The sequence below is a fragment of the Notothenia rossii genome, assembly GCF_949606895.1.
Source record: "Notothenia rossii genome assembly, chromosome: 8".
In the NCBI taxonomy this organism is placed as follows: domain Eukaryota; kingdom Metazoa; phylum Chordata; class Actinopteri; order Perciformes; family Nototheniidae; genus Notothenia; species Notothenia rossii.
The window spans coordinates 81,808,707-81,869,654 of NC_136906.1; the positions used below are offsets into that span (position 1 = coordinate 81,808,707).

Below are 60,948 nucleotides of genomic sequence, written 5' to 3' on the forward strand. Positions count from 1 at the left end.
CTTGACCTGAGGTTTGGTTTGGAAATGGTCAAACGCAGAAGCCACCAAGTCTTCTTCTGTTCCTTCCTCCTTATTGTCCTCTTCATCATCATGGGCAGGTGCATTCAACAGGGAGTTGGCGAACTCCTGCAGCTTTGTCTGTTCCTCCTTCAGACGAGACATATCCTCCGTCAACACCGGGTCCTCAATCCCGATCTCATGGAGCTCCTGCTGCTCAAAAGGACTCAGGTCAGTAGATTTTTCACCGAAGATTTTCATTGAGACGTTGGAGTTGTTCTTGCTGATTTGCTTGATCTTTTCATAGAGCATCCCCCTCTCCTTCTGGAGGGCGTCACACAACCTCTCCAACTTATTAATTTTGAGGACGAAAATGTCGTACTCTTTGCATTTGTCGGTTCTCTGAAACAGAAAGAGCGACGGAGAGAATTAGATATCAAGGGATGTAACTAGAAATCAAACAGTTATGATGGTAAATAGCTATCTGCAAAATGAGTTATCCCATTATTATTGTTCTTTGGATCAACAGGACTTTGAAAAGGACAAACAGCGGCGTATCATCAGCATACCTCAGAGATCATATCATTCAGAGCCTTGTTGCAGTTCTCAAACCTCGTCTTCCACAGAGTTGACTCTTTGTCCATTTTCTTCATCTTGTCTGACATCTATAAAAGAGATTAGTTTAAAATCAAAGGGTTTGGAAACTTGGAAAGATTCAAGAAGAATACGCCCAACATTTCTGATACCCAGAGTAAGTGGAGCCCTCGAATAAGATTATAAAACTTAGATTTCTTTAAGGCTCCACGCAGTTTATTTCCACCTACGTTATCCATCTCGTTCTTGAAGCGGACGTAGATTTCATTGCTTTTGGACAGCGTCGCCTGAAACTCGTCAAACTTCTGGGCATACAGGGTCAGCTGTGAACATATGGAGAAAACAGAGTAAGACCTAAACAGAGACAGACATGAGAACAATTCAGGGTGGTTTCTGTCTAAAAGAAACCCCAAAAATGTATGTATTTCAGGAAAAACGAAATGATTACGGTGCTGTTTCTATTCTTTCAAATTCTATTTACTGAACAAACTATTCAGCACTTTCTCACTATTTTATATCAACAGGGTTCACCTTAGTTTACATTATTTTACAGTGTATCCTAACCTTAGACCGACCGTTAACAAGACCACTATAAATGCAGTGTATCGGGATAATTATAAAACCATATTTGGTCACAATAATTAAAGATGCAGGCATGTGATTGTAAAGACAGAAATACGACGTCCCTATAGCCCTCTCTTTCCTCTGTTTTGAATTGAAAACTCTTCCTGCTCCACCAGGTGTGTGTGGCCTGTCCTGGTTGTCAGCATGTTAGTCTTGTCAGTGAATATTCACCTGCACCTGCATCAAGTTCCCCTGTTCCCTGAGTGTTTGAGTCTGAAGTTTCCACTCAGCAGCCTGAACCAGTAACTGGTTAGAGAGAACAGACAGAGACACATTAAGACGTTTCTTTACCTTCTTCTTCATGGCCAGCTCCTGCTCCTTCATAGCGTAGCATTTCTTTGTTTTGTCAATAGCCTCCCTAAGCAACTACGGCAACAGAAACAATACACAGTCAATCTGGGAATAGTATTTAACAAGGATATCTGTGAAAATGTAATTCAGTGAAAAACTGCACTCAAAACATTTAAAAAGTTGACTTTAATTACATTTGTTTTTTCAGCAGCTTCTATTTAATTATGTTAGGTTACTTTTAAATAACCCATTACTACGTAAGAGGGCAAGGGCCACATGTAAAATAAATGATCAGAGAAAACGTTCTTTTAATTTCTCTAATGCAGAGTGCCTTGTCTTTTCTGCTGCAATTCAAAAATGTCCCAAAATGGGATCAATGAAGTTACTTCTTATCTTCTTATCTTCTCATCTCATCTCATCTCATCCTACACATCTCCAGGTCAGTTCTAGGTGACGTTAACTCACGTATTCCTTCTCTCTCCTGTGCTTCTCCTCGGCCTCGGTCAGCAGAGCGTTGGCCTGCTGCAGTTTGGCTTCGGTCAGTTTGTACTGCAGGTCGCGGTGTTTGTTGATCTTCTCCAAACTCTGCAGAGAGACGAGGAATCAGACTCACTAACAGCTTCTTTCTGTACAATATCAAAGATCACATGTTAGACGCTTTTATCCAAAGCGACTTCCATACTCAATACTGTGGGTAATCCCCACAGGAGCACTTTGGGGTGAAGTGTCTCAGGGACACAACGACATGCTGACTGCAGTGGGGTTTGAACCTGTGACCCCCTGATCTGAACACGAACGCACTACCCACTGCACCACACGCCTCCTCCCAAGATATTAATCACAATGTACAATGTCGCTAAAGCCCAAGTTTCCATACTTCAATTGCTTGTTTTTTAATGAACAAGAGACGAAAACTCAAAGATATATTAATATGTATATCATGTTGAAGGGCTATGTGCATATAGCTTTAAGCTTAATGTCACATATCACTTCTTGCTACTTTCTACAAACTAAATAACCCCCTAAAGAAACCATTTTGTGGGGTTGGATGTGCACCCAATTTTAAAATTGTTAAACCATCAGAGCTTCTGTTAAAAATGTTATTAAGTTTTCTAATATGGTTTTAAAATATAAAACCACAGAAACTCATTCCTCGTACAACCGACCTGCTAATAAACCTGATTCTCATTCTATGGTTATAACACGTAAAACCCAACACTTGAGGCTTATTACTGTCTTTGAAGATGTATTATGTCGACCTTTGACCCCTCACCTCCTCCCTCATCTCGCACTGGGACATCAGGCCCTCCAGTTTGTCGGTCAGGTTGCTGTTCTCGTGGCACAGCTTGTCGTTTCGGGTGCTGTGCGTCTCGATCTGAGACTGGATTTCTGTCAGCATGCTCTGGAAGTGGCTGGTGATTTCAGACCGTTTCTCCTCGTCGTCCCTGCAGCGTTTCAGGGTTTCCTCCTGAAGGGGGAGGATGGGGAGGAGGGGGGGGGGGATTAGGCTTTACTATATCAGTATCAGTATTCTAAGATTCTGCATGTATTTTTAGCTGCTAACCATGAACTTTAGGGCCACCAGGATCAGGCACACACACACACACACACACACACACACACACACACACACACACACACACACACATCTACCCACCCTCAGTGTGTCGTAGTGTCCTTGCAGTTCTCTACAAAGCGCCTCCAGCTCGCTGCGAGCCGCCGCGCTGCCTCGGCTCTCCTCCAGCAGCATGGACATCTGCTGCTGCAACACACACACCTTCCTCTCATCGCCGCGCTGCTGCACCGCCTGCACACACACACACACACACATTGAATGAAGATTGCATAGTTTATGACAGAATGGATTTGCTGTGTAAAAAGTCTCTAAAAGTAATAAGTCCTAATATTGAATAATTCTCACCACTTCGGCATATTTCCTGACCACCTCTTCCAGTTTCTTGGCTGGAGAAGAGCCTTTGTTCAGACTCTTCATGATGAGAGACACCTCTGCAGACACACACACAGGCACACACACACACACACACACGTCACTTGTCAGAAGCTTTTATCCAAAGAGACTCACATACTCAATACTGTGGACAATCCCCACAGGAGCACTTTGGGGTGAAGTGTCTCAGGGACACAACGACATGCTGACTGCAGTGGGGTTTGAACCTGTGCTCCCCTGATCCCAACACCAAGACTCTAGCCACTGCGCCACACGCCTCTGCGTATCAGAATGTACATTTTTCAAAAAATAAAGTTTTTCACGTTTTCCTCAAAATTCAGATTTAGCAAAAAATATCTGACTATTTTCTTTTTTCTCAGAATTCTAACTTTAAAAAAAAAGATTCTCCACATTTTTTTCCCTCCAAATTCTAACTTTTTCATTTTATTCTTAAAATTCTAACTTTTCCATTTCCCCCAGAATTTTGAAATTTTTCTCAAAATTCTAAATTCTGACTTCCCCCCCCCTCAACATTCTTCCAATATTTGTTTTCCTCAGAATTCTAACTTTAAAAAATGTTTTCTGAATTTTTCAAAAAGTTCACTAATTATTTGGTTAACTTTTTCAAAAAAAATTCTAAGTTTTCTCTTTTTCTCAGAACTGTATTTTTTATCCGAAAAAAATCAGACTTTTATTTTCCTCAGAATTTTGACTATAAATAATAACTATAATTTGCTTTGCAGAGTTCTTGGAGCGAGCTCGCCGGATTCACTAAGTTCAGCGCACTATCCCACTGAGCCACAGCCTCCCCAGTTCTGAATGGTGATATTTGACACGTTTGACCCTCTCCACCTGTAGTGCTCCCTTTAACAGTAGATCAAACTGACATATGATTAGTTTTTGTTATTTAAAAACCGCCTCGCTCACCTCTCTCCATTGCAACGGGAAGTTCCTCTTTCGGCTCCGCCTTCATCTTTTCCACCTCTGCCTCCATCAAACTCTACAATCAAAACCACATGAACCTTTAAGAATAAAGTCCGATAACATTTTGATCAAGTCTGAAATGCTTCATCACAGCAGCTTGGACATCAACAAGGACACATATTAAAGACAAGACACAAAGGAGCCTTAACACAACATTGTAATCACTGAGGAGAAACTTGTTCAAGGCCCTTAAAGGTACATCTGATCCTGGATTCAACTTTGTATTTGATTCAGGATTAACTTCAGTCTAATGTCTTGAGTCTAATGTTTTAAATCCTAAAACGAAGTCGTAAACGCGACAAATGAATTTGCATTTTTAGTTTAGTTTGTTTGTTTATAGTGTCGTGGAGAGTCCCCATTGATCAACTGTCACAAAAAACAGTGAATGGAGCAGCTTTCACCAACACTGATAATATCCAGCTGTTGTCCCCGGCCAGATAATAAAAGACAACTTTTTAAAATCATAATACATCAACTGCATTAGCTACAAAGAAAGGACGAAAGACAAGTAGATAGAACAACACACGTTACTACATACATGTCACATATAGCACATCCAGAGATGTTCAAAGCACTCACATCCTTCAGTCGAGTAGAAGTACACACATCCTTCACTCAAGTAGAAGTACAGATACTCGTGTTTAAAAGTACTCTGGTAAAAGTAGAAGTACTGACTAAACTTCTTTACTCAAGTCAAAGTAAAGAGGCTTTGAAATGTACTTCAGTAAAAAGTACCCATAACTAGCAGCTGTTTTAAAGAGTACCTGACCTCCCTTTATATTAATAGAACAATAATGTCATTGTTAGCTAATGAATGTTTCCATGCTGAACAACGGCAACATGACAACGTTTCCATTGGTCCCTCTTCTTTAGAGAAGACCAGGAAATGATGGATACACGGATCGTGTTCAAATCAATAGGCACGCAATGACTCTAAATAATAATGATCACGCCATCAAACACACATTCAGACTAAAGGAACCAGCCTGTTTGGAAAATGAGAGAAGTAGAAAGTACAGGTATTTGAGTTCAACATGTAAGAAGTAGAAAGTACAGGTATTTGAGTTCAACATGTGAGAAGTAGAAAGTACAGGTATTTGAGTTCAACATGTAAGAAGTAGAAAGTACAGGTATTTGAGTTCAACATGTAAGAAGTAGAAAGTACAGGTATTTGTGTTCAACATGTAAGAAGTAGAAAGTACAGGTATTTGAGTTCAACATGTAAGAAGTAGAAAGTACAGGTATTTGTGTTCAACATGTAAGAAGTAGAAAGTACAGGTATTTGAGTTCAACATGTAAGAAGTAGAAAGTACAGGTATTTGTGTTCAACATGTAAGAAGTTTAAAGTACAGGTATTTGTGTTCAACATGTAAGAAGTAGAAAGTACAGGTATTTGAGTTCAACATGTAAGAAGTAGAAAGTACAGGTATTTGTGTTCAACATGTAAGAAGTAGAAAGTACAGGTATTTGTGTTCAACATGTAAGAAGTAGAAAGTACAGGTATTTGAGTTCAACATGTAAGAAGTAGAAAGTACAGGTATTTGTGTTCAACATGTAAGAAGTTTAAAGTACAGGTATTTGAGTTCAACATGTAAGAAGTAGAAAGTACAGGTATTTGTGTTCAACATGTAAGAAGTAGAAAGTACAGGTATTTGGGTTCAACATGTAAGAAGTAGAAAGTACAGGTATTTGAGTTCAACATGTAAGAAGTAGAAAGTACAGGTATTTGGGTTCAACATGTAAGAAGTAGAAAGTTCAGGTATTTGGGTTCAAAATGTGAGAAGTATTTGTACTCCATTACTTCCAACCTCTGCTCACATCACAATCACACAACAGAAACGAGGGGTTTTGATATGTTTTATTCACCTGTTTTTCCAGGAGGCCGGACGCAGAGCCGTGGGAGCTGAGGATCTTCTCCAGCCGCCTCTTGTACTCGTCCATGGGGTTGTTGGAGGGGGAGGAGGCTGCAAGAGGAGCTTCCTTAGCCGGGGGGGGCACCAACTGCTCAGCTTTCACCGTCTCCATGCTCAGATTGCTGCAGATTTGCAATATGAAGTTATTTTCCGCTAGATCACACAACAACAACATCAAACAGATCTTACTTACATTTCATTTCAATCAGTGAGATTTTATAGTGATTATTTGCTCTTATCTAAAGCCAGTTGAGTAGCACTTGAAATGTTTGGCTCTATGAAACCTGATGTACTTATATGATTCTGTTTTCTTCAAGTTTGTATCTTCTTGGTCGAATGCACTTATTGTAAGTTGCTTTGGATAAAAGCCTCAGCTAAATGCAATGTAATGAAAGTACAGAAGTATTATCAATAAAATGTACTTTAAACATCACAAATTAAAGTACTCTTTGTGCAGAACTTTTAAAGGGGCCTCAATAATATATCAAGTGTCCCGATCTGTCTGTGTTGTGTTTTGTCTTGTCTTGATCTGACTTTGGTTTCCTGTTTTATCTTGAAAAGTGTTCGCTCCTCGTCTTGCCTGTTGCTTCCTGTCTCTGTGTTCCCTCCTGCCTGATTACCTGATTGTGTTCACCTGGTGCCCCTGTGCTTTCTCCTCCCTCCTCACCTGTGTCTTGTGTGTGTGATTAGTCTTGTGTGTATTTAAGTTCTGTTTTATTTTTGTATGTCATTGTGAGTTTCTCGATGTTGTTGGATGATTTATGTTCTGAGCAACTTTATGTTTTGTCTTGCCCAGTTTTGACTTTGTTTGCCTGGCCTAGTTCTGGAAATAAAGGATTACTGCTTTCAACATATCTTCTGCATACTATATATACCTCGCCATCCAGCCGTGACATCAAGTACCGTATTTGAGTAAATGCACTGAGTTACTTTCTAATGATGACCAAGGGTTATGTTAAGTCTCCAGGAAATGAATGTAAGTCTAAGTGACAAAAAAAGTGATGTCCCCACAAGTGACAAAAAAAGGGATGTCCCCACAAGTGACAAAAAAAGGGATGTCCCCACAAGTGACAAAAAAAGGGATGTCCCCACAAGTGACTAAAAATAAACATGTGTGTGTGTGTCCGCCCTCACCGCTCTGTCACCGTTATTGTATCTGGTCAGTTAAAAATAGCCAGCCCCCACTTTGTCACACACAAACTTACACACTTACACACATACTTACACACACACAAACACGCACACACACATACTTACACACACACACACACACACACACACACACACACACACACACACACACACACACACACACACACACACACACACACACACTCAAGACAACACCTGTTATAGTGTCATCTATTCTGAGAGAGTACAAATATGGACACACACACACACACACACACACACACACACACACACACACACACACACACACACACACACACACACACACACACACACACACACACACACACACACACACACACACACACACACACGACAAAAGGTATTTGTGTGTTTTTTTAGGTACTAACTGTGTCTGTTTACCTGCTTCCTCTCATTCATGCTCCCCCTCCCCAAATTCCTGTTGTAGCAACCCCCCCTGATGAAAAAGTATGACTCCACCCACTAAGTTACGCAACCAATCAAAGCCCTCCCCCTGAGTTTCAAGCGGTCAATCCCTTTAAAATTAACAACTTTTATAAATATATGTATACTTTTTAATCCTCTCGTTACATAACCATGACCAATACAACTAACTTCAAAACATATCTCAGCTTGAAAGAAGTAAACAGCATTGGTAGATGAAGTCAATTGAGGATTATAGTTTTGTTAACAAATATTATTTTGTATAACTCCAGGCTCTAATAACAGCAACCTTGTTTTCTTGCTGTTTTGTTGACATCATATTTGGAGATTTTATAACAACGCATAATTAATAAAATCCCTTCAAATGAGAATGTTAATCCATACTGCTGTTCTGTTGATGTCCAATTTTTGCCATCTATACAAATGATATATAGGGGGATTCATTATTTACTCAAAGAGACAGTTAAAATAAAATATGTTACGTTTTGTGAATTATCGTACGTTTTTATAGAACAATAATTCAACTTCAAACAGCATATAAAAGGTCAAAACATTCAACAAACATCAATAAATTACATTTGAACTATATCTATGCCTTAAACCATCATCATAATCATAATCATAATCATAATAATTAAACTAAGACAAATACGTTTAAATGCATTAAATGAACCTGTATAATGATCCCACTGTAAAAGGTGAGGACAGATCTTTACACTGACCTGGACTTACGGACACTGACAGTGACAAAGCAACTCAACGTGCCATGGCAGCCATTACCAATCCCTTCATGTATTTGACCCTGTTATAGTACATTATAGTAATATTACACACTAAACCCATATAAGTATATAAACATATAAGTGACCGTAAAGTATTATCAGGTTATTTCAATGCCTATAGGGTATACAAAGTGCATTTTCCACAACAAGTCAACTCACAGAAGAAGTACAACGTAGCAACAACACAATCACTTTTGTTGATATTAGGCTACAACTCAACATCAATGCAAACGTGATCAGAAACTTTAGAGAAACTAAATATTTGATAAGAGACAGAGAGAAGAAATATTCTTACCAGGATCAGTGGAGTGAAGGAGGTGAAGAAGAGACAGAAAGGAGGAGGAGGAGTTCCTGCTGATGGCACAACGACAGCTGACCCCCAAAATAACCTGAGAGGCTCACACTCTAAGGCCTGTGTGTGTGTGTGTGTGTGTGTGTGTGTGTGTGTGTGTGTGTGTGTGTGTGTGTGTGTGTGTGTGTGTGTGTGTGTGTGTGTGTGTGTGTGTGTGTGTGTGTGGGTGTGGGTGTGTGTGTGTGTGTGTGCCTGCTGGGTGCATATAGTAAAGAATGTGTGTGTGTGTTACTTTGTTCTGGCTCTGTGTCCCCGTATATCTCTTTTTAAGGTCAATTCAGAAATACATGTGATTGTAATCTGTGTAGGAGAATTGTAAAGTGCGAATTCAAGACTCTGTATCCATGTACAGGATACAATTGGGAAGTCAATGACAAAAAAATAAGCAAAACCAACACAACAACAAAAGTAATGCAGCCCTGTAGAAGCTGTGTGCGGTGACACTATGATAGTGTCCATGAGGAGAGGGAGCACACTGGTCTTTATGTCATTAGACGCTCAGTTACCACCATCTAGTGGACAGTTAGTAGAACTACATCACCTCTCACACGGTTTATGATACTTGTTAAACCGGTTTCCACGTGACTCTGAAGTGTTTTTAATCTCAGGAGTTATCAGGGTGTGACGGTGTCCTCGGATCAGATGCAGGCAGACACAGGACTGAAGAGGAACACATGAGCAGAGTGTCCTCCACACATGAAGCTGCAGAGTGTCTGGAAGTGGACCTGAAGTGAGTTCAGCAGGTGAGAATCCTCCCAGACGAATCTGTTCCATCGTCAGGATCACTCTGATCACATTGTGCTGTGTCACTGTTTACCTGGACAGGTCACATGACTCTTGATGCTGATTCTTAATATCTGTTTGAAGTAGTGTATATCATTTCTCTCTTAAAGTCAAAGAGTTAAAGTAGAGTGATTTTAGAAAGATTCAGTCAGTGTTTCTTGAGTAGAAAGAGCAGCAGTTTGATTGTTATCTTAGATCACATCATCAGTAAATACTGCATGGCGTGTCTAAACCGGTCCGACATCTCGGTTCACGTAGCATAGGTGTTTTATTTTATTTTGTGACTCTTAATACTCTGAAGTTGAGTGCATGGATGAAGTGTGAAGGGCTCACATACAGCCACCTTCAAACACTGACCTGGTTTCACTGAAAGTTCTTTAGCACAGTTTAGCTCTCAACTGTCTCACAGGCTTCAAAATCCTTTCACTAGGACCAGAGCCAGCAGGTGGGTTAGGGCCCCTCAGCCATCAGGGGCCCCAAAAGAAGACAACATGTCACTTACCTTAAATGTTCAAAAAGAGGTAACCACAAAGCGATATTTAAGGCGAGACACTACAGGTGAATAGGGTAATTTTTTTAACTTAAAGATATCAGCTAGAAATTTCTCCAGTTAATTACTTACAATGAGGCAATTGTTTTTTGTATTACAAGTTTTCAGAAATAGCATGTTGAAATATGCAAATTAGCCATAATCTCATTAAATATGCGCATATTTTAACACATTTCAGGAAACGATTTTTTTTTATTGGATAAAGCCAGGTTCAAAATTCTTGTTTCATTTTGTTGTCATATTAGAATTGAAGGCTTTTACAGAAGGGATTTTTTATATCTCTTTTTATCACTAAATAAATCAGAAAATACTGTCAACAGCCCTAAAATATCAATTTTCGCCATGTTTTTAGGTATAAAATGTTATATAATTCAGGCTATGAATGATAAATGAACAAACCCTTCTGTAAAAGCCTTCAGAATATGGATAGGAATATAACTGGAAGGTTTGGTGTGTCTACGTGCTACTGAAGTGGAAATTTTGTGCTCAGAGTAGGAGAAAAAACTCATTTTGAGAAAACGACCTTTAAAGATATGTATTGTCAAATTCCATATTTTTTTTATTGGAAGACACTATTTTCAGACACAATATCTAATCTAATACTTACAACAACAACAATATAGAACATATAAAACACAATACAACTGAAAACTGAGTAACACAGTATGTACCTGATGAACAAAACCACAGTAACACACACACACTACGACCACAGTAACACACGCACTGCAGAACTGCCACCCTAGTCCATGCCTGCTCCATAAGTAGGCCCCTCCTGCATCTCCTGCTGATGTCTTTTCACCTTTTTTGCTGTGCTTAGACTCTTGCGCCTATATTTCAAACTGGCAGATGTAATGGCCTCAGCTTTTGAAATTCTCAGCAAATCACTTTGTCTCATTGCGCTGACAGTAACAGCTGTGCTCTGGAGCCACAACTTCTCCATAACAGCCAGCATGGCAGAGGCACCTTCATTAAAGGTGGAGATGGCCATACTTGCAGCTGCCTCAACCCTGCTTTTCCCCACAAAGACCGTTTTTGGACACCGCGCCCATATCACAGAGTTGAGGCACTCATTGGCATTTTGAGTACCATGACGACCTCCTAACCTATCAGGCTCTCCTCTCCTCTTTCTCTGCTTCCATCTCTCAGGCAAAAAGCACTTTCTTTCAAGATAAGATCCAATCTTCCTATTCCAATCCCAAAAAACTATTTTCTATCTTCTCCACCCTCTTGGACCCTCCCAAAGCACCTCCCCCCTCCTCCCTTCTGTCAAGCGACTTTGTTAACCACTTTGAAAAAAAGGTTGATGATATTCGCTCTTCCTTTTCTGACTCACCTTTACTCACCGCTGGGTCACCAGACCCTCCCTTCACCCACACACTGACCTCCTTCTCCCCTCTCTCTCCAAGTGAGGTTCTTACCCTCGTTACCTCTGCCCGTCCTACCACCTGTTCTCTGGACCCTATCCCCTCAAACCTCCTTCAGACTATCGCTCCTGATATTCTACCATTTCTCACCCATTTCATCAACACTTCTCTAACTTCTGGTCACTTTCCAAACAGTCTCAAGGAGGCAAGAGTAAACCCTCTCCTTAAGAAACCCACTCTCAATCCGTCTGATGTTATTAACTACAGGCCCGTCTCTCTCCTCCCGTTCCTGTCTAAAACACTTGAACGCGCTGTCTTTAAACAACTCTCCTGTTATCTCCATCAGAACAACCTTCTGGATCCGCACCAGTCTGGTTTCAAGGCAGGTCACTCAACAGAAACTGCTCTCCTTGCTGTCTCTGATGAACTGCACACTGCTAAAGCAGCCTCCCTCTCCTCTGTCATCATCCTTCTGGACCTGTCTGCTGCATTCGACACGGTGAACCATCGGATCCTCCTTCGCACTCTCCAAGAACTTGGAGTTTCAGGCACTGCACTTTCCCTCCTCACCTCATACCTCAACGACCGCACCTACAGGGTTACTTGGAGAGGGTCCGAGTCCGACCCTTGTCAATTAACTACAGGGGTCCCTCAGGGCTCGGTTCTTGGTCCCCTCCTCTTCTCCCTGTACACAAACTCGCTCGGGTCTGTCATTAGCCCGCATGGTTTTTCATACCACTGCTACGCTGACGACACCCAACTAATTCTGTCCTTTCCCCGCTCAGAGACCCAGGTCGTCGCACGCATCTCTGCTTGCCTAGCAGACATCTCTCGGTGGATGTCTGCTCATCACCTCAAGCTCAACCTTGACAAGACTGAACTGCTCTTCCTTCCGGGAAAAGATTGTCCCACTCTTGACCTAACAATCAACATCGGCACCTCTGTTGTTTCCCCGACTCAGACTGCAAGGAATCTGGGTGTGGTCCTAGATAACAAATTGTCCTTCACTGCAAACATCGCTGCTACAACCCGCTGCTGCAGATACACGCTTTACAACATCAGGAGGATACGTCCCCAGCTGACCCAGACATCAGCGCAGATCCTAGTCCAGGCTCTCGTCATCTCACGCCTAGACTACTGCAACTCCCTCCTGGCTGGTCTACCTGCATGTGCCATCCGACCTCTGCAGCTCATCCAGAATGCAGCGGCTCGTCTGGTCTTCAACCTTCCCAAATTCTCCCACACCACACCGCTCCTCCGCTCCCTTCACTGGCTTCCAGTAACTGCTAGAATCCACTTCAAGACACTGGTACTTGCGTACCATGCTGTGAATGGATCTGGCCCTTCCTACATCCAGGACATGGTTAAACCGTACACCCCAGCACGTGCACTCCGCTCTGCATCAGCCAAACAGCTCGCTGCACCCGCACTGCGAGGGGGACCCAAGTTCCCGTCAGCAAAAACACGTGGGTTTGCTATCCTGGCTCCAAAATGGTGGAATGAGCTCCCCATTGAAATCAGGACAGCAGATAGCTTACACATCTTCCGACGCAAACTGAAAACTCATCTCTTTAGACTCCACTTCGAGCGATAGAATTACTAACAAAGCACTTATATACTAATAAAGGGCTGGCTTTCTAAATGCCAGTTGAGTAGCACTTGAAATGTTTGGCTCTATGAAACCTGATGTACTTATATGATTCTGTTTTCTTAAAGGTTGTATCTTCCTGGTCGAATGCACTTATTGTAAGTCGCTTTGGATAAAAGCGTCAGCTAAATGCAATGTAATGTAATAATGTAATGAGTACCTCCATGCTGCATTCTCTGGAGCAGGCTGTCACTTGACATGCGGTGGTACACAGGGATAAGCTTCTCCCCCACCTCTCGCTTTAAAAAGTTTCCAGCATGTTCTTTGTGGCTACCAGGTGTTTCCCCATTATCCTCTGCTTTCCTATACCAACACCAGGAGGGATTGCACCTGGTGTGTAAGGGGCTGTCATCAGTAGACATGCCGTGGAGGAGACCTGCCCATATTTCTCCCTTCATTTTATCGATTGAACCCTGGTTGTTGAGAATTGCCCCCCTGTAATAATTTTGCAAAGTTTTGCATTTCTTTCCAGTCAGCTTCCCTACACCCTTCCCTCCTAACTTTTTCTGTGAACTCATTTTTCTGAGTGCTGTACCCATTCGCTTGTGGGCATGATTAATGCACTCTAATTTCACCACTTCATGCCCAGGGTATGGGTTCAGTGCAACCACCTCCCTAAATGCTGCTCTATCCCCATCTGACAACATCTCTGTGTACCGCACCTGGTGGCGATTCACAGACCTGGCCCACATCCTCTTGGCTGACTCCTGCTCCATTGCCTTGCTTGACCCTGCAAAGTTTATTGCACAATCACTATGTGTCTGTCGCCAACTGTCATACTCCTCTTCTGTAATCTTTTGCTCTTGCTTGGCATTTCCCTTTAGAGCACAAGCATGGCAATAGGATGATAGGATTTCATAGTCTATCACCAATCCAGTAAGGATGTCAATGCACACACCGATCCCATAATGGGATGTGAAGCCTCGCTTTTGCCATGTGCCATCAAATGACACGCTGATGTTTATAACTGCCTCTGCATCCTCCCTCAGCAACTCTGCAACATCTGGGTCCACATCTGCATAAGCCTGCCTGACCTGCTCCCTTGTCCTGTGAAGTGACTCCAGGCCTCTCTCTATTTCTGCCACTAATAAGAGAAAAAAATAAGTCAACTGAATGTCCTGATAAGTTATACTCTGAATTCAATAGTTCAAGTTTTCTTGGTCTCAATCCTGTTTCTATACCTGTCACTCTCTTGTCATGTCTCTGATAGGTTTTGAGATGAAGTGCAGGAATCCCCAACACTTTGCTTATTTTCTTCAGAGCTGCATAGCCCAAGCCTAACTCGTGCGCTAAGAGCACCATTCTTACATTCACATCAAAAGCAACATCCTTCCTGGTTTCGTCTTGAAGACGTGTAGATGTGTACACACTTTTGCGGTACCCACCATCACACAGACTGCACTCTAAAATTAAGCTGCTACAGAAACCATGGTTTTGCGGATCGATGTTAACTTTGAGCCCTGTCCCTGCGCAATTTGGGCAAATCAACCCACTGAGCAGTTCATTCAGCCGCGCTACATGTATTATCAGCCACTGCTGTGTGGCGCTATCTAAACCCTCCTGCTCTTTGGGTGACAGCTTGCGCATTGACGCACTAAGTGAAGGTTTTTCAGGTTCGGGGTCATTTGTTTTGTCTTCTACCTTGCTACGTGCAAGTGACAATTGTTGTCCTCTTCTCTTTGAACGATTTTTTCGCGGATGTTTCGGCATTTTGAGATTTAAATTTTCAGCGCAAATATAAACAAGGAAGTGTCATGGCGCACCACGTGACGCATCTGAACGAATCACGTTGTCAGAAATTGACACCAGCCAATAAGATTCCGTTCTTTGGTCAGATGACCCCTTTGTACTTTCACGATTGGTTGCTGATACAAAGGAAATGACCATATTTGGATCCGATGTGATTGTGCAGGAGAACCTGAGCTTTCCAACGGTACCTCTCATGACATGGAGCAAACAGCGGTCACGGCACTTTATGTTACGTTAAATTGCTAACTTTTGGTGAATTTAGGAGAAATCTACCGACGGAAATAGACAAACTATAGTAAAATAAACACCTAAATGTGTATTTTGTACGTTTTCCTTCCAAAAGCCTGAAAGAAAACATCTTATTGAATCAAAATAGCACAAAATCTCAAAATTGACATGGGCATGAAAAACGATGTTTTTGCCTGCCGTGTCTCGTCTTAACTGAAACACTAGGGAAATGTTTAATCAGAATGTTTCTTCCACACTTGCCCCTGCTAACATCTCAGTAATTGAGCTAGTAGGTCATTTTAATTCAAAAATTAAAAATGTTATAGATGCCATTGCTCCAACTATGGTAAACGAAGTGACTGGCAAGAAAATATCTCCATGGAGAAAGGCCATGACCGTGAGAACAGAAAAAAGAGAATATCGAAAAGCTGAATGCAGGTGGCGAAAAACAAATCTCCAGGTTCACTTTGAAATCTATAAAGAGAGACTTGGCCTTTATAATTTGGAATTGAAAAACGCACGACAGTCTTTCTTCTCTGACATCATTACCAAAAACAAAAACAACGCACGTGCCTTGTTTGCTACCGTCGACAGACTAACTAACCCCCCAGTGTCAGTAGCCTCTGAACTTCTATCCAGGGCGTGCAATGATTTTGCCTTATTCACTGACAACATTCAGAAAATCAGACAAGCAGTCAGTGTCTCTGCATCAGGTACAGCAGGTGTGTTGTCTCTGTGTCCACCTAATATCAATTCAAACACCATGACACAATTCCATCAGATTAATGATAAAAACCTAGAGGACATTATTCAACTTCTGAAATCCTCTTCCTGCTGCCTTGATATTATTCCAACAGGATTTTTCAAAGATGTTTTTCGTTGCATGGCCTCAGATCTACTTCACATAGTAAACAAATCTCTTCACTCAGGTGTTTTTCCACAGGCCCTGAAAACTGCAGTCATTAAACCGCTCTTAAAAAAGAATAATCTAGACGCTTCAGAAATGAACAATTACAGGCCCATATCAAACCTGCCATTTCTGGGTAAAATCATTGAAAAAGTTGTTTTTCAATGATCGAACAGTTGAGTAACTTCTCGCATTTAAATAACTGTTTGGATGTGTTCCAGTCAGGATTTCGTCCAAACCACAGGACTGAGACTGCTCTTGTAAAGGTCTTCAATGACATCCACTTAAACACAGACAGTGGCAGAACTTCAGTGTTAGTATTATTAGATCTCAGTGCTGCGTTTGACACTGTTGACCACAACATATTACTAGACCGACTGGAAAACTGGGCGGGACTTTTGGAAACAGTTCTACATTGGTTTGAATCCTACTTAAAGGACAGAAGCAACTTTGTTTCTATAGGTAAATACACATCTGAGTTGACAAATATGACATGTGGGGTTCCTCAAGGCTCCATCTTGGGGCCTCTTATCTTTAACATCTACATGCTACCACTGGCTCAGATAATGAAGAACAACAAAATAAGTTACCATAGCTATGCGGATGACACATACATTTACGTAACAATTTCACCAGGATACTATGCTCCAATTCAAACACTGAGTAAGTGCATTGAACAAATCACTAACTGGATGTCTCAGAACTTTCTCCAATTAAACAAAGATAAAACTGAGGTAATGGTCTTTGGAGCCAAGGAAGGACGTTTAAAAGTTAGCGCTGAGCTTCAGTCTGCAATGTTCAAAACAACAGATAAAGCCAGAGATCTAGGTGTAGTCATGGACTCTGACCTGAGTTTCAACAGTCACATTAAAACAGTTACTAAATCAGCCTACTGTCACCTAAAGAACATATCTAGGATTAAAAGACAGCAGGATTTGGAAAAACTTGTCCATGCTTTTATCTTCAGTAGACTGGACTACTGCAATGGTGTCTTCACAGGTCTCACTAAAACATCTATTAGAAAGCTGCAGCTGATTCAGAACGCTGCTGCGTGAGTCCTCACTAACACTAAGAAAGTGGATCACATCACTCCTGTTCTGAAGTCTTTACTCTGGTTCCTCACTGACACTAAGAAAGTGGGTCACATCACTCCTGTTCTGAACTCTTTACACTGGCTTCCTGTGTGTCAAAGAATAGATTTCTAAATACTGCTGCTGGTTTATAAAGCTTTGAATGGTTTAGGCCCAAAATACATTTCTGACCTCCTGCTAAATGATGAACCATCCAGATCTCTCAGGTCTTCAGGGACTGGTCAGCTTTCTGTCCCCAGAGTCAGAACTAAACATGGAGAAGCAGCGTTCAGTTATTATGCTCCAAATATCTGGAACAAACTCCCAGAAACCTGCAGGTCCGCTGCAACTCTTACTACTTTTAAATCCAGGCTGAAGACTTTTCTTTTTGTTGCTGCTTTTAATTGAACTATTCATATCTTAAACTGCACTGTAACTTTTATCCATGTAATTTTTCTTTTAATGTTTATTTTATTATCTTTTCTTTTTAATGACTGATTTTAAATGCCATTTTCTGAATGTCTTTCTTTTTTTGTAAAGCACTTTGAATTGCCTTGTGTTGAAAAGTGCTATATAAATAAACTTGCCTTGCCTTGCCTTGTCTAACCTTGTTTTTTTTACTATTCAAATATGATGGGGAAATGTTCACTGCCACTGTTTACCTGGACAGAGTCACTGTTTAAGCAAGGCAAGGCACATTTATTTATATAGCACCTTTCAACACAAGGCAATTCAAAGTGCTTTACAAAAATGAAATATATTAAAGGTGGGGTAGGTACGTTTGAGAAACCGGCTCGAGATACACTTTCAGTTATATTCCATGGAATGCGCTTAACATCCCGATAGCAATGAATATATGAAGTGCTTTGACAACAAATCCATAAAAAAAATGTCATCTGTGGAAGTCGTGGTACTGTAAAAAGCACGACCAATTATTTTAGCCATGCCCTCATTGGTCATGTGCGCGTTCGTGTGTGTTAGAGGAGGGGCTCTATAAGGAAGTGGCAGATTTTCTCCGGTCCAGTGGCGGCGCTAGGGGGTGGCTACTTGGGCTTAAGCCCCGGATGTTTTCTGAAAAGCCCTGGATGTTTCACTTAAAAAAATAAATACAAAAAAATAAAAGTTTGAAAACGTCTCTTGAGTAATGTGCAGTACCGGAGTCCACCAGAGAGGCTGCCGCTGCGGGACAGTAGCCTGCGTACTGCGTAGCCTTCCCTGCCCTGAAGAAGAAGTGATCCTTCCTCGTGCCTGACGAGTTTTAAGCTAATAGCCTATAAAGTTATGGATATGAGAAAGTTATTTTAATCGAAGCAGGCGCGACAAGCTGCAGCAGCAGCAGTATCAGCAGCTGACAACAATGTCATCACCAGCAGTGAAGAAATGGATGATGTTTCAGGTTTGTGAATCTAATGGTGATATCTGCAGTCTGGCTGACTGAGTAAGAAGTGAAAAAGAGTGAGGTAACGTTATAGCTAGTAAACATGGAGTAACCACACTAAGTATACCCTCATATGTTAGTATGTATACAGAACATGGCTAAAAGTTATCCTAAGATGTAACGTTAACCCTTCATACCTCAGTCTACCTTTTAAGACACTAAAATAACGTATTCCAATTTTTATTTTGTTTTCGCGCTTGGAATTATACCGGCTTTCGTTTCAGTACACTTAACAATGGAATCCATAGCAATGGAACTGACAGGCAACGGAACTGACAGGCAACCCTCTGAATCAGACTCCGATTGGCTGTGACTGCATCCACTCAGAGTGTCCGATTCAGAAACGTGACTCTTAAACTGTTTACATCACAAACAAAGATGGTGGATGAAAATAGATCTATAAAACGATAAGCAATGCGCCAGAATCAAGGTGAGACTATCCTTTAAAACTCTACGCACATTCGTTTCACCAAAATAAGTAAACGACTGTGTTTGAGTGAGTTAAGGCATTAGTTTGCTTCATTAAAGGATGTTAATGAAGAAGTGTTCTCCAGTACCTTTTGTCAGCTTTAAGGTATTATTAAGGTAGGGTTAATGTTGCTCTCAAAGTGCACCAGATTGATGCTTTTAATTTAAATATTTAAAAACAAATCTTCCCCAGGGGAGCATGCCCCGGACCCCCCTAAAGGAGGCGACGACCCCCCTAAAAGATGTTCGGTCCACCCCCCACTTGTAAAAAATAGCACTTTACCCCTGCACCCCCCCCAACAACTCCTGGGCTAAGCCCCGGATCTCCTACAATCCTAAATCCGCCAATGCTCCGGTCGTGTATTTTCAAATTCTAGCGATCATGAGCCGGTTTCTCAAACGTACATACCCTACCTTTAAGAAAATGGCATTTAAAAACCGTCATTAAAAAGAAAAGATAAGATAAGTTTGTTCCAGATATTTGGAGCATAATAACTGAACGCTGCTTCTCCATGTTTAGTTCTGACTGTGGGGACAGAAAGCTGACCAGTCCTTGAAGACCTGAGATAAAGTGATAAAGTAACTATTGAAACAAGATATCACAGTAAAAGGTTGGCATGTGTATGAACATGCATACTATTAATGGTAACGTAGGCCTACAAGTACATAGTACAGTCCTGGTTACTATTTGCGGGTTGCAGTATTTAGCCCTTGTATTATTGAATAGTGTGAATGCAAGATGTGGGGGAAACTTCTGTGTAGCAATGCAGTGGGAGTCACCGACTCATGAAGGAGTCACGGGATGAGGAGCTTTGACGTCAAACACTGATGGTTTATTTAGGAGCTTCGACCGGAGAATTCACATCACAAGTCCAAGAGCCAGAGGTTCTGACTTCACGGTAGAGTTGCCACGTCAACTCTGGAGCGCCTCTCACAAGACTCTGTATCCATGTACAGAATACAATGGGGAAGTCAAAGACAAAAAAAGAAGCAAAACCAACACAACAACAAAAGTAAAGCAGCCCTGTAGCAGCTGTGTGCGGTGACACTATGATAATGTCCATGAGGAGAGGGAGCACACTGGTCTTTATGTCATTAGACGCTCAGTTACCACCATCTAGTGGACAGTTAGTAGAACTACATCAACTCTCACAATGATTTTGATACCTGTAACACCGGTTTCCACGTGACTCTGAAGTGTTTTTAATCTCAGGAGTTATCAGGCTGTGACGGTGTCCTCGGATCAGATGCATGCAGACACAGGACGGCAGAGGAACACATGAGCAGAGTGTCCTCCACACATGAAGCTGCAGAGTGTCTGGAAGTGGACCTGAAGTGAGTTCAGCAGGTGAGAATCCTCCCAGATGAATCTGTTCCATCATCAGGATCACTCTGATCACATTGTGCTGTATTACTGTTTACCTGGACAGGTCACATGACTCTTGATGCTGATTCTTAATGTCTGTTTGAAGTAGTGTGTATCATTTCTCTCTTAAAGTTAAAGAGTTAAAGTAGAGTGATTTTAGAAAGATTCAGTCAGTGTTTCTTTAGTAGAAAGAGCAGCAGTTTGATTGTTTTCTTAGATCACACCATCAGTAAAGAATGCAGGACGTGTCTAAACCTGTCCGAGTTACGGTTCACGTAACTGAGGTGTTTTCATTTTTTAACTCTTAACACTCTGAAGTTAAGTGCATGGATGAAGTGTGAAGGGCTAAGAGACAGCCACCTTCAAACAGCACTTAATGTCTAAACCGGTCCGACAACTCAGTTTACGTAACTGTATATTTAAAGGTGGGGTAGGTCATTTTAGAGAAACCAGCTCGAGTGCGCTAGAATTTGAAAAAACACAACCGGAACAAATCTGCTACTTCCTTACAGAGCCCCTCCTCCAACACACACGAACGTGCACATGACCAATGAGGGCACGAGATAAGTTTGTGCACAGATGGAAAGCTGACAGGCAGGTAGGCCATCCAGTTACTTTAGCCGGCTCAGATGATTGGTCGTGCTTTTTACAGAACTACGGCTTCCACTGATGACATTTTTTTATGGATTTATTGTCAAAGCACTTCAGATATTCATTGCTATCGGGACGTTAAGAGCATTCCAAGGAATATAACAACAAGTGTATCTCGAGCCGGTTTCTCAAACTTACCTACCCCACCTTTAACTCTTAACACTCTGAAGTTAAGTGCATGGATGAAGTGTGAAGGGCTAAGAGACAGCCACCTTCAAACACTGACACTGACCTGGTTTCACTGGAGAGCTTTTAGCACAGGTCAGCTCTCAATAGGTTTACATTCAGGTCTGCTGTTATCAGTATTCAAATATTCTGACATCAACATCATTACCAGCAGCATTTAAGTGTGCAGTATTCAGTAATCAGTGTTTGTATTTCTATCAGGATCAAACATTGGAAACCTGGACCTGGACCCAGCTGTGTGTCTAAGAGTGACTTCTCTATGGATCCTATTGAGTTGAAAGATGGACACCACTCTGATCCAAAGTAACACATTATCGAAATTGTTGTTATTCGTATTAAAAAATTAGAGATCAGCATTTTAACAGAATATCAGTGTACCTTTGCATTAATCAGAGTTTGTGATTCTATTAGGATCCAACATGAGGAAACTGGACCCAGCTGTGTGTCCATGAAGAGTGACTGGTCTATGGGCAAACCTATATATTTTAAAGATGAAAAGCATTCTGAATTTTCATGGTAAGCATTTAAACTAGACGTTCTCCCTTGTTGTGATCAGTATCAAGACGTTAAAAAAACCAAACAAATGTTGGCAGAACTTTAGTATACACTTGTATTGATCAGTGTTTGTGTTTCTATCAGGATCGAACATGAGCAACCTGGACCCAGCTGTGTGTCCATGAAGAGTGACTGGTCTATGGACAAACCTATTGATTTTAGAGATGGAAAGCACGCTGTTAGTCTGAGGTAAGAATTCAACTGGAAGTTATTTTTGTTTGCGATTCAAATCTTTTGAAGTATAACATTATTCTCAGCAGCGTTTTATCTCCATCATATTCATCAGTGTTTGTGGTTCTATCAGGAATCGTATGTCCTGTTTGAAGAAGGATCCACTAACAGCACATGTAACTCTGTATATGTTGAACATCATTATCTTCACAGAGTTCCTCGACAGAGATCAGAGGTTCCCATTAATCAGTCTGTCCAGCTGGACTCCGTATTCATGGTGCGTAAAAGTATAAACACAACACAACTTGCTATCTACAGTACACACTAAATTCATTAACTAATAATATAGAAAACATCAACTGGTTGCCTTTTTGTTTACTTCCAAGCATATTCCTGGTGCTCAAACATTTTCAACAATTTCCAAAAGAAGAATCACACTCAGTAGTGGAGCAGCATTGTGATCCAGAGTCCAGGCTGCAGTCTGCAGATAGTCAGGCTTTCTGTCTCACACATGATCTGATGTTGACTTCTACCAGTTCAACTCTACAACCTATTCTGTTCCAGCTGCTCCAGGAAAACATCGTCAGATTTGTGGAGGACGAGCTGAAGAAGATCCAGAGAGTCCTGAGTTCAGATTACCCAGAAGGCTTAGAGAGTCAGAGGGAGGATGAAGAGGTGTTGGACAGTGAGGATGAAGAGCAGAGGAGGAGCAGCAGAGAGGCATTTCTGAACATCTCTCTGCACTTCCTGAGGAGCATGAAGCAGGAGGAGCTGGCTGACCGGCTGCAGAGCAGTAAGAGGGTTTAACACATTAAACATGGAATTGGGAAAACATCCTCTCTTTAATTTAATCTATGATTTACTCTTTCCAGGAACCATTGCTGCAGCTTGTCAGCGTGAACTCAAATCCACCCTGAAGGAGAGGTTCCAGTGTGTGTTTGAGGGCATTGCTAAAGCAGGAAACCCAACCCTTCTGAACCAGATCTACACAGAGCTCTACATCACAGAGGGGGGGTCTGCAGAGGTCAATGATGAACATGAGGTCAGACAGATTGAAAGATCATCCAGGAAACCACACAGACCAGAAACAACCATCAGACAAGAAGAACTCTTTAAAGCCTCACCTGGAAGAGATGCACCAATCAGAGCAGTGCTGACAAAGGGCGTGGCTGGCATTGGGAAAACAGTCTTAACACAGAAGTTCACTCTGGACTGGGCTGAAGGCAAAGCCAACCAGGACATCCTGTTCATATTTCCATTCACCTTCAGAGAGCTGAATGTGGTGAGAGAGAACAAGTACAGCTTGGTGGAACTTGTTCATCACTTCTTCTCTGAAACCAGAGACGCAGGAATCTGCAGGTTTGATCAGTTCCCGGTTGTGTTCATCTTTGACGGTCTGGATGAGAGTCGACTTCCTCTGGACTTCCTCAACACTGAGATCCTGACTGATGTTACAGAGTCCACCTCAGTGGATGTGCTGCTGACAAACCTCATCAGGGGGAAGCTGCTTCCCTCTGCTCGCCTCTGGATAACCACACGACCTGCAGCAGCCAATCAGATCCCTCCTGAGTGTGTGGACATGGTGACAGAGGTCCGAGGGTTCACTGACCCACAGAAGGAGGAGTACTTCAGGAAGAGATTCAGAGATCAGGAGCAGGCCGGCACCATCATCTCCCACATCAAGACCTCACGAAGCCTCCACATCATGTGCCACATCCCAGTCTTCTGCTGGATCTCTGCTTCAGTTCTGGAGGAGGTGTTGAAAACCAGAGAAGGGGGAGAGCTGCCCAAGACCCTGACTGAGATGTACATCCACTTCCTGGTGGTTCAGTCCAAAGTGAAGAACATCAAGTATGATGGAGGAGCTGAGACAGATCCTCACTGGAGTCCAGAGAGCAGGAAGATGATGGAGTCTCTGGGGAAACTGGCTTTTGAGCAGCTGCAGAAAGGCAACCTGATCTTCTATGAGTCCGACCTGACAGAGTGTGGCATCGATATCAGAGCAGCCTCAGTGTACTCAGGAGTGTTCACACAGGTCTTTAGAGAGGAGAGAGGACTGTACCAGAGGGACAAGGTGTTCTGCTTCGTCCATCTGAGCGTTCAGGAGTTTCTGGCTGCTCTTCATGTCCATCTGACCTTCATCACCTCTGGAGTCAACCTGCTGTCAGAAAAACCAACAACCTCCTGGCTGCCTAAAGTCTTCAGACCCAAACCTAAACTAACACATCTCTACCAGAGTGCTGTGGACCAGGCCTTACGGAGTCCAAACGGACACCTGGACTTGTTCCTCCGCTTCCTCCTGGGTCTTTCACTGCAGACCAATCAGAAACTCCTACGAGGTTTGCTGACACCACATATAGGAAGTTTGTCCAACCGGGAAACAGTGCAGTACATCAAGAAGAAGATGGATGAGGATCTGTCTCCGGAGAGAAGCATCAACCTGTTCCACTGTCTGAATGAACTGAATGATCGTTCTCTAGTGGAGCAGATCCAACAGTACCTGAGTTCAGGAAGTCTCTCCACAGATAATCTGTCTCCTGCTCTGTGGTCAGCTCTGCTCTTCATCTTACTGTCATCAGGAGAAGATCTGGACGTGTTTGACCTGAAGAGATACTCTGCTTCAGAGGAGGCTCTTCTGAGGCTGCTGCCAGTGGTCAAAGCCTCCAGGAAAGCTCTGTGAGTGGAGATAAAACTACTTTAACTAGGAACAGTTTGAGACATGAGAATATAACTCTTTGTGTTCACTGCTGATCTTTCCCCAGACTGAGTGGCTGTAAGCTGTCAGAGAGAAGCTGTGCAGCTCTGTCCTCAGTCCTCAGCTCCCAGTCCTCTAGTCTGAGAGAGCTGGACCTGAGTAACAACGACCTGCAGGATTCAGGAGTGAAGCTGCTGTCAGCTGGACTGGAGAGTCCACACTGTGAACTGGAGACTCTCAGGTCAGAGTTCAGCTTTTTATTTTCAAGCAATTTAACTTTTGATTATTTGTATACAGCTTTGGTTCATGCTAATGATGATGGTCAACCCGCTTATGATTTTCCCGCTGACGTGACTTTGAAGAACACTGAGTTTACTGTATTCCCTGGTTCCAGTCTGTCAGGCTGTCTGGTCTCAGAGGAAGGCTGTGTTTCTCTGGCTTCAGCTCTGAGCTCCAACCCCTCCCATCTGAGAGAGCTGGACCTGAGCTACAATCATCCAGGAGCCTCAGGAGAGAAGCTGCTGTCTGCTGGACTGGAGGGTCCTCTCTGGAGACTGGAGACTCTCAGGTATGGACACACTGACTGCAGGTTCCTCATATCTTTGAGGGAGTTAGCCTGATTTAGGAAACAAATTCATCTGTAAGAGTCGGTGAGGGCTGATAATTTATTCCGGGAAATGACTCTGACCTACTAATTGACCTAACCGAAGATATTGAGTCTCTGTCAGTTTACTGCTTGGCTCAGATCCACCAACGTCAGCAAGATCTCACCTCTATTAACTCCTGAAGAACCAGGTTCAATTAACTGCTGTTTCAATTCAGACAACTCTCTAAATCTGTTTAAGTGATCCCGAAGGATTTTGATATCAGTAATGAGGTGTGGCCCTACCTAAGAGTGAGTGTGGCAGGGTACAACCCTAATCTTCGGAGGGCCTTTCCTCACAGGTTGCAGGGTACTAACTTTCAACAAACATCAATTCATTCCACTCATTTACAAAGAAAATTCACTCAGCTTTCAATCAAGAGACATTTACCAAGTTTGAGAGAACCTTACCGAGAGCTATTAACCCAACTCTGAGGGACAGAGCTTTTACCGGGAGAGAGTATACCAGGGGAACCCCCCCCTCTCTCTCCCTCTCTCTCTCCCTCTCTCTCTCTCTCTCTCTCTCTCTCTCTCTCTTGCTTGCTCCCTCTCCCCCTCTCAGCCAGTGTCTTTATGCTCAACAACAGGATATCAAAACCTAAGACACCTCCTCCACACCCATATTTGTGGAAACTGGGCATGGCCTCTGATGTACAGGACTGGACATGACCAGACAGATTCTATTGGCTATGGCATGAGACACACCTTCCCATGTTTGTGTAAAAAAGGACATGACCAGACATATTCTATTGGCTATGACATAACCACCTATTTGGGGCCTCAGTGTGTTTCTCCTTAAGTCAGGAGCCCCCCTCCCTGTGTACTGCTGTGAGAGGAGAGGGAAGAAACGGCCTACTCCCTTATCAGCGACACTCATAAACCATTACAGGCCTTACACTCAATTTAACAAACCACTAAACTTTTGTTTATACTGTAAATATAGAAAAACCTAAAATAGGAAGCATTTTCATTGTGGGTTATACAAGAATATAATTGATTATATTTGATTATAACTAACTCTCGTTTTAAGTATTCAACATACTATGAAGATCTCAACACCCTCTTTTAAAAACGTAAAGTTATCAAAACAGCAACAACTAAAATTGTAAGCATACATACATATTCAAAAACCATCAAGAAGCATTCTCATTATGGGTTTATACAAGAATATGATTGATCATATTTGATTTATATTTAACTTTCGTTTTAAGTATTCACTTGATACTATGATCTCAACAGATCCCTTCAAATTGTATTACATGGAAACAACCATTCAGGGTTAGGAGATCCGACTCTGAGCAGGTTCAGTCTACGCTGCTGAGGGGGGTTGTGTACCTGACGGTGGCAGTGACAATCGACCTTGGTGCTATAAAGACATTGTATGTTCAGTTGTTAACGAGGAATTGCACTTTTTATTATATTGTTTTTATTTATTATTTTAAATGAATACATTGTTTGCATAATGAAGCACTTTAATTGAAGTCGATGTATATTTGTTAAATACGTAAACGTGTTTTTGCAAAAGTCAAAACTAAAGGTCTTCTTCTACAGACTGAGCTCTGCTTCAGGCTGAACAGCAGCTAGGACTCCTGTTGGATAGAAAATCATCCTGACTGTGTTTCTCCCTCCAGGCTGGACCATGGTGGAGAGCAGAGGTTGAAACCAGGTGTGAGGAAGTGTAAGTGTGGATCAGTCAGCTTCTCTCTAGAGACACAGATGATGGAGGTGGTATTTATTCATTACATCACATGACATGTTACTTGTTAGACGCTTTTATCCAAAGCGAATTCCATACTCAACACTGTGGGCAATCCCCACAGGAGCAATTTGGGGTGAAGTGTCTCAGGGACACAACGACATGCTGACTGCAGTGGGGTTTGAACCTGTGACCCCCTGATCCCAACACCAACACACTAACCCATTGCGCCACACGCCATTAGAACATGACTGATCTTGAAGCTTTATAGAAAGGACCACTAACAGAGAGTAGAGCCTTCAGGTGGGTCTGATGATAAACTGCTGTCTGCGTCTCTCATCAGATTCCTGTGAACTCACCCTGGACTCAAACACAGTGAGCAGATACCTCAAAGTGTCTGAGGACAACAGGACGGTGAGATCTGTGTGGGAGCAGCCATATCCTGATCATCCAGAGAGGTTTGGCTGTCCTCAGCTGATGTGTAGAGAAGCTCTGACTGGTCTCTGTTACTGGGAGGTCGAGTGGAGCGGAAGGGTTCATATATCAGTGACTTACAGAGGAATCAGGAGGAGAGGAGGAGACAGTGAGGACTGTGAGTTTGGAGGGAATTATCAGTCCTGGAGTCTGAGCTGCTCTCGTGGAGGTTACTATGTCCGGCACAATAACAGAGAAACACGCATCTCCTCCTCCTCCTCTTCCTCCTCCTCCTCCTCCTCCTCTTCCTCCTCCTCCTCCTCTGGTAGAGTAGCAGTGTATCTGGATCACCCTGCTGGCTCTCTCTCCTTCTACAGAGTCTCCTCTGACAGACTGATCCACCTCCACACCTTCAGAACCACATTCACTGAACCTCTCTACGCTGGGTTTGGGGTCTGGTTGGATGACTCCTCGGTGTCTCTGTGTCCTCTGTAGGAGGAGACCACTTCCTGTCCTGGGGTGTAAACGTTGGTGTTTTAAATCGAGGCTTCACTATAGTTAACATTTGGCTCAGTGTTTGTGCCTTTTTAGTCAAGAGTGTGTAAATAACAAAGTTTGCTTCGAGCAACATGTACCTGCTAATGTGTTTGCCGATTGTAACTGAATTTAATAAAGGTTTGCAGAAAAGATTGCATTAATATGAAAAATGTGATCTTTGTATTCTTGAACTTCATGGAGTTAACTTTTTGATATAAGAATGCAGACTATTGGCCCAACAGTGCCTCACACGGGGAACCAACCTGATTTGGTTACAGCAGCTAAAAAAGGCCTTCAAATGGCTCTCAGCTGTAAATACCCAAATAGCTAATATTTACATTGCTCAATGTGAATTAACTTCCATGAAATCATGTCATGGGGGACCACCCTTTGAGAAAGGAAAATGTTTGATAATAATTATTAATAATAATCAATAATAATAATAATACATATTTCATAATTTCATAAATAATGAAATCATTCACTCCAACCCACAGTTATCATTTGAAGAGCAAGTAAAGGCTGAAATATATAGCATCTCATTTCTCAAAAATACTACGTGAGCTGATCCCCGCTGGAGGAGCTTAACGCTATAAACAAACTGCATGGCTTTTCCTTTATTTCGTGCTTTTACCACCAAACTCATTTCTATGCTTGATGCGCACCGAGACTTTTTCACTTCAGTCCTGAATCAAGACCTCGTTGAGAATCCCTAAAAACAAAATAGATGATATGCCTGAGTTTTGCAGTTTATTTTTGTATCCATTAAAAAATGGTCCTGAACTTCCAGTCAGGTGCAGCGTCTCTAAACATGGATAAAGAGAGGGGTGCAAAGTGAGGGTCCCCTGGGTGGGCTTCTTTGTGACCAAAACAATGAGAGCATTTGTAAAATAATTGGGTATATAAGATTGATTCATATCATGTGAGGAATCTAATCCTGGACATTTATATCTGGTCATTGATGCAAACATCAGGTTCTAACTACGTGTGGTGTGACAGCCAGTCGAGGTTACGTCTGCGTCAAGAAGCAGTAATTATTCATATCAGCTGCAAGGGACATCTCTGAAGAGGCCAGAAAACACCAATGAGTTCAGGTCTGACTCACGAGATGTGATACCACTTAGTTTGATGGAAATACAGATTTGATGACGGGAGCCTGGAGACTGAGAGGATTATTAGCTTTTCCTGAAGTGGAATTAACAAAAGGACACTATCGGTTCAGGGTTGGAACATAACCTGAACGTAATATTGTGGAAGAAAGGAGCAGGAGCCTCCAGCAGACCCCCCAGACGGTTCCCTCGTCCCTCCCGGCCATCAGAGTCGAACCCGCAGTTCGGAGGAACCGACCGCCAGATCACCGGCACGAGGCCGGGCCGGCAGAGGCCCTCCGATGGCGGGTCATGTTTGCCATTTGATCTGTGACATCCATAAAAAAGGGGTGAAAATGAAAAAATGTATCCCAAAATAGTGCCTCATAATGCGGGTAGAGTCCCCTGCCAACTCCCCTTGCATTCCTCCAGACTCAGAAAAAGTCTAAGTCAACTTTTTGGAGAACCATAGAAAATGGCTGAAAATGAAAAAATGTATCCCAAAATAGTGCCTCATAAGGCAGGTAGAGTCCCATCAAACTCCCCTTGCATTCCTCCAGAGGTCATTTAAAAAACTTAAAGTTTGTTAAGAACCATGCTGGGGGGTCTCCGAGGCAACAAATGTGTCCGGGAAACTCAAAGTTTGCAACCATGACAGAGTGTGTTTGCTCCACAAGTGGTATTCAAGCCAGAATGCAGTTGGGGTGTATGTACAAAAATAATGTGTCCGAAAAGGCTTCTCTTAATGCGGATACAGTTTCCTGAAAGCTCGCCTTGAATTCCTCCACTCTCACAAAGTAACACTTTACTTTTTGGAGAACCGTACAAAACGGCTAAAAGTGTTAAAATGTATCCGAAAATAGTGCCTCATGAGGCGGATAGAGTCCCCTGGCAACTCCCCTTGCCTTCCTCCGGAGCCCAGTTCAAAAACTTAAAGTTTGGTAAGAACCATGCTTGGGGGTCTCCGGGCAACAAAATGTATCCGAGCCAGAGTGCACATACAGCGGATGAATTCCTCCATGAAGTTACACAGCCGTTTTTTTTCTGAGTCCTCTCAAAAACCGGGTTTCCGATTTCGTGCAGGCAGTAGCTTGAAAAACATGAACGGTTTTTTCGGACGGAGAAGGGGAAGTTTGGATTCCCCTCTCCGTTGTAAATTGCAACGGGGGGGTGGAAAAGTGTTCGGGGCTTCGGCCCGTAGCGCCGAAGGGTTGAGCATCTCGGAGCCCCTTCTCCGTTGGAATTTTTCAAAACTTCATTTTTGATTATTTTAACATATAATTGACAATTTTCTTTCATTGTTTTTTCTTTCCACGGGTGGGGGCCTATGGCAGGCCGCCTATGAGCTCCCAAATTCGGCCCGGATCCTCCGGGATTTGTGGGATAAGCTCCATAAACTGACAAAGTCATCCAAATATGTCACTTTTATAGCCCAAAGATATATAATGCAAATACATTAAAATAGTAAAAGGTACAATTGTGCTCTGCATTACCCGGAATTAGATTTATATAGCCCCAAAGAAATGATTAAAAATCATTTTCGTGGGGAAAAGTCTTAAAACGCCTGATTAAAGCATATGCAGGACCCCAGTGAGCTCCAGACTGTGTGCATTGTGTCGGGGGGCCTGGTTAATGATGGCACCCATCATTTAAACGCAAAGGCCACGATTAAAAGTCACTTTTAGGGGGAAAACGCCGGCTCTGTCCAATTCGTTAACAAACTGATAGGCAAATGGACAAAAGGGGGAAAACGGCCGAGTCGCTGCTCCAGGCTGTGTGCATTGTATTAGGGAACCCTATGAAGGGTGTTCATGAGTGTATACATGTTTTAAATAGTAGGATACCTCCAGGGCGCATCACCACATTTTACAAGCCAGGGAAGGTGCATGGATCCTGGGTAAACATTGATTAAGTGTTTTTAAATGTGTGGAACAGTGTTTTGTCACTTTCAAAACTCTCCTGTCATTGACCGGAGAAATTGGGTCGATGTTGTATTCAATCTGGCCATTAATATTCCAGTGAGACGAAGTACGTACATTGACCGGAGTGCTCCCATGTTAATTTTGTCCAAAAACCGGAGCATTCCCTAGCCCTAACCCTCACACCAGATACTGACTGGTTTTCAGACCCCCCCAGACCCCCCCAATAAAGCAAAACTGCACGTTTCAGAGTGGCCTTTTATTGTGGCCAGCCTAAGGCACACCTATGCAATAATCATGCTGTCTAATCAGCATCTTGATATGCCACACCTGTGAGGTGGGATGGATTATCTCGGCAAAGGAGAAGTGCTCACTATCACACATTAGAAAAACTATCTATCACAGATTTGTTCAGATTTGTGAACAATATTTGAGAGAAATGGTTATTTTGTGTATTTAGAAAATGTTTCAGATCTTTGAGTTCATCTCATGAAAAATGGGAGCAAAAACAAAAGTGTTACGTTTATATTTTTGTTCAGTGTAGATTCAGTCAGTACTCTGACACTAAAATATGTCAACAAGACATATATCGATATGTGTGTATACCTCCAGCATTAAACATATTCTACAAATGTCTTATTCTATCTACATACATCTTATAAGAGTATAATAAATATGTATAATATCAGTTAAAATAAGTCCTTCAACATACAGTTGTTAACATTGCTGGAAAGTTGTTTGTCAAGTTCCAAAACAAACCATGCAATATAGACGTTAAGTACTTTGTCAGGCTTAATATAGATACCCCCAAAGCTTTTTTCTTATTTCAAAGAAGACCTTCACCTAAAGTATTCTTTAATGTTTAAATAAAGCCTTATTAGTTTGTCTGTTTTGCACATCCTCCTATCAGGCACTAAACTATTTTATTGTAGAGATCACTTACAGTATCTTCTTGATATTTTCTATTCTATATTTATATCATTGACCTTCTACTTTCCCACTATTTTGTATGTACTCTTAATATTTAAATGTTTTCATAAAATATAACACTTTCAAAAGTGCTTTACAAAAATAAAAGACATTAAGAAAAAGGCATTTTAAAACAGTCATTAAAAAGCAACACAATCTACCTGCATTGCATTACTCTAAATGTGTAATAACGTGCTTTAACCAGTAGGTGGTTTGGGTTCAAAAGCTGTCAAGTTTACAGTGTTAACAAAATAAAATATACTGCTGTTTCTGGTTTAGTTTACGACGGATATATTTAGTTATTGTTTTGATATTTGTAACACAAAGCGATGGAAAAAACCCACAGCAACACAGAAAAGATGGTCTTAACATGACCCAGCGGTCTAGAAGTTCATAAAAAACAATAATATCAAAACAAATCATTACTACTAACTTTATTGTGAAATTAAAACAGAACGGTAAAAGAATAGTTTCCGGTCTACTCTGAGCCCGATCTCTGTAGATAAATAAAGAACTACGACAGATGTGTAATATATTTAATGCAGCCGAACCATTTATTACAATGCATTCATGTGATGACTTTCAAAGAGTAAAGCAAGCACTGCTGAATAAAGTATGATTGTATCTTTTACGAAACGTTTTTTTCATATGGAATCCAGTTGGAGGTCAACCAACCACAGAGCTTGAGGCAAAACAGAACAATAGCTGAGGATTCTGGGTAGTGTAGTGTCTTCGGCCATCCTAACCTGGACAAATATGTGTTTCTCCGAATCGAAGGGGAAAAATACCAAAGCATTGTACACAATTCAAACCGATCAATGTTGTGTAATCAACAAGGATGATCTGGTGTTTTTTAGTCGATGAGTAGTGCATATATCACAAATCAATCGACAGTAAGGGGAATACTTACTTCCTGGTGTAAAATCCTGCATTATCCAATGGGAATGGATGCTCACATTATACTCCGTAATACAATAAAGGGGACATGATCAAATCGGAATATAATGTTCTTTTAAAAAATGTTAACTAAAGGGAACAATCTATTCGACAGAGCTGAAGCTCTGGCCTTCCTTAAAAACTAACTAATTTAATAAAAATCACAGTTGTATTTCACACAATGCACTGATTTTTGAGAACAAAAATGTGTAACTAATTCACCATAATACATTCTGATGAAAAAAAACAAATTATTATGAATACAAATAAAATAAAAGAAGCCTCCCGTGAGTTACTACAAGCTATAAAGTAGGTTTTAAAAAGGTTTTATAAAATAAAAGCTCACTGCTGGACGTTATAGAAATGCATGTGTGCACCACGACAAAGCAGCCTCATTCACTTTACATTGGCGTTGTTTGCGTGGAGCAGACACGTACATGTAGCAAAGTTCGTGACTCCACCACGCACTGCGGTGTTAAGGAGTCGTGGTGGAGTCACATATTCTGGTGAGACCAGGTTGCTTTTGCATCAGTCTCTGGAAGCCAACATTTCTTTCTTTTTTTTTTAAACATAACCATAGAGGTTTTTTGTTTTTCATTCCAATTACAAGTTGGCATGAAACAATATAAGGAAAATACATAGGAAGTCTTTATCTTTCTGTTACGATTGGACCACAGCCATGGAAACAATGTGATCCACACTGCTGCTTCATCACGTCAGGACCAGAACAGATTGTTTATGCATTAATCTGTGAGCTAGCACCATCTAGTGGACAGTTAGTAGAACTACATCACTTCTCACAATATTTCTGATACTTGTTACACCGGTTTCCACGTGACTCTGAAGTGTTTTTAATCTCTGGATTTATGAGGGTGTGACGGTGTCATTGTCCGAAGTATGTGTTTGAGTCTGGGTTTAAAAAGTTACCTTTGTGTTATATTGTGATCATTTACTTTGTGAGGAGAAAGAAACAAATACATTTTGCATCATTCTCTGGAAGCCAACATTTCTCTTTTTTAAAAAGATAACCAAAGAGGGTTTTTTTGTTTTTCATTACAATTACAAGTCGGCATGAAACAATAGAAGGAAAATACACAGCATCTCTTTTTTTAAAACTTTTTGTTTACGATTGGACCACAGCCATGGTACCAACGTGATCCACACTGCTGCTTCATCACATGTCAGGGCAGATTGTTAAAGCATTATACTGTGAGCTAGCACCATCTAGTGGACAGTTAGTAGAACTACATCACCTCTCACACTGTTTATGATACTTGTTACACCGGTTTCCACGTGACTCTGAAGTGTTTTTAATCTCAGGAGTTATGAGGGTGTGACGGTGTCCTCGGATCAGATGCATGCAGACACAGGACGGCAGAGGAACACATGAGCAGAGTGTCCTCCACACATGAAGCTGCAGAGTGTCTGGAAGTGGACCTGAAGTGAGTTCAGCAGGTGAGAATCCTCCCAGACGAATCTGTTCCATCATCAGGATCACTCTGATCACATTGTGCTGTGTCACTGTTTACCTGGACAGGTCACATGACTCTTGATGCTGATTCTTAATATCTGTTTGAAGTAGTACAGTGTGTATAATGTCTCTCTTAAAGTCAAAGAGTTAAAGTAGAGTGATTTTAGAAAGCTTCAGTCAGTGTTTCTTTCGTAGAAAGAGCAGCAGTTTGATTGTTTTCTTAGATCAAATCATAAGTAAAGAATGCAGGACGTGTCTAAACCGGTCCGACAACTTGGTTCACGTAACTGAGGTGTTTTTATTTTGTGACTCTTAACACTCTGGAGTTGAGTGCATGGATGAAGTATAAAGGTCTAAGAGACAGCCACCTTCAAACACGGACTCTGACCTGGTTTCACTGAAAGTCCTTTAGCACAGGTCAGCTCTCAACTGTCCCACAGGCTTCAAAATCCTTCCACTATGGACCAGAGCCAGCAGGTGGGTTAGGGCCCCTCAGCCATCAGGAGCCCCCAAAAGAAGACAACATGTCACCTACCTTGTGTCTCTCTTCAACTTGTGTCATTATTTAAACATCTAAAGATACATCACCCATTTTTGAGAATTAGGACAAAAGATCATTTCCCCATTTTTTTCACTTTCTACTCTTCAAATATGATGGGAAAATGTTCACTGTGACTTTTTACCTGGACTCTATGATAATGTCCATGAGGAGAGGGAGCACACTGATCTTTATGTCATTAGACGCTCAGTTACCACCATCTAGTGGACAGTTAGTAGAACTACATCACCTCTCACACGGTTTATGATACTTGTTACACCGGTTTCCACGTGACTCTGAAGTGTTTTTAATCTCAAGAGTTATCAGGGTGTGACGGTGTCCTCGGATCAGATGCAGGCAGACACAGGACGGCAGAGGAACACATGAGCAGAGTGTCCTCCACACATGAAGCTGCAGAGTGTCTGGAAGTGGACCTGAAGTGAGTTCAGCAGGTGAGAATCCTCCCAGACGAATCTGTTCCATCATCAGGATCACTCTGATCACAATGTGCTGTGTCACTGTTTACCTGGACAGGTCACATGACTCTTGAAGCTGATTCTTAATGTCTGTTTGAAGTAGTGTGTATCATTTCTCTCTTAAAGTCAAAGAGTTAAAGTAGAGTGATTTTAGAAAGATTCAGTCAGTGTTTCTTTAGTAGAAAGAGCAGCAGTTTGATTTTTATCTTAGATCACATCATCAGTAAAGAATGCAGGACGTGTCTAAACCGGTCCGAGTTACGGTTCACGTAACTGAGGTGTTTTTATACTTAAAAGTGGGGTAGGTAATTTTGGAGAAACCAGCTCGAGTGCGCTAGAATTTGAAAATACACGGCCATATAAAATCTGCCACTTCCTTACAGAGCCCCTCTTCCAACACACACGAATGCGCAAAGGTTCTTATGTCTGATTGGCTGGGCGGATTGCAAACCACATCCCGTAAAACTCCCAAAAAGTTTTGTGACGCCGCCATTTTATTATCCTCGCATTATTAGCATTAGCCCAGCGCACAAACGCAGAGAGACTAACTTATGGCAACACAAAATAAAACATGGGAGCGGTGGAGATGAGGAGGTGTCAGCGTTCTGGCGATTTACTCAGAAGGCTCCAGCAGCTTCGACTGAAGCCTTCCACAACTCCGGGGACTTCCGGCCGGGGACTCCGGGTGGCAGTATACGCCGTGAAGTTGTTTGCAGCCTGCCAGTAAACCCAAAGCAGAAGAAGAAGAAGAAGAAGTGACGTCATCGGCTCATTTGACTAATCCTCCCTCAGGGACTTATTCCAGTGTGAACGCGATCTGTACTTAGTTCATCAGAACTAAAGAGTTCTGATGAACTATAGTGGGAAAAGTACTGCGGTGTGAACGCGCCTATTGCTATCGGGATGTTAAGAGCATTCCATGGAATATAACAAGTGTATCTCAAGCCGGTTTCTCAAACGTACCAACCCCACCTTTAACTCTTAACACTCTGAAGTTAAGTGCATGGATAAAGTATGAAGGGCTAAGAGACAGCCACCTTCAAACACTGACACTGACCTGGTTTCACTGGAGAGCTTTTAGCACAGGTCAGCTCTCAATAGGTTTACATTCAGGTCTGCTGTTATCAGTATTCAAACATTCTGACATCAACAACATTACCAGCAGAAGTTAAGTTTACAGTATTCAGTAATCAGTGTTTGTATTTCTATCAGGATCAAACATTGGAAACCTGGACCTGGACCCAGCTGTGTGTCTAAGAGTGACTTCTCTATGGATCCTATTGAGTTGAAAGATGGACACCACTCTGATCCAAAGTAACACATTATCAACATTGTTGTTATTAGTATTACAAGATTTAGAAATCAGCATTTAAACTGAATTTCAGTGTATTCATCAGTGTTTTTGATTCTATTAGGATCCAACTTGAGGAAACTGGACCTGGAGCTGATTCTGGACCTGGACCCAGCTGTGTGTCCATGAAGAGTGACTGGTCTATGGACAAACCTATTGAGTTCAGAGATGGAAAGCACTCTGATCGTCCAAGGTAAGAATTTAAACTAGACGTTCTCCCTTGTTGTGATCAGTAACAAAACATTAAAATAACCCAAAAGGCATTGGTAGAACTTTAGTATACACTTGCATTGATCAGTGTCTGTGACTCTATCAGGATCCAACATGAGCCACCTGGACCTGGACCCAGCTGTGTGTCCATGAAGAGTGACTGTTCTATGGGGAAACGTATGTTCTTTAACGAAGGAGCCCCCTCAGCTGATGAAAGGTAAGAATGTGAAATGTTTGTCTGTTATTGTCAGTCTTTCCTGAGATGAGGTTTGATATGTCTTGAGCTATACATGTTGTCATAACTTTAGCTCATCGTAGTTTACATTTCAAAACAAGTTTAAAATCCACAAACAGCTGGCTGCCTGTTTGAGAATGTATTGGAACAATGGGCCTCCCATCATGCGTCTGCACAAATGATGAAAGCATTGGCGGTCAACCTAAATAAACATTTTCCTGGGTTAGAAAATAGGAAAATGTTCCTTTCATTTTTTTTATAGTGAAAGCTAATTGTGTGTTTCTACCTTAGAAGTGTGTGTGTGTGTGTGTGTGTGTGTGTGTGTGTGTGTGTGTGTGTGTGTGTGTGCGCTTGTGTGCTTCACAGAGTTCCTCAGCAGAGCTTGAAGGTCCCCAGTGTTCAGTCCGCCCAGCAGCATCAAACTGACCTGGACTACATATTCATGGTGTGTGTCAAGTCTCCTCAGATTTTGGTGCAGCTTCCACACTTGAAAGGGACTTGAAAATCTACTGGACTTTGAAACAGGATTCCACTCCAATGACACAGCTTTACTTTTCAGTCTTTTATTTCAGCAGTTTACTTAAAACAGAAGTCCATTTACTTGCTGAATGGGTCATTTAGTGTGAAAAACCTTTGAAAACAAGAACGATGAATTTAGACAACTTGCAATAGTTATTAAAATAAGTAAAGCGTGCAAACAATACACTGACACGGCTGCCTTAATTGAGAATATTTTACAAATAAACTGATAGGTACAGAAATATTTATTTTAAATGTGAAATCCATTATCTTTTAAAGTCTCAGCAGATTTAATTAACTGGATTTTATTAGAATTGTTTTTAACAAATAAAATGAATTATATTTAAACAAGAAATATTCTTTACTCTGTTTTAACAGAAGTATTCAACAGATTAAACAAGACTTTATTAGCAATGTTTTTAATAAATCAAATGAATGCTTTATAACAAGAAAGATTATTTCCGCCATTTTAGTAGGAATATTCAGTGAACTTAATGAACAGGATTTTATTAGAACGTATTTTAGTAAATCGAAATTAATACTTTTTAACAATACATATTTTATTGTATTTATTTATTGTTCTTCTTAAATTCAATGTATTTAAACTCCTAAAATCGTATTCCTTTTAACACCTATCAGAGTAAGCTAATTGCAGGATGTCAAATTATAACAAAAAGAAGTCCTCCGTTTACCTATCCTTTTTACAATAAATAATATAATAAGCTCAGAATGTTCTGCAAAATGAGCGCACCAAATTGATACTTAATATATAAACAATTGCGCGCAGAGTTGTTAAAGGACACTTGGCACACACGCAAACAATTTACCAGCACATCATGCATTTTAGCGCACCGTGGCTCTGCGGAGCTCTCACACAACACTGAGTGTCTTACCGGCTGTCGGTCCTGACTTGGTGGAATGCCTCCCGTCTGCACGCTTCAGTTTACCCGGCTCGCACGCACCAACTATTAATCTCCTTCAGGATGCAGCACCGTGCTTTCTGATTAGTGTGACTGCACCCGGCCTGCCAGAGGAGGCAGGACCGCCTGCGATCATTACACACTCAATTTCTATCCCTATTGGGGTAATTTGTATTTAAATAACATATTTGTAACAATAATGATTTAATTTCTTATTATATTAAAATGTTGTTATTGATATGTATTTGTATATATTATTTTTCGACTAATTGTAATCTGTATTAATTTTATAATTATTAGAGCCTTGGGCTCTGTTTGACTTCACAGTGTGTAAATGTAGAAGCACAGAACAGCCACACTCAGTAGTGAAGCAGCATTGTGATCCAGAGTCCAGGCTGCAGTCTGCAGATAGTCAGGCTTTCTGTCTCACACATGATCTGATGTTGACTTCTACCAGTTCAACTCTACAACCTATTCTGTTCCAGCTGCTCCAGGGAAACATCGTCAGATTTGTGGAGGACGAGCTGAAGAAGATCCAGAGAGTCCTGAGTTCAGATTACCCAGAAGGCTTAGAGAGCCAGAGGGAGGATGAGGAGGTGTTGGACAGTGAGGATGAAGAGCAGAGGAGGAGCAGCAGAGAGGCATTTCTGAACATCTCTCTGCACTTCCTGAGGAGCATGAAGCAGGAGGAGCTGGCTGACCGGCTGCAGAGCAGTAAGAGGGTTTAACACATTAAACATGAAATTGGGAAAACATCCTCTCTTTAATTTAATCAATGATTTACTCTTTCCAGGAACCTTTGCTGCAGTGTGTCAGCGTGAACTCAAGTCCACCCTGAAGGAGAGGTTCCACTGTGTGTTTGAGGGCATTGCTAAAGCAGGAAACCCAACCCTTCTGAACCAGATCTACACAGAGCTCTACATCACAGAGGGGGGGTCTGCAGAGGTCAATGCTGAACATGAGGTCAGACAGATTGAAACAGCATCCAGGAAACCAGACAGACCAGAAACAACCATCAGAAAAGAAGACCTCTTTAAAGCCTCACCTGGAAGAGATGCACCAATCAGAGCAGTGCTGACAAAGGGCGTGGCTGGCATTGGGAAAACAGTCTTAACACAGAAGTTCACTCTGGACTGGGCTGAAGGCAAAGCCAACCAGGACATCCAGTTCATATTTCCATTTGCCTTCAGAGAGCTGAATGTGGTGAGAGAGAACAAGTACAGCTTGGTGGAACTTGTTCATCACTTCTTCTCTGAAACCAGAGACGCAGGAATCTGCAGGTTTGATCAGTTCCAGGTTGTGTTCATCTTTGACGGTCTGGATGAGAGTCGTCTTCCTCTGGACTTCCTCAACACTGAGATCCTGACTGATGTCACAGAGTCCACCTCAGTGGATGTGCTGCTGACAAACCTCATCAAGGGGAAGCTGCTTCCCTCTGCTCGCCTCTGGATAACCACACGACCTGCAGCAGCCAATCAGATCCCTCCTGAGTGTGTGGACATGGTGACAGAGGTCCGAGGGTTCACTGACCCACAGAAGGAGGAGTACTTCAGGAAGAGGTTCAGAGATCAGAAGCTGGCCGGCGCCATCATCTCCCACATCAAGACCTCACGAAGCCTCCACATCATGTGCCACATCCCAGTCTTCTGCTGGATCTCTGCTTCAGTTCTGGAGGAGGTGTTGAAAACCAGAGAGGGAGGAGAGCTGCCCAAGACCCTGACTGAGATGTACATCCACTTCCTGGTGGTTCAGTCCAAAGTGAAGAACATCAAGTATGATGGAGGAGCTGAGACAGATCCACACTGGAGTCAAGAGAGCAGGAAGATGATGGAGGCTCTGGGGAAACTGGCTTTTGAGCAGCTGCAGAAAGGCAACCTGATCTTCTATGAGTCCGACCTGACAGAGTGTGGCATCGATATCAGAGCAGCCTCAGTGTACTCAGGAGTGTTCACACAGGTCTTTAGAGAGGAGAGAGGACTGTACCAGAGGGACAAGGTGTTCTGCTTCGTCCATCTGAGCGTTCAGGAGTTTCTGGCTGCTCTTCATGTCCATCTGACCTTCATCAAGTCTGGAGTCAACCTGCTGTCAGAAAAACCAACAACCTCCAGGCTGCCTAAAGTCTTCAGACCCAAACCTGAACTAACACATCTCTACCAGAGTGCTGTGGACCAGGCCTTACAGAGTCCAAACGGACACCTGGACTTGTTCCTCCGCTTCCTCTTGGGTCTTTCTCTGGAGACCAATCAGACTCTCCTACGAGGTCTGATTAAAGAAACAGGGAAAATCTCAAATGCAAACCAGGAAACAGTTCAGTACATAAGAAAGAAGATCGAAGAGAGGCCCTCTGCAGAGAGAAGCATCAACCTGTTCCACTGTCTGAATGAACTGAATGATCGTTCTCTAGTGGAGCAGATCCAACGGTACCTGAGTTCAGGAAGTCTCTCTAAAGTTAAACTGTCTACTGCTCATTGGTCAGCTCTGGTCTTCATCTTACTGTCATCAAAAGAAGATCTGGACGTGTTTGACCTGAAGAAATACTCTGCTTCAGAGGAGGCTCTTCTGAGGCTGCTGCCAGTGGTCAAAGCCTCCAACAAAGCTCTGTACGTGAACACATAACTATCCAGGTTAAATGTAGTTTTATTTATTCAGCAACAAATAACAGTTGTAATTGATTTATTCTGTGTAACTGATTCCTCTCCAGACTGAGTGGCTGTAACCTGTCAGAGAGAAGCTGTGCAGCTCTGTCCTCAGTCCTCAGCTCCCAGTCCTCTAGTCTGAGAGATCTGGACCTGAGTAACAACGACCTGCAGGATTCAGGAGTGAAGCTGCTGTCTGCTGGACTGGAGAGTCCACACTGTGAACTGGAGACTCTCAGGTCAGAGTTCAGCTGATATGTTAACTGTCACAGTGGTTTTGTTCAGCCATTTCTATCCACTAATTTCCAGTTCTATCAGAATAGAATAATGATATATTTTGATTTCACTTCGGCTTGTTGGTTATGTTTTGTTCATCTAAACAACAAACCACAAAACCATGGTAAAGATTGGATTATACTTTAAGACAGATGGTTTCAATTATCTATGTCTCAATATATCTGACTGATTGAAAAACACAAACTTGCACAGACAAACAGATAGTAGCATTTGGCAAAGGAACTAGAAGAGATTGTATGTTTGAAACCTTGCGCTCAATCACTTTTAATATTAAAATAATTTTGTCATATGTATTCATTTCTTTCAAGGTTAACTTTCTGTAACCTGTCAAAGAGAAGCTGTGCAGCTCTGTCCTCAGTCCTCAGCTCCCAGTCCTCTAGTCTGAGAAAGCTGGACCTGAGTGACAACGACCTGAAGGATTCAGGAGTGAAGCTGCTGTCTGCTGGACTGGAGAGTCCACACTGTGAACTGGAGACTCTCAGGTCAGAGTTCAGCTGATATGTTAACTGTCAGAGTGGTTTTGGTCAGCCATTTCTATTGACTAATTTCAAGTTCTATCAGAATAGAATAATGATATATTTCGATTTCCCTTGGGCATGTTGTTTTTGTTTTTTTCGTCTAAACAATAAACCACAAAAACATGGTAAAGATCGGATTATATTTGAAGACAGATGGTTTCAATTAACTACATCTCAACATATCTGACTGATTGTCAAACAAAAACTGGCACTAGAAGAGAGTGCACGATAGAAACCTTGCGCTCAATCACTTTTAATATTAAAGGAATTTTGTCATATTTATTCATTTCTTTGAAGGTTAACTTGCTGCAACCTGTCAGAGAGAAGCTGTGCAGCTCTGTCCTCAGTCCTCAGCTCCCAGTCCTCTAGTCTGAGAGATCTGGACTTGAGTAACAACAACCTGCAGGATTCAGGAGTGAAGATTCTGTCTGCTGGACTGGAGAGTCCACTCTGTGAACTGGAGAATCTCAGGTCAGAGTTCAGCTTTTATTTTCCAGCAATTTAACTTTTGATTATTTGTATACAGCTTTTGTTCATGCTAATGACGATGATCAACCTCTGTATGATTTTCTTGCTGACGTGACTTTGAAGAACACTGAGTTTACTGTATTCCCTGGTTCCAGTCTCTCAGGCTGTCTGGTCTCAGAGGAAGGCTGTGTTTCTCTGGCTTCAGCTCTGAGCTCCAACCCCTCCCATCTGAGAGAACTGGACCTGAGCTACAATCATCCAGGAGACTCAGGAGAGAAGCTGCTGTCTGCTGGACTGGAGGATCCTCTCTGGAGACTGGAGACTCTCAGGTATGGACACACTGACTGCAGGTTCCTCATATATTTGAGGGAGTTAGCCTGATTTAGGAAACAAATGGATCCCTTCAAGTTTTATTACATGGAAACAGTCATTCCGGGTGAGGGAATGCTCCGGTTTTGGGACAAAATTAACATGGGATCACTCCGGTCATTGTACGTACTTCGTCTCACTGGAATATTAACGGTCAGATTGAATACAACATCGACCCCATTTCTCCGGCCAATGACGGGAGAGTTTTGAAAGTGACAAAACACTATTCCACATTTAAAAACACTTAAACAATTAAACAATGTTTACCCAGGATTCAGGCACCTTCCCTGGCTTGTAAAATGCGGTGATGCGCCCTGGACGAATCAGACTATTTAAAACATGTATACCCAGGATTCAATCACTTTTCCTGGCTTGTAAAGTGCTGTGGAGCAGCCTGTTCTCTGGTTAAACTCTCTTTGCATTATAATCACTATTTCTGCTATCACTATCACCACTTTCCCCCACATTTCAAACCCTTATTCCTGGGTAGAAAAGCCATGTGCAGCATGGAACTCTCTGGGTCCACTCTGCCTCTATTCACACCACTTTTCCCCACATTTCAAACACTTATTTCTGGGTAGAAAAGCCATGTTCTAACTGGCACTGCTTCTAACAATACTGTAGGCCACATCAGAGCCCTGTTCCCTGGGTAATCGAGGGGGGCGATGTGCCCTGGGTCTACTGGTGTCTGGGTGTCTGGGTGTGTTCGTCTCTGGGTCTCTGTGGGTCTCAGACCCTGCTAACAGCAGTGACCCAGCTGCCAGCATTATCAACTGATTGATCAGTTTCAAACAATACTTTAGCCCACATCAGAGCCCTGTTCCCTGGGTAATCGAGGGGGGGTGATGTGCCCTGGGTCTATGGGTCTCTGGGTCTCTGGGTCTCTGTGGGTCTCTGTGAGTCTCAGACCCTGCTTTTCCGGGGTGCTGGAGAGTCTTTTTGAGGCTCCTCTCCACAGTTGTCCCCCTAAAAATGAATTATAATCATTATGTTTCTATTTAAATGATTTATTGTATCATTAATATGGTTCCCTAACACAATGCAAATGGTCTGGTGCTCACTGGGGTCCTGCATATGCTTTAATCAGGCGTTTTAACACTTTTTCCCATGAAAATGATTTTTAATCACTATCATGGGGCCCTATAAATACAATTCCGGGAAATTCAGTGCACAATTGTACCTTTTACTATTTAAATGTATTTGTATTATATATTTTTGGGCTATAAAAGTGACATTTCTGGGTGACTTTGTCAGTTTATGGAGCTTAGCCCACAAATCCTGCAGGTTCCAGGCTGAATTTGGGTGCTCATAGGTGGCCTGGCATGTGCACCCACCCGTGGAAAGAAGAACAAAGTAAAGAAAGAGGTCAATTATATCTTAAAATAATCAAAAATGAAGTTTAAAAAAATTCTCGAAAACACCGCTGAGTGCCAACGGAGAAGGGGCTCAAAAAAGCTCAACCGAAGCCCTGGACACTTTTCCACTTCTCCGTTGCAACTTACAACGGAGAGGGGAAACCAAGCTTCCCCTTCTCCGTCAAAAATAATTCATTTATCCACTTCTGTCTGCACGAAATCGGAAACCCGGCTTTTGAGAGGTCTCAGAAAAAAACCGGCTGTCTGATGTCCTGGAGAAATTCATCCGCTCCATGTGCACTCTGGCTCGGATAAATTTGTTGCCCGGAGACCCCCCAGCCTGGTTCTTACCAAACTTTAAGTTTTTGAACTGGTCTCTGGAGGAATGCAAGGTGAGTTTGAGGAGACTCTACCCGCATTATGAGACACTATTTTCGTATACGTTTTTTCATTTTCACCCCTTTTTTATGGATCTCCAAAAAGTTAACTCAGACTTTTTTTAGACTGGAGGAATGCAAGGGGAGTTGACAGGGGACTTTTGCGGGCTCATGAGGCACTATTTTTGGATACTTTTTTTCATTTTCACCCCTTTTCTATGGATGAATTGAAACTCTTTTTTTTTTTACATTTTTGTCATTTTGACCCAGTTCTTGCAACCGCATTGCCTGGAGGATAGGACCGAGAGATGACAGAATAAATGTTCGGACCAAACCCTGTCCCATCACAGGGTGTTCGTATTCTGGGAAGAGACTAGAGCGTCATGTAACTCAGGCTTGGAATTTCGTCATTTTAGGGGCAAGACCATTTGGCGTTTGGTGTTACACATTTTTTCAGGGCGCAAAGGCCACATGCCAGGGCACAAAGGCTATTGAGGGAATCATTTGGATTTGGAGCTTGAAATAAATAACTTCACTTTTTGATCAGAAAAACACACGAATGACATGGAAAAAAAATCACTTTTTTAATATCAATAATGTCAAACATGATATCATCAGAAGGCCTATTCCTCCTTAGTATTACCATATTTAAAATAAAAATACTCTACTTTGAATAATTAGTGTTTAGTATTTTTTCCATCTACTACTTCTCCCATTCACAAATCAAAAATCAAATCAAAAAATCTAAAATTCTATTAATATGTAACAAATATATTCAATTTCAGAGCAGAAGAAACAGCCTTCAAGGTCAAACTGCACATACATCGTTCAGCCGTGCACAGTGAAGTGTTTGTGTGTGTGTGCGTGTGCGTGTGTGTAAAAGTAGAAGTACTCAGATCTTGTACTTGAGTAAAAGTAGAAGTACTCAGATCTTGTACTTGAGTAAAAGTAGAAGTACTCAGATCTTGTACTTGAGTCAAAGTAGAAGTACTCAGATCTTGTTCTTGAGTAAAAGTAGAAGTACCAGAGTGTAGGAATACTCTGTTACAGTAAAAGTCCTGCATTCAAAATGTTCCTCAAGTGAAAGTAGAAAAGTATTCTCATCAAAATATAGTGAAAGACAGTAAAAGTAGTCATTGTTTGATTGGTCCATTTCAGAATAATATATATGATATGTTTTATAATGATTGATCATGAAAGTGTTCTCAAAGCTGGTAAAGGTGCAGCTAGTTTGAATGACTTTGTATACTGCAGGGTAGCTGGTGGATTTACTCCAGGTGGAACTAAAGTCTGATTTAACACTTGATTAGATTTCACATAATTCATCCACATCTTTGAAGTAACTAAAGGTATTAAATACATGTAGTGGAGTCAAAGTACACCATGTACCTCTGAACTGTAGAGAGTAGAAGAACAAAGTAGCAAAACATTGAAATACTTAAATAAAGTACAAGTATCTCAAAATTGTGCCCAAGTATAGTACTTGTTGAGTTGATGAACTTAGTTACTTTACACCATGTGGCTATAAAGATAGAAAGACTAAGCCTTGCACAGAGGCCTGAAAATACATTTTCAAAATGCTCAACAGTGCTGCCAAAATTATAAACTGACTGCTACACAATTAAAATAAATGCTTTTATATATTTCTATTAGACGTGACTCTTTGGCGTTTCTGTTATTATTAACACTGCTGCTTTAGTTGTTCTGCTAAAATCCTCTGTCATTCCGTGGGGTGGGGGAGCCGGGGGCTCGGATCCTTGTCACCTTTTTCATACCTGATGAGTTTGCATCCCTGTATGTTAAAAAGCCTCAGTCACCTTAATTCATGTAATAAAAACCTCTCAGGTCAGTAACACTCAAAGCTAAATGTGCAATACCATGTTGTTACATCAGAAGATGTACATATTGAAATGATTTCTTAACTTACAGTAGGCTATTTTTTACAATGTGTGTTGGAAGGATTTATTAAATTACAATGAATATTGTCATTGTTGAAGGCTTTTAGAGAAGGTTGAACTATAAGCCTGAATTACATAACATTTTATACCTAAAAACATAAAAGCCACAATAAATAAGTCACAATTATTGTAGTTATTTTTACCTCCCGTATTGCTTTCAACCCACCAGCTTTTATGGTGTTGTTACGTCACTAACTGTAAGCTTGTCACATACAGTCTATGGTCACTCAGAGTAACCTACTGTTAATTTAGCTGCTGGAGAAGAAAGATCAGGGGAGGAGGGGGGGAGAGAGCTGTGGTTGATGGGCCATTAGTTGTGTAAATACACAGCTGAGAGCTGCCGTTTCATTCAGACTGTTTAAAAAACGGTAACAACGGACTATTTTTCTTAGCGGATGCATGTGAATTTAAATCAATACATACAACTATTTTTTAAATCAATAAAAACATTTTCTAAATCCATAAAAGCATTTCAATTAATATTGGGAGTCATGTCGTTACTTTGTTGAGAATGTGGCCGTGTAATAAGCGGGATAATTTGCAGCGACTTGTTCCTTATGGGGAAAATAACACCCTTCATCCAGATGAGGATCCCTCCGCGCACTTTGGGATCCTGATCTGCCGACGAAACTCCATTAAAATATACATATTTTTGGTGAATTACTGAGTTTAGGCACGTTAATAACGTTTTAATGAAGTTGAATACAGTATATTCATATGTGTCAGTGATTTCATGTCAATTCGGCGAACATAAACATAAATGATCGTGGTGAAGATGATGATTAAATTAGGATTAAAAATCGAGAGCCGGGCTGCATTTCCTCCCGTTCGTTTTTTTCGACTAAACACAATTATTTTGTTAAATAACAACATGGTGATGTTTTGTAAATGATTACATGTGTCTTATTTAGCACAGAGTATGATATCCGTGACATATGGATCTTAACAAAGTTCCGCTGTACATCCAGCGTACTGTATCTGACTTTATTTCACATGAGCTCCAGTGTGGAACCCCACTGCACCCCCTGGTGGATCAATGATCCATTGCAGCTGGCTTCATTATAATTACATTTATCTATCACGGGGGCGGTCTCAAGTCAAGCTGGAGGTTTTCCCTTGAGCGAGGGCAGATCACGTACCAATCACGGCCCTCGCGTTTCAAACCGTCTGAAATGAATCGCTACATCTGTAAATAAAAACTAAATGGAAAAGTGGCAGCTCCTAAACTTCCTCTCAGGTGAGGCCAACATGACCGTCTGGAAAAAGAGAGGAGAACAGAGAAGGAGGCCAAGGCCATCTGGCTGGAGTTTAATTTAATAAACAGATACTCTTAATCAACTTTACATTATGTTAAATATGTAACAGTGTTTTTACAAAAGTCAAAACTAAAGGTCTTCTTCTACAGACTGAGCTCTGCTTCAGGCTGAACAGCAGCTAGGACTCCTGTTGGATAGAAAATCATCCTGACTGTGTTTCTCCCTCCAGGCTGGACCATGGTGGAGAGCAGAGGTTGAAACCAGGTGTGAGGAAGTGTAAGTGTGGATCAGTCAGCTTCTCTCTAGACACAGATGATGGAGGTGGTATTTATTCATTAGAACATGACTGATCTTGAAGCTTTAGAGAAAGGACCACTAACAGAGAGTAAAGCCTTCAGGTGGGTCTGATGATAAACTGCTGTCTGTGTCTCTCATCAGATTCCTGTGAACTCACCCTGGACTCAAACACAGCACACAGAGAACTCAAACTGTCTGAGAACAACAGGACAGTGAGATGGATGAAAAAGGAGCAGCCATATCCTGATCATCCAGAGAGGTTTGAGTCCTGTCCTCAGCTGATGTGTAGAGAAGCTCTGACTGGTCTCTGTTACTGGGAGGTCGAGTGGAGAGAAGGGGTTCTCATATCAGTGACTTACAGAGGAATCATGAGGAGAGGAGACGGTGAGGACTGTTGGTTTGGAGGGAATGATCAGTCCTGGAGTCTGATCTGCTCTGATGGTCTTTACTCTGTCTGTCACAATAACAGAGAAACACGCTTCTTCTCCTCCTCCTCCTCTGGTAGAGTAGCAGTGTATCTGGATCACCCTGCTGGCTCTCTCTCCTTCTACAGAGTCTGCTCTGACAGACTGATCCACCTCCACACCTTCAGAACCACATTCACTGAACCTCTCTACGCTGGGTTTGGGCTCTGGTTGGATGACTCCTCAGCGTCTCTGTGTCCTCTGTAGGAGGAGACCACTTCCTTTCCTGGGGTTTAAACGTTGGTGGTGTACGAGGCTTCACTTTGGTTAACATTCGGCTCAGTGTTTGTGCCTCTTTAGTCAAGAGCGTTATTTTATTGCTCAAAATGGTGAAGTGAAGTGGTGTGAAGTATGAAATAACCAGCCTGTCCTCCTACAAAAAAGACCATATAGGCCGATTGCTCATGCCCTTTTTACGACCCAGAGACACGTTGTAAAGTGTATGTTGTTTCTCACACGACCACTAGAGCACCTCTAGTGGTCGTGTGAGAAACAACATGCTCCCGGCCCGTTCATTGCAAACGCTCCGGAGGGACGTTTATTCACAAATAACCCTCTCTGGAAAATCCTAAATTGTATAATAGTTTGGCCATTAAAATGCTTTTTGATTTGATTTCTGGCGAGAAGTGTATATTGTACTCTTATAATCCACGTCCAGTCGATGTGTAGGATCTATAGTTTGATAGATATTACGAAGATGATTTGAGGCCTCGCCAGGATAACGTGTATGCAGCTTCCATGTAAAGTTAGCGTGGGTGAAAACAGTTTTTCCGGTCTCAAAGTTTTCATAATAAAACCGGATATATTCCCCTCACTGTCAAATGATGACACAGTGATATCTGCATTACTCATCCACTAAAAAACATCTCTTTATCCTTGTTGATTCCACAATATTGATTGGTTTAAATTGTGTGCAATGCTTTTGTGTTTTTAACCTTCGATTCAGAGAAACAAATAGTTTTTTCGGAGTTTAGACACTACAGTTTCCGAAGACACTACACTACCCAGAATCCCCAGCTATCGTTGGGACTACAACATCCGCCTTGCTTCACAAAGCCCATGATTAATCATCAAGCCCTGTGATTGGATGTTGGATTGGCAGTGCAACAAGGTTACGCTGAGCGTCATAGCTCTATGAAATGGAATGGAACCACGGCAGATTAGATCCAGCAGATCCAGCCCCCGGGTCCCCCCCCCCCCCCCCCCCCAGAACTACAAATGCTGGCTATTGTGTGTTTCGCAACATGTTCTATGGCACGTCTCTTTATAAGACATTTTCATATTTCCCACAATTAGAAGTTGCCAGTATTAAACTGTGTACACCCTGCAGGTTTAGGGGATATGAAACACAATGGTTTTAACAAATTTAAAACATATAATTAATAAACGGGTGAATTAATATACCCACATGCCAGCTAAGGTCAGAGGAGCTTTATTTAACAGCTGCTCTTATGTCTGTGACCCCTCCTGTTGTTCATTGATAAGCCTGAAACATGCACTTGTCTTCAGAGGCACATTTTGCAAACATGGCAGTAGCCATCGATCATCTTAAGATAAGATATACTTTATTGATCCCAAGTTGGGAAATGTTTTTGTTACAGCAGCATGTACTACTTTGTTCTACTCCACTATATTCAGAGGTTAACCTTGTATTTTTACTCCACTACATTTATTTTTGTTACTTTTCAGATTCTGATTAATGATGTGAAATATAAACAACCCTTAAATCAGACTTTAGTTACACCTGAGTCAAATTCAGGGAAGGTGATTGTCCAGTGCCAAAATAAACTATGCAATATATTGGAAGTTAAGTACTTTTTTCTTATTCAAAAGAAGACCTTAACTGAAAGTATTCTTTAATGTTTGAATAAAGCCTTATTAGTTTGTCTGTTTTGCTCATCCTCCTGTTCATATCTTTGGACGTCCTGCACTAAACTGTTTTAATGTAGAGATCACTACAGTATCTTCTTGATATGTTATACTCTATATGTCTATCATGCCTTCTACTTTCCCACAATTTTGTATGTATGCTACTCTTAATATTTAAATGTTTTCATCAAATAAAACATATTCAACAACAAAATGCAATAACGTGTTTTAACCACTAGGCGGTGCGGGTTAAAAACCAGTGGTGTAGTTAAAACATAATAATATCAAACATAATATGACTATTAACTTGATTGTGGAATTAAAACAGAACGGTAAAGGAAAATAAAGTTTCAGTCTCTCGATTTGAAGCGTATGCATTGTACCATGAACCTGTATAGACCTGTAACAGTCAACTGCATGAGGAGTTGGAAAGATAGTAAATAATATCTTTAAAAACTACAAAAGAATCCCTTTCTATCAGCTCTGCACCGTTATGGTGTAAATATAGCCTATCTACCGGTTGGATCAAATATAAAAGTCAGCTGAGTTAGTGTTGATATTGCAAAGAGACATATTGTGTGAAAAGAAATGGAAGATGTTGTTTAACTGCTGGTATATTTATGATCCACATCAAGTTTTTCAGTTTTGGCGGCAGTTCTTACAAAGAGGGTTATTTGTGAATAAATGACCATCTGTAACGTTTGCATTCAACGGGAGCACTAGAGGGCGAAAACTTTAAAACGTAATTATAGGACGTATTAAGTGCTTGAACAAACGGCCCATTTTGTCGTATGAGTTGGAGGACTTATCGGTATGAGCACAACCACGGCGGAACATCACTGCCAAAAGTCACCTGAGTTTTCCTTGTCTTTACAGAGTGCAAGAGACTCACAAGTTACTATTATTTTTTAACATTGGTATTTTGTCTCTTTAACTGAGAGAGTTTTTATCAGAGGGCTGCCTAAAAAAAACTAAATGGAAAAGTGGCAGCTCCTAAACTTCCTCTCAGGTGAGGCCAACACGACCGTCTGGAAAAAGAGAGAGGAGAACAGAGAAGGAGGCCAAGGCCATCTGTTGTAACTTGTTTTCTTTAAGGCAGTAAAACATTAGTTTATTTGATTCTTGATAGAGGTTCAAAGTTTTCACAGGAAATGCTTTTATTTTGAAGTGTAAGTATGTGTCCTCCTCTGACACCTTCCTGGTGTTATGAAAATTGTATACGAGCATGTGGAGTGCATTTTCTCTCTCTTCCACCGTTCTTGTTGGAAACTGTTTAAGGAATATAAAGTGAAAGTTCAGTTTGGATAAGACTGCGCTTGGTTCCTCATCCAAAGCTTCTATTACACAACATTTTGGTCCCGGAACCCGGGATGTCAAGACTTTTAAGACTTTGAACTGTGTCGTAGTTGGAAGGTAACTGGCTAATGCTTGCTGTTGAAATGACTGAGCGCTACGAACGGATTAGACGGAAGCGGAGAACAATACGAGCCTCGACAACGAAGCTGATTACTCGTATATAAGAGGAGGTGAGCAAAGATGAACCAGACTCTGATAGACTCCGTGAAATGCTAATGTTATTGTCGAACAAGGAAGAAAGTTTATTAGACTTAGACAAAGGCATTGAGGATGAAACGCCGATGGACAATCTGGAGGCAGAGATTGAAAACACTCAGGAATACCAGGACCGCATTATCACATGGAAAGCCCGGGCCACCAGATACATTCAGAAGGCACGGGACTGAGCGGGTGAGCGATGTGAGTGCACCTTCCGTCAGATTACAGCATAAACAGGCTGTTAAACTGCCCAAGTTACTAATAGAAAAATACGGTGGAGAAATAGGCCAGTGGCAAGAATTCTGGTCCCAATATGAAACGGCTATTCATGACAACGATGCACTGTGTAAGAGGGAGAAGTTCACTTACCTGAGATCCTATCTGACTGGAGCAGCAGCCAGAGCTGTGACAGCACTGGCCATGACAGATGATAAAAGCACTAAGACTACCAGTGGTAAGGCAGGAGACGCTACATCTTCACACTTTTGGAGCCACCTCTCCAATAATAGTACAGCGCAACGTTGTGAAAGTGTCCCTAAAAAATGTGTGGAATTCACAGCAAGGAATAGAGATCGAAGCAGTGGAAACCCCTCAAGTGTGCAGTGCTGTGATAAAAGTGCCAGGCGAACCAATCCAAAACGGATTAAAGAAAAAGGGTCTGCAGCTTGCTGATTTTCCATTGGAAGGCGCTGATGATCCAGAACTGTCTGTGTTAATAGGAGAAGACTATTACTGGAAAGTAGTGACAGGCAAGGTCCAGAGGATAACAGAATCGCTGGCAGCTTTGGGTGGGCTTTGCAAGGGCCAGTAACAACCTCAGGTGTCACCGAAGCCACTTGTATGCACATAAGTCTAGAAGAGGACACTCAGATCTCCAAACAGCTACACGCTTTCTGGGAGGTGGAGTCACTGGGCATCGTTCATGAAAAAACCCAGAGCCCAGAGGAAACAGAGGCTCTTCAAAACTTTGAACAGACTGTAAAATACAAAGATGGCTGCCATCAAGTTGAGTTGCCATGGCGACCAGAGAGACAAGATCTCCCAAACAACTTCAGAGTAGCAAAGGGGAGGTTTGAAGGTCTTAAGAGGAGACTTAAAACAGATGTGACCCTGTACACAAGGTACAATGATGTCATACAGGATTACCTGCAGCAGGGCATCTGTGAGGATGTACCAGTGAACACATCAGCAGAAGAGCAACCGGAGGCTGTGAAATATTACATGCCACATCATGCTGTGATCCGAGAAGATAAAGCAACAACTAAACTAAGAATTGTGTTTGGTGCATCATCACATGAAGAGGGTTGCCCCTCAATAAATGACTGTTTGCTGACGGGTCCTAACCTTAACCCAAATCTGTTAGATGTGCTCATTAAGTTCAGACTCCACCAGATAGCCTTTACTGCAGATATTACCAAGTCTTTCTTGCAGGTAGCTCCAGCAGAAAAGGATAAAGATGCTGTTAGGTTCCTGTGGCTACATGGGCCTCCAACCAAAGACGGTAAAGATGAGCTGCGTATCACGAGAATGAATAGTGACATTTGGAGTGTCCCCTAGCCCTTTCCTGTTAGCTGCAACAATAAGAAACCATATCAAGCAGTATGAAACAGAGCAGCATGTTGCAGTGGAAGCACTGAGAGAGTCTCTCTATGTGGATGATTTCATTTCCAGCTCATGCGATGTGGATGAAGCCTTTTCAGTTACCACAACAGCAAAGGAGATTCTGTCTCACGCCGGCATGAACCTTTGCAAACGGTTGACACATTCACCAGATCTGAGAGCCAAGTGGACAGAAAGTGGAGCACACAACAGAAACAGCCACTTGTGGAAATGTACTGAAGGTGTTTGGATTAGTATGGAAAGCAGAGATGGATCATTTTGTATTTGACCTAAAGGGACTGCTGGACATTTTAAAAGGCAAAGAAAATACAAAGAGAAGTGTACTACAGACATCAGCTTGAGTGTTTGACCCTATCGGTTTCCTGACTCCCTTCACTATAAGAGTAAAGTGCCTGTTTCAAGAACTGTGAGAGAGGGCAATCGGTTGGGATGAGCAGCTGCCTTCAGACCTGGCTGAACAATGGGATCAGTGGTGTGCAGAGCTGCCAAAGCTCCACCTGGTGGCCATTCCGAGGTGGTAACAAATTGAGATCCAACCAAACTGCATATCTTCTGCGATGCCAGCGAAAAGGCATACAGTGCTGTTGCCTATCTGCAAGGACAAAACAAAGATGGAGAGGTTGTAACAAGTTTAACAAGGGAATAACACAAATTAACCATCAACTAGTTGTTCATTAACATGCATATTAGCAGTATATTGGCTCTTTATTAGTCATTATAAAACACTTATTAATGCCTTATTCTACATGACCATATTCTACAAGTAATAAGCCTAGTTGAGAGTTTTTCCTCAATAACCCTCTAATGAGTGATTATTTGTTGCAAGTAAGGAAGTTGTTGTACATGAGTGTTGGTCTTAATATGCTCTGCTCAATATGGGCCTAATAAGGCAGCAGTACCACAAGAACAGTAATCCTTCCATAATAAGACTTAACAAATATGATCTATTCTTATGTAACAAGACATAAAACTATACGTTTTAATTAAGTCTAAATAACTTAAAATTAGTTATTTATATTGAAGAATATGTTCCCTATTTTAAAGTGAAGGCTAGTATGGCTAACGCTACCATGTATGCTAACACTAGCGCGAATGCTAATACAAATGCTAGCGCAAATGCTAAAGCATTTTCTCATTGTGTTTAAACAGGGCTGCCAACCTTTCAGTTCAGCTTGGAGTGACATTTTTTTTTTGGTGAACCGAAAAACGAAATGTTCATGTGTACAGTTTTACAAATGTATTGAACATGTACAAACTAGGGTTTCCCATTAATGTACCGGGCGCTACAGTGGAATACGCACATACACCTATGTACCCGTGACTCTTACAATGAAGGCTCGATAATCAGCTCACAGCATATAAAATGGCTTATAGTTGTAAGCAGAGGTAAAGTGCTATTTTACAAGTTGGGGGGGGGGGGGTCCTCACCTCCTCAAGGGGGGTCCGGGGGCATACTCCCCCGGGAAGATTTTTTTTTTAAATATTGAAGTGAAATGCATCAACCTGGTGCACTTTGAGAGCAACATTAATTTATGGATACATCTCTCAACACCCATATGAAACAGAACTGGAAACAGATTTAGTTTTTCTTTATGGATATTTTACAAATCACTCCCCTTTTAAACTGTATTCTTGTTTTACTGTCATATAGTATTTCATAAATGTTTTTCATTTATTCTCATAAATGGTGACCAAACCGTTTGAGACCCACTGAGATAACTAGACTAAAGTATCTATACAGAGAGTCCCTTACCTCACTGAGCTGTAGTTATCTCTCTCAGTCTGACAGGACAGAGCTCTCCCTCTCCTTGTTTGAGAAACAGCTTTTAATATCCGTTAGCGCAGCTAGCTAACCAGATGCTAACAATAACAATGCAGATAGTGAGTTTGGTAGAAATATACTGTATAATAGTAAAGTATTTAAGATGATGCCATATTTATTGAAGATTTCACATTATAAATATTCCCCAAAATTATTCAAAAGCATATTCTTCCAAACTCCTTGCTGTAGTCTGACCACCAGGAGACTCTTGATGTGTGTGGTGAGTTATAGTAATAATCTGTATAATAGTGATTGAATATTATTGTATTCTCTTTTTTCGGAGTTGCACTTTGCAGACGGTCCCTGAGCACTCGTTTCTTCTCCGGCTGCGGATAGAGACCAATGTAATGTGTCCAGCTCGGAGGACGGCGCGTATTGGCTTTTTTTGATCAAAATGTGATTGTAGTTCGTTGACAACCGTACCACGGTACTTAGGAGACGTAATTTGTGTCTGAATAACGTTTTGTTCATGAGTTATTGATCCGTGAAATCAGAATCTCCAAATATCGTTCCAACTTTACTGAACTAAGCCAGAAGACCGTCTCATTTCGTAGACCGCTCGGTTTGCTGTTCCTTCACTTTATTTTTATATACATTTATTTTGGACGAAAACTTAACGTGAGGAAAGGCAAGTGTGGCGTGAATGCGTGAGATATGGGTTAATTGCGTGACTCTCACACTCAATGCGTGAGTGTTGGCAGCCCTGGTTTAAACATCTCCAAATGTCATCACATAAACACAATACATGTTACTAATCCTTACAGTGTAAGTGTAAGGCTCACACTCACACTTGCAGTCATTGCTTTCTGACGGAATTGACCCTTTTACTCTTCAGGTTGCATAGGGACAATTAGTAGCAGTCTACTCATGGATGTCTACTGCCATGCTATTCAGTTCACTTTCTCCTACGTCCTGTACCCGGTTTTGAAACCGGGTACAGGACCAGACAGGATCCTGCCTTGCCTTCAGTAGGCTACACATTTTACAAAAATATAAATGTGCAAATATGAAACATACAGGTCAATATCACCTTGCTATTGGTAGCTGAACTGTCAATAGCCTACCCCAACACATATTCTTGGATATAAATATCAAATTTTTGTTTTAGTTTGGTTAAAAATGTGTTATTTCGACACAATTAACACTTATAGTTTCATGTCTTGTTACATAAGAATAGATCATATCTGTTAAGTGTTATTATGGGAGAATTACTATTCTAGTGGTACTGCTGCCTTATTAGGCCCATATTGAGCAGAGCATATTAAGACCAACACTCATGTACAACAACTTCCTTACTTGCAATAAATAAGCACTCATTAGAGGGTTATTGAGAATAAGAATATAGAATAAGGCATTAATAAGTGTTTTATAATGACTAATAAAGAGTCAATATACTGATAATATGCATGTTAATTAACAACTAGTTGATGGTTAATTTGTGTACCTTAATATAAAGTGTTGCCGAATTATGATATATTTCGATTTCCCTTCAGCTTGTTTTTTTTTTTGTTCATCTGAACAACAAAACCATGGTAACAATCGGATTATATTTCAAGAAAGATGGCTTCACTTATCTACATCTCAATGTATCTGACTGATTGACAAACCCAAACATGCACAGACAAACAGATGGTATCATTTGATAAAGGAACTAAAAAAGATTGTATGATTGAAATCTTGCGCTCAATCACTTTTAATATTAAAGGAATGTTGTCATATTTATTCATTTCTTTCAAGGTTAACTTGCTGTAACCTGTCAGAGGGAAGCTGTGCAGCTCTGTCCTCAGTCCTCAGCTCCCAGTCCTCTAGTCTGAGAGAGCTGGACCTGAGTAACAACGAGCTGCAGGATTCAGGAGTGAAGCTGCTGTCTGCTGGACTGGAGAGTCCACACTGTGAACTGGAGACTCTCAGGTCAGAGTTCAGCTTTTTATTTTAAAGCTCTTTAACTTATGATTATTTTTATACAGCTTTTTGTTCATGCTAATGATGATGGTCAACCTCTGTATGATTTTCCTGCTGACGTGACTTTTTAAAACACTGAGTTTACTGTATTCCCTGGTTCCAGTCTGTCATGCTGTCTGGTCTCAGAGGAAGGCTGTGTTTCTCTGGCTTCAGCTCTGAGCTCCAACCCCTCCCATCTGAGAGAGCTGGACCTGAGCTACAATCATCCAGGAGCCTCAGGAGAGAAGCTGCTGTCTGCTGGACTGGAGGATCCTCTCTGGAGACTGGAGACTCTCAGGTATGGACACACAGACTGCAGGTTATATATATTAAAATAATAATAATTTAGTTTAATGTTTAAATCCTCAGACCTCTCCCCCGCGGGACCGCGAATAATCATAACCTCTGCAGCGCTTCAATCTGCTGCTGAGCGCGCCACATTCGAAATGGCTGAGGTGAAGCTCTCTAGCGGAGAATACAGCATTTTCAATAACACTTCCTCAAGAGCGAAATCCAACGTCTGGGAGGCTTTTGGTGTCATCCTAGATGGAGAGAATAACCAACATCCCACGCTTTTTGAGACAAATATAAAACTGCGTGAAATAATAATTGCACGTTTTCACTGCTCATATAAATGCGGGTTTGGGTCGGGTCGGGTTGCGGAACTAATTGTCAATATGTGCGGGTAGCGGGGCGGGTTCGGTATTGCACGTCGCGGGTGCGGGGCGGGAGCAGGTCTTGAAAATCAGACCCGTGCAGGACTCTGCCCGACGGTGGCAGTGACAATCAAGACACAATTCAAAATAAAAGGGTAGATTTATTTGGGATGGTCTGCACATGGTGCAACAGGGGGTGCTGTTGTTATCCAGAGAGGAGGGCCTTGCCCACCTGGCCAGCCGAACAGCCAACTTAAGAATACAGTTTTTACAAAGATATCTCACCGGCCCGGCTGATTTGGTGTGGAGGGATGTGAGCACAGCTGCATTCTCAGACGAGTGAGTAACGGGGGCTGGATGCTGCTCTGTTTTTAACTGATTTCAAAATGTTTATTTTAAGTGGGCTTCCTCCTTTTTATACACAGAGCTGACAAGAAAACACTTTACATGAACATTGTAAAAAGCAAACATTATAATGCACTGAAGGACAGGGGGAGGATTTTATATAAACCTTCCCTCTTAAAACGTACTGCCGACCTCCAGTGGAGAAACTGTCCATTTTGTGATTTACTGTGATGAATGTTTTCCATCTTTGTTCAGAGTGCAAGAGACTCACGGGTTTCTTTTCTCTTTGAACACATATTTAGTCTCTTTTACTTGAGATGCGCAGCTCCGCTAACTTGGAACAGTCTGCAAAAGGAATGGAAGCTGAGCAATCTGGTTCCACTAAATGTTTTTAAAACACAGATAGATGCTATCCAATCGGAAACTGTTGGAACCTGTAAATGTTACTAGCTATGTAAACGGTAGACGCTGTAAATATGCTGTATGATATCCTTTTTGTTTTTCTGTTATGTTCATATGTATTCATGTGGAACCTACTTGCAGCAGGTCACCCTTGAACAAGAGATCAATGATCTCAATGGGATTCACCTGAATAAATAAAGGTTTGAAATGAAATGAAAAGTGGCAGCTCCTAAACTTCCTCTCAGGTGAGGCCAACATGAACGTCTGCCTTAGCAAGAAAAAGAGAGTGGAGAACAGAGAAGGAGGCCAAGGCCATCTGGCTGGAGTTTAATTTAATAAACAGACACTGTTAATCAACTTTAATTGAAGTAGATGTATATTTGTTAAATATGTAAACGTGTTTTTGCAAAAGTCAAAACTAAAGGTCTTCTTCTACAGACTGAGCTCTGCTTCAGGCTGAACAGCAGCTAGGAATCCTGTTGGATAGAAAATCATCCTGACTGTGTTTCTCCCTCCAGGCTGGACCATGGTGGAGAGCAGATGTTGAAACCAGGTGTGAGGAAGTGTAAGTGTGGATCAGTCAGCTTCTCTCTAGAGACAGATGATGGAGGTGGTATTTATTCATTACATCACATCACATGTTACTTGTTAGACGCTTTTATCCAAAGCGACTTCCATATTCAACACTGTGGGCAATCCCCACAGGAGCAATTTGGGGTGAAGTGTCTCAGGGACACAACGACATGCTGACTGTAGTGGGGTTTGAACCTGTGACCCCCTGATCCCAACACCAACGCACTAGTCCACTGCGCTACACGCCATTAGAACATGACTGATCTTGAAGCTTTAGAGAAAGGACCACTAACAGAGAGTAAAGCCTTCAGGTGAGTCTGATGATAAACTGCTGTCTGTGTCTCTCATCAGATTCCTGTGAACTCACCCTGGACTCAAACACAGTGTGCAGATACCTCAAACTGTCTGAGGACAACAGGACGGTGACATGTGTGAAAGAGAGGCAGCCATATCCTGATCATCCAGAGAGGTTTGAGTCCTGGTCTCAGCTGATGTGTAGAGAAGCTCTGACTGGTCTCTGTTACTGGGAGGTCGAGTGGAGAGGAGGGGTTCTCATATCAGTGACTTACAGAGGAATCAGCAGGAGGAGAGGAGACAGTAAGGACTGTGAGTTTGGAGAGAATGATCAGTCCTGGAGTCTGATCTGCTCTCGTAGAGGTTACTATGTCAGGCACAATAACAGAGAAACACGCTTCTCCTCCTCCTCCTCCTCCTCCTCCTCTTCCTCCTCCTCCTCCTCCTCCTCTGGTAGAGTAGCAGTGTATCTGGATCACCCTGCTGGCTCTCTCTCCTTCTACAGAGTCTGCTCTGACACACTGATCCACCTCTACACCTTCAGAACCACATTCACTGAACCTCTCTACGCTGGGTTTGGGGTCTGGTCTGATGACTCCTCAGTGTCTCTGTGTCCTCTGTAGGAGGAGACCACTTCCTGTCCTGAGGTGTAAACGTTGGTGTTTTAAATCGAGGCTTCACTATAGTTAACATTTGGCTCAGTGTTTGTGCCTTTTTAGTCAAGAGTGTGTAAATAACAAAGTTTGCTTCGAGCAACATGTAGCTGCTAATGTATTTGCCGATTGAAACTGAATTTAATAAAGGTTTGCAGAAAAGATTGCATTAATATGAAAAATGTGATCTTTGTATTCTTGAACTTCATGGAGTTAACTGTTTGATATAAGAATGCAGACTATTGGCCCAACAGTGCCTCACACGGGGAACCAACCTGATTTGGTTACAGCAGCTAAAAAAGGCCTTCAAATGGCTCTCAGACGTAAATACCCAAATAGCTAATATTTACATTGCTCAATGTGAATTAACTTCCATGAAATCATGTCAT

At 41.8% G+C, this 60,948-nt stretch overlaps 3 protein-coding genes across 8 annotated transcripts in view; 2 read left to right on the forward strand and 1 right to left on the reverse strand.

Annotated features, from left to right (window-relative positions):
- LOC307016983 (beta-taxilin-like) overlaps positions 1 to 9,173 on the reverse strand; it is a 9,935-nt gene extending 762 nt beyond the window's left edge. The window contains exons 1-11 of one of the 2 annotated variants that reach the window (XM_079646397.1): positions 9,025 to 9,173; positions 6,305 to 6,473; positions 4,382 to 4,454; positions 3,428 to 3,513; positions 3,164 to 3,313; positions 2,780 to 2,974; positions 1,972 to 2,091; positions 1,387 to 1,461; positions 822 to 914; positions 567 to 662; positions 1 to 399 (exon numbers count right to left, since the gene is read on the reverse strand). The exon at positions 1 to 399 is cut by the window's left edge and continues 762 nt beyond it. In XM_079646397.1, coding sequence (XP_079502523.1) covers positions 1 to 399; positions 567 to 662; positions 822 to 914; positions 1,387 to 1,461; positions 1,972 to 2,091; positions 2,780 to 2,974; positions 3,164 to 3,313; positions 3,428 to 3,513; positions 4,382 to 4,454; positions 6,305 to 6,463 — 1,446 coding nt within the window. In that variant the 5' untranslated portion in view covers positions 6,464 to 6,473; positions 9,025 to 9,173. Of the gene's footprint in view, positions 400 to 566; positions 663 to 821; positions 915 to 1,386; positions 1,462 to 1,506; positions 1,582 to 1,971; positions 2,092 to 2,779; positions 2,975 to 3,163; positions 3,314 to 3,427; positions 3,514 to 4,381; positions 4,455 to 6,304; positions 6,474 to 9,024 lie in introns of both variants that reach the window. The other variant, XM_079646396.1, reaches the window with a different exon arrangement.
- An 11,442-nt stretch (positions 9,174 to 20,615) lies between these two features.
- Positions 20,616 to 28,373, forward strand: LOC307016978 (NLR family CARD domain-containing protein 3-like). Its single transcript, XM_079646388.1, has 11 exons — positions 20,616 to 20,637; positions 21,694 to 21,795; positions 21,904 to 22,008; positions 22,132 to 22,236; positions 22,432 to 22,495; positions 22,783 to 23,011; positions 23,091 to 24,894; positions 24,981 to 25,154; positions 25,308 to 25,481; positions 27,188 to 27,234; positions 27,596 to 28,373. The coding sequence occupies exons 2-11, from the start codon at positions 21,752 to 21,754 to the stop codon at positions 28,159 to 28,161; spliced, it is 3,312 nt and encodes a 1,103-aa protein (XP_079502514.1). The 5' UTR covers positions 20,616 to 20,637; positions 21,694 to 21,751; the 3' UTR covers positions 28,162 to 28,373.
- An 8,916-nt stretch (positions 28,374 to 37,289) lies between these two features.
- On the forward strand, positions 37,290 to 60,741 carry LOC307016975 (NLR family CARD domain-containing protein 3-like). Of its 5 annotated transcripts, none has more exons than XM_079646379.1 (10): positions 37,290 to 37,378; positions 37,763 to 37,841; positions 39,321 to 39,549; positions 39,629 to 41,435; positions 41,537 to 41,710; positions 42,077 to 42,250; positions 57,433 to 57,606; positions 57,761 to 57,934; positions 59,558 to 59,604; positions 59,964 to 60,741. In XM_079646379.1, exons 1-10 carry the CDS (start codon positions 37,311 to 37,313, stop codon positions 60,527 to 60,529), a joined length of 3,492 nt encoding a protein of 1,163 aa, XP_079502505.1. In that variant the 5' UTR covers positions 37,290 to 37,310; the 3' UTR covers positions 60,530 to 60,741. The 5 variants fall into 5 exon arrangements, with proteins under 5 accessions (XP_079502505.1, XP_079502509.1, XP_079502506.1 ...); XM_079646383.1 differs by lacking the exons at positions 57,433 to 57,606; positions 57,761 to 57,934; positions 59,558 to 59,604; positions 59,964 to 60,741 and adding exons at positions 42,584 to 42,757; positions 42,910 to 43,083; positions 48,299 to 48,345; positions 48,508 to 51,072; XM_079646380.1 differs by lacking the exons at positions 57,433 to 57,606; positions 57,761 to 57,934; positions 59,558 to 59,604 and adding exons at positions 42,910 to 43,083; positions 48,299 to 48,345.
- Positions 60,742 to 60,948: the final 207 nt, after the last annotated feature.

Bases quoted from the DNA above. Each gene is read 5' to 3' on its own strand.
- LOC307016975 (XM_079646379.1), top strand. From the start codon at position 37,311: ATGAAGAGTGACTGTTCTATGGGGAAACGTATGTTCTTTAACGAAGGA. The intron at 37,842-39,320 runs GTGTGTGTCAAG...ATTCTGTTCCAG, and splicing joins ACCTGGACTACATATTCATG to CTGCTCCAGGGAAACATCGT. The intron at 41,711-42,076 runs GTCAGAGTTCAG...ATTTCTTTCAAG, and splicing joins TGTGAACTGGAGACTCTCAG to GTTAACTTTCTGTAACCTGT.
- LOC307016978 (XM_079646388.1), top strand. From the start codon at position 21,752: ATGGATCCTATTGAGTTGAAAGATGGACACCACTCTGATCCAAA. The intron at 22,009-22,131 runs GTAAGCATTTAA...TGTTTCTATCAG, and splicing joins AAGCATTCTGAATTTTCATG to GATCGAACATGAGCAACCTG. The intron at 23,012-23,090 runs GTAAGAGGGTTT...TACTCTTTCCAG, and splicing joins GGCTGACCGGCTGCAGAGCA to GAACCATTGCTGCAGCTTGT.